Raw genomic sequence first — 72,089 nt, 5'->3', positions numbered from 1 at the left:
ATTCTCTGGGCACAGAGTCTGGATGACACTGAAAGTTCAGGTCTACTCAAACAATATAATTCTATGTAACAATATCAGGAAGGTTTCTTTAATTCAAAACACTATAATTACAGAAAACCTTGTTGAAATGATTGAATCTGCAATACGGAATGAGACCAACACAATTACTAAACACCATGTTTCCCTGAAAATAAGACCTAACCGGACAATCAGCTCTAATGTACCTTTTGGAACAAAAATTAGTATAAGACTCAGCCTTATTTTATAGTAAATAAGACCCAGTCTTATTTTATAGTAAAAAATACTATAAAATACTATAGTATTTATACTAGTATATTTTTTTATAGTAAAAAATACTATAAAATAAGTATTTTATAAAAATACTATAAAATAATAGTGCCATACAACACCTAGGATACTCTAAGGGACAAATGCACTACTCCTGATCTCCGTCATGCCTCCATGGACCCAAGAAAGACTCAGGCTTCAGGGAGCCTTCTCTGCTCTAGGCCTGTCTGATGTTCTGTGTTCTCCAGGGGCTGCCAAACCCATTTGTTGTACCCTATTCTGGACTGGTTCTTTTATGCTCTGTGCTGTGATGTGTGCTTCCTTGTTTCTTGACCTTTAATATAAGTGATGAGAAATCAGCAGCTTTTACATCTGCAACAGCTCAGAATTCAGTGTTTGTAGGAGTCTCATCCACTCTTTGTAAAGGAGATTTTTTCTTCTAATATCTCCTATGGAATCCCTCTCCAGTTATTTATTACCTTCAAGAAGGGTCTCTGTCTCTTCCTCTCTCTCTCTCTCTCTCTCTCTCTCTCTCTCTCTCTCTCTCTCTCCCCTTCCCTACTTTATGACTTCCTTTTACAATCTGTGCATTCTGTCACTGTTGCCTCTGTTCTCCTAGCACTGTGGTGGGCTGGCTTATGTATCTCCCTCCTTCTTTTTTCCAGATTGAGTTCAGCTGAGAAGGACCCCTGTCACGTGGAAGTGTACTGTGATGCTTGGTGTGTGCCACCATCACTCTCCTCCAGCTGCAGCTGGCCACGACTATCGCATTAACTGTTTCTTGCTCTGAACATGTCAGCTGCAAAAGCACTCACAAATTGTAAAATTCTATACAAATGAGTCAAAAACTCCTATACCCATATACTTTTAGGGCTGCCAGAGGGCTTGAAAAATATCTAGTCTACTGTGTTTCCCCAAAATTAAGACTTAGCCGGACAATCAGCTCTAATGCGTCTTTCAGGGCAAAAATTAATATAAGACCCGGTCTTATAGTAAAATAGACCGGGTATTATATTATATTTATTATATTATAGACCCAGTCTTACATTATAGTAAAATAAGAACGAGTCTTAATTTTTGCTCCAAAGACACATTAGAGCTGATTGTCCGGCTAGGTCTTATTTTTGGAGAAACACGGTAGCTCTTTCATTTGAAACTTGAGAACACTGAAGTCTGAGCAGGTTAAGTGACTCACTCATTACTATTTTCTTTGCAGTTTCCGACCACCTCAGAAAGCCAATCTGAATTATTCTGTTACTTTTTTAATGCATCAGAGCTAATCTTTATTTTCCAACTTTTCTTATACTTCATGATCCTCTCTTTAAGTTTAAAGTGATAATTTCCTTTCAACACAGGGTTTGGGGATGTGTCATCTGAAAGAGGTGATATGTGGTTAAAATAGGGAATTCTGTGTATCTATTTTCATGGTAGCATGTGGTTTAGAGTGATGAACAGGTTTGTGTGTGTGTGTGTGTTTTATCCCCAAGACACAATTTCTTTTCATGTAAATTGAGAGTAGCTCTAATTCGATTCCAAATTTTTTTCTTATAATTTCTTTTAAAAACTTCTTAGATTACCAGGATTTGTTTGTAACAGGACTGCTGTGTGTGGACATTGACACTGTTCATTAGCTACTAAAATTTTTCTATTTGAGAATTTGGGACAATTTGCAATATGGATGCACCTCTTTATTCGTTTACCTGAAGAGCTCATTGAGGGCTTTGTTGAGAAGCTTTTGGCAGCCTGCTGTAGCCTGAGAGTCTAGGGTTGCTCATTGCTGATCAAAAACAGTGTTTCCTTGGGGACTAGGATTAGTGAGAAAGTAAAATAGGTGTGTATGTTCGGGGGTGGAGCGGGGGGAGTCTGGGGGAGATTGACATAGGATTTCAAACCTTTGTTTTGCTAAACAAGTATTTTTTTTTTTTTTAAAAGAAGACCATCATCATCCACAATCATGACTGTTTCTTAAAAGCAAGAGTTCTTTAGGATGAAAAAAAAAGCAGAATATAGTCTCACCACATGCTTTTATTTTTGACATTTGAGTGCATGTCTCCAAATTGGCATTTGGAAACCACCAAATTTAAATTAATTAATCCAAGAATTAAAGATGTGAATTATAATGTCAAATCCTGTACAAAAGAAAATGGAGAATCCAAATTCTTTGATTTGTATTAATATTAACGATTGCTCATATTGTGTGGCTCTTTAGTGGGGCCAAGGTGTTATTTATATCGGAAGTTTCTAGATTATTAGAGAGAAAATATGGTGAAATCAGTATGCCCGGACACACAGGCCTGGACAAGAGAATTTCTAATTTTGCCACACTCCATAAACCACTTAGCCTGTTTGTTTCTTCATCTTTAAAAGAAGGGTCTATTGCACAGGCTATTCTATGAAATGAAATAATAAATTTGAAAGCATTTCAGAAACTATAATGTGGTCTGTAGCTGTGACATTTTGTCAATTCTCCAAAGTTTGTGAACTTTTTCTTTAGTCAAAACATTATCAAGGCTGTGTTAATCTGTCTATAATGTCTGATGAACCTTATCAAAATACATTTTATGTAAGAGATACGTAAAGTATATGTCAGGCCTGTCATAACATAGGCAGTAGATTATTTTTAATTCCCTTTACCCAGTAAAAATACATTTTGACTCTCCAGATAATGTAATGCCAAACATTTTGCAATTATAAGTGATAGGCAAACGGCATCTAGGATCTTTTTGAACTTTTCTTGGATACATGAGTGAATAGGAAATCAAAATAACCTTTAGGTTATGAAAGCTTTCAACTCAGTTGTACACCAGCTTTTTTACTCCACTTCCTCCTATCTCTCCTGTGCTCCCTCTAGTGACTGCAAGTCTGTATTAAATTAGCAAACTTAACTGTTTTGATCAAAAATACCACAACTTTCCCCAGTCTGTGACTGAAAGTTATAACACACAAAGTACCACTTTAAGGAATTATGGTATCCTCCTTCCTTTTTAGTGGCTCCAAGGAACCCTAGTTATGATGTAAAAATTATATATTATAGATAGATATAAGTAGAAAATAAAAAATGTTCACTCCACTTTCAATAGAAATGTCAACACTTTGCTATACTATATCTTCAATTTTCTCATGCTGTATATAATTTTTACAAACTTGCTTTTAGCACTATCCATATATGGCAAACATCTTTCCATGTCATGGACCACCAGAAAAGGCTACATGGTGTTCCATTGCAAGAATGTCCCATAATATCTTTTATATCTTTATAAAGTGCACATTTAATATGCTTTCAGCTTTTCTCATTGCTGGCTTTGTTTTGTTTGTTTTGTTTTTTACTTTTTCTCTTCTGAGCAACCTAATAGACAATTGGATAAAGAAGATGTGGTACATATACAATAGAATATCACTCGGCTGCAAAAAAGAATGAATCTTACCATTTACGAGAACGTGAATGAACCTAGAGTGTATTATGTTAAATGAAATAAGTCAGATAAGAAAGACAAATAACACGTAATCTCACTTATGCATGGAATCTAAAGAACAAAATAAACAAACAAAACAGAAACAGACTCATATATACAGAGAACAAATTGATGGTTGCCAGAGGGGAGTCCCTCTGGGGGACTGGAAAGTAGCCTCCCTTTGGGGGGCTGGGTGAAAAGGGTGAAGGGATTAAGAAATACAAATTGGCAGTTACAATGGGGATGTAAAGTACAGCATAGAGAATATAGTCAGTAATATTGTAATAACTATGTATAGTGCCAGGTGGGTACTAGATTAATTGGGGAGATCACTTTGCAAATTATATAAATGTCTAACCACTATGTTGTCCTCCTGAAACTATTATATAAAATAATATTGAATGTCAACTGTAACTGAAAAATTTTTTTTCTCTTCTGACCCGTATTCTCCATGAAGATATATCAGAAGTTAGAGCCAACAATGATAGCACTCCATAATTAATATTGGGGCCTAAAAATGATATACCAGCACTCAAGATCACAATATACTATATTGCCAAGTATTTCTCCTGCCTCTTTCCATTTCCAGAACTGCTTATCCTTTTCTACTAACTTGCATAAAAATATATCTATCATAAGCAAAGGGCATAGAATTACATTTGCCATGTTCAACCCCCAATGAAGCAATGACCGACTGTCCTATATTATATGCAAAAACCCAATTAGTGAAGCTCAAGATAAATTTGAGAGCTCTCTCAAGATTCATAGGAAAATAATTAATAATTGAAAATAATGAGAGAGCAGGTAAGCAATAAGGAGTCCAACAGGTGTAGTCTATGTAAAGTAGAAATTCCAGAATAGGAAATGGGATGAAGAGAATACAAGCAAAAATAAAAGCAACAGAAGAAGAAATGATTGAGCTCAAGAAATAATTGAGTTTGAAGTTTTAAAAAGATTAACTGACAATAAATGAAACACATGTCTAAGTAGGTCCAGGTGAAATTCTTGAATATAAAAGAGAAGTCAAACTTTCTGTTTGAGGCTTTTAAGAGAAAACCAGTATTTTTTCTAGAGAAGGATGCAAGTCAAGCTTTTCTCCATAAAGCTAAATGCCAATCCTGAACATTTATAGAACTTTGAAGATAAATCAAAATTAAGAACTCAAGGATAGTGAAGACATAGTTTATAAGTACTAAAAGTGAGGAAAGAAATCACACTTTGAAAACATTTTGCAAAGGTAAAAATATTATTCTTGAAAGAGAAGATGTTATGTTGTAAACCACAATAATAGTAATTCAGGTTTTCATGCCAAAATAATATAAGTAAACTCAAGAAATAGCAGAGGTTAGTGAGAGGCGGTACATAATTTTTTATTTTAAATTTTACACAGGGAAAATTGTAATAACAATTTTTACAGAAATAATTGTTTTGTTCTTGATATTAATACATATGATATGTGCATTCAAAAGCTTAACCATTAGTAGGATTTTCTTCTCTCTTTAATTTTTTTTTTTATTTTTACTTTTTCTTCTTTTGTGAGAAAGGCAGTTATCTATTCCTGCATAACAAACCATCTCAAATCTTAGCGGCTTCAGGCAACCATCATTGTTTATTTTGCTTGTGAATTCGCAGGGCTCAGTGGGGCCAGTTCATCTCTGCTCCATGCAGAGTTAGCTGGGGTGGGCTACAGGATCTACTTTCAAGATGACACACTGGTAGAGCTGGCAAATTAGTCCTAACTGCCAACTGGGAGCTCAGCCAGGGCTATGGGCTGGGGGTCTTTCCAAGGGACTTTCTTCACAGGCTGCTTGGGCTTCCTCCTGTCATGGTGTCTGGGAGACAGGAAGCTGTCCTGATGATCTGGTTTTGGAAGTTACAGAGCATTGCTTCTGATGTGGTCAGAAGCCCACTCTGATTCAGGATGAAGGGGCCTAGACTCTACCTCTTGGTGGGACAAGTGTGAAAGTCACATCAGAAAAGATTATGTGGGATAAGACGTCTTGTTGCGGCCATTTCTTTTGGAAAATACCATTTGTCCACTTTCAAATTACTGAAGGAGAACAAAGTATTTTAAAATCTACTCATTCGTGGCCTTATTTATTTACCTTAATAGTTATGAGAAATGGCTAGGATTTAGAAAGATCTGGATTTGAATCCTGTTTGTAATATTTACTTTCTGTATATCTACAGATGTGTCATTTAGGTTTTCTTTTTCTTAACCACCTGTTAAATGGAAAAATTGATATATGACTCAGAGGTTGTGATGAGAAATGTACTTTTAAGTACTGAGCATTATCCCTGCTCATATTAAACAGTCAATAAATGGTAGTTTTAAAAAAATACAAGGATGGCTGTGTTATCACTGTTTACATTGTACCAGAAGTTCTAGCCCAGTGATTTTCAAGTTTATTTTTAGCAGTAGAACTTGTATCCCCTCATAAACTCTTTTGCAGAGCCCCAGTGTATAAAACCAGTGAAAGCGTAGCTCTTGTTTGTGAAGCAAGGATTGGGGTCCTAGAACTCTACCTACTAGTTTACTCTCCTTCTCACGATGGAGCCAAAGGCATCTCCTCGGACATGTTGAAAACCATTGTTTCAGCCCATAGAGTAACCTGGAAAAGGAAAATAATTGGTATAGCTATTGGAAAAGCTACGGCGAATTTATCTTTTTTATTTCTCCTGAAAATAAGATTGTCTATGTAGAAAATTGAGGAGGGCAACTTACAAACTAATGGAACAACTAAAAGAATATAGTATGGTGGTGGTCAGTTGATATGAATATATATTCACATATACGAGGTCAGAATATTAAGTTCTCGAATTCACCCTAGAAAAAGTGCTACATACCTCATTACTAAATATCACTACAGTCACCTTCAAAGTACTCCCCTTGGGAAGCTATGCACCAATGCCAGCATGTAGTTCCTGCTTCAAAGCAATTTTGGAACTCTTTTTCTGGCCATCAGAGCTGTTGTCGTATTACCCTTGATGTCCTGAATGGCATCAAAATATCTTCCTTCCAATATTTCCTTTATCTTCCGGTAAAGAAAGAAGTCCTTGGGGGCCAGATCAGGTGAGTAGAGAGTGTGTTCCAGTACAGTTATTTGTTTACTGGCTAAAAACTCCCTCACAGAGAGTGCCCTGTGAGCTGGTGCATTGTTGTGATGCAAGAGCCATGAATTGTTGGCGAAAAGTTCAGGTCGTCTAACTTTTTCATGCAGCCTTTTCAGCACTTCCAAATAGTCAGCTTGGTGAACTGTTTGTCCAGTTGGTCCAAATTCATAATGAATAATCCCTCTGATATCAAAAAAGGTTAGGAACATCGTTGTATATGCATACACACACATATATATATATATACACACATGTGTATGTACATCTATGTATGTATACATACAATTCATATGTATATATATATGAAGAGCAACAGAATCCTTATATTCCTTCACTGAACAGATACTTATGTGCCAGTTGTGTGTTAGTAACTGGGGAGGCTGGTGAGAGGAATGAAAGCTTTGCTGTTGAATTTATGCTGTGATGGAGGAGACAGATGCCTCCCGAGTTCCATCCAGATCAAGATCAGCGCTGGAAAGCAATTCGTCTTTATTTGTTTGCTTTGTATTGGTTTCCACTGGTCCCTACTGGGGCACAGGTCCAGTCACATGTGGCAATACATTTTATACATGATAAAAGAAACAAAAGCCTGAGATAGCAAATAAAAGAGCCTTGGGGAGGAGAGTCTGTGGAAAGAAGATTCAGGCTGATACCTGAAGGACAAGAATGAGTGAAGAGTGTGGGGATGGCCGTTGAGGCAGAGAAAACGGTGAGGGCCATGGTTCTGAGGCGAGGGAATACCGTGTTTCCCCCAAAATAAGACCTAGCCGGACAATCAGCTCTAATGCGTCTTTTGGAGCAAAAATGAATATAAGACCCGGTCTTATTTTACTATAATATGAGACCGGGTCTCCTATAATATAATAAATATAATATAATATAATACAATGTAATATAATGCAGTATAATACTGGGTCTTATATTAATTTTTGCTCCAAAAGATGCATTAGAGCTGATTGTTCGGCTAGGTCTTATTTTTGGAGAAACACGGTAATTAGCATGGCTCAGAAACGAAAGAGAAACAGACTGGAGCCCTGTGAGTGTGGGGAGGGTGGAGAAGATGGGGATGGAGATGCAGGAATGGCCAGGCAGATGGCACAAGATTCTGCAGGCTAGGGTGAGAGGACTGGATGTTATTTAATGCAGTGTGAAGCCTGTGAACTATTATTATAAGGAGAAGAGTGACAGGATCAACTCAGCATTTTACATCTTACTACAGCTCTCTCTGTCTGTCTGTGTGGAGAACGGACTCCAGCAGGCAGATCAACCAGTTAGAAGGCCCCTGAGCAGTCAGGGGAATAGTGGTGGTGGCTTCGTCTAGGGTGGGCAGTGCAGATAGAAAAAAGTGAATGAATTCAAGCTATGTGGGCAGTTGAAAGAGCAAAAATTGTTGACTAATTATATACAGGGTTGGAAGGAAAGAGATGAGTATCATTGTAAGGTTTTCAAACTTCCAAAGAAATTTGATTTGTCTGCATGGACACACAACCCTAGTGAGATAGTGAGGCTGGAACTGGTCTAAATTAGGTCAACTAGTCACCAGAAGCGTAGTCCACACGCCCAGAGAAAGACAGCCAGGCTTCGGATCCAAACTTGAGACCTCCACTGTAAGACAGGATTCCCGGTGTACAGAAAAAAAGGCACCGATATTTATGCTGATGCTGATTAATATAAGAGAGCAGCACTGCAGTCTGGGGATCACAGCCGGCCAAGGGAAACCTTAGACTCTTGGTCTGAAACGCCCTAATGCTGAACTCAGATCCCCTGCAGTGATTAGTCAGGGCAGCGGAAGGGACTTGTAATACAATACTTCCAGCTCTCTCTGGAATCCCCTTACTGGAAGGAAGGTGGATGATGACTTTATTCTCTGATCCCTTCCAAGATCCAAACACACCTACTTTTCTGAACTGTCAATTTCATTCAATAAAGTTCACATAAAAAATATGTCACAACAGGCAAAACTATAAATTCGTCTTTCCTAACACCTGATTACTATTTTATTTATTCTATTTATACTAGCAGGTGAAATACACTACGGACGCTTGGTCTTTATGGATCTGCAACAACATGGTTTGACTAACTGAATAACCAAGTTATTATCCAAGACATCAGTTCGTTGTGCCTCAATTCTCCCATCTATAAAAATTGTGGGTTAGATAATATATAACACACACATAAAATTATTTCTCTAATTAATTGTGTTCATGTAGATGGCTCACTAAGAATGAGAATTTGCATCTGATGCATTTTTTTTACCCTACAGTAGCCGGTATGGCCATAAAGCATAAAGTCTCATTCTTAAGGAAGTTTCAGGTAATTTATTTATTTGATTTATTCTTGTATCTATTAATGTCACTTGTTTGGTAAATATTGATCAATGGTTAATAAATATTTATCAAACAAATGAGTACATGAATAATTAAGAGAGTAAACTAAATGCGATATCAGTCTTTTTTCAGTATTAAATTTTATAGTTTTATGGCCATAATTGTTCATGAAAAGTCTTTTAGGAGTGAAAACCTTTACAGATATAATTGGGTTAGAAGCTGTATTCACAGCTTCATGTCTATAGATCCTATATCATTAACAGGTGACCAGGACGGAGTAAGCAAGCTCTGGAATCATTAACAGAACTGGCTCCAAACCTCAGCTCTGCCTTTGACCTACCCATGTGACCTTGGACAAGTGACTTCAGTTTTCCAAATTTCAGTTTCTTCATGTAAAATCTGGAGATTGTAATAGAACTGATTTCAGAGTGGTATTGTGAGGATTAAAAGAAAACACTTAGAGCATAATCTCTGGTTCATAAGGAATATTCCGCAGGCTTAAACTATCATTAACCAACTTACAGGTTAATTATTTTATAAGCTTTGGAGCCCAGTAACAGCGAAGTCACCCTTCTTTGCATCTAGCAAGATAAAACTTGAGCATTTCAATAGGAGCAGACATTCAACTGAATAGAATTGAATGGATTTGGATGGTCACAGAAACAAATTAAAATCAACTCATCTGCAGAATTTAGAGATGCCTATTGAGACAATACATTCCATAAGTATTCACTTTCACTTTCCACAGTGCTTTTATTTGTCTTCTCTGTGTATTCCTCTCAGCAAATCCTTGAGATAGATATTATCATTTTTATGCCACTGTTGAGTAAAGAGTTTTTAAAAATGAAAGCGATTTGCCCAGTTCTTAAAGTGCCTAGAAGTCAGATTGCAAAGCTAGTTTTTGGGACCATGACTCTATCTTGGGGAGTCCACAAACCAAATTAGTTCTGTACTATGAAAAACATCCCTAAGGAAAGTGAGAAGTTCTGATCTTTACCCAGATGTTTTATCTATGATACCATGTATTTTATTCGCTTCTCAGTTGCTTCGTGCCGAATAGCTTTTACTGGTAAATAAGAACAGATGTGCTTTTAGTACCCCAATTGAAAAACAAACAAACAAAAAAACACCGATCAATCGCAATGGGCAATCTATGTATGTTCTCTGTGCAAAATTAGGCATTTGTGAATATTCATTCATTCATTTTTCGTAGTATTCCAGAATGGTGTTTTTCTTTTACTTCTGCTATTTTTAATGACAATTATAGTATTATACCTTTATTAGAATTATTTTGTTTAAATTACAAATATACAGAAAAGTTCAGAGAATAGTATATAACACACATGAATGCACCACCCAGCCTATACATTGGTATTGTGCCTTATTTGCTTCATATTTTTTTAAAAGATAAAAAGTTACAGCTACTATTGAAGTTAACATGAATCGTTCCCATTCACAGTTTTCAGTTTTCAGGGCAGTGTATAGTCCATCAATACTATGAAGTGTCATTATGCATCCTTCTGCAACTTGCTTTCTTCATTTAACAGTGTTTTCAAGATTTATTATCCATGGTGTACAAGTAGATTCTTTTTTTAATTTCAAAAGCTAGGTAATGAATATACCACAATTCATTTGTTTAATCTGTGTTTGGTGGGTATTTACTCTGTTTCCAATTGTTTGTAGCTAAAACAATGTGTTTCCTTATGCAATATTAGCAGTTTTCTCAAGTATACTCACAGAAGTGGAACTGTATTGGGCCAGACAGTATGTGTATCCTCAAATTTAATAGGACTTTTCAAGTTGTTTTTCAAACTATTGTTTACATTTTAACTAGAACATTTTGTATCAGAGCTTTTATTTCGCTGTATGTTCACCAACACCCAATTTTTAAACTTTTGTCAGTTTTATGTAAATGAAATGGTGTAATTTATTTTGCATTCCCCCAGTTACTGTGGAAGTTGAACAGCTTTTCACATGTTTATATGCCATTTGGGTTTTTTCACTGTTCATATTTTCAATTGCATTATTTGGGTTTTTCTTATTGATTTCTAGAAGTTCTATGTGTATTGTCAGCATAGATTCTTTGTTGGCTATGTGACTAACAAATATCTTCTACCAATCTACGTGTTGGGCTTTAATTTATCTATAGTGTGTAGTGAGATGGGAGTTCTTGCTTTCTAATGTACACAACCAGTCGTTTCTTTTACGGTTTGTGTTGTTTTATGTCTTTAAGAAAAATTTTTTTTAACTCTTAGGTCATAAAAGGTTCCTGTTATATAATCTTAAAATTTCAGCATTTTTCCTTAGACAATTCTTTTATACACCTGGAATTTATATTTCTGTATGGAGTGATACAAGAATCTCATTTTTGTATAAAGATACCATTCCAACACCATTTTTTTAAGTTGTCCTTTCTTATATGCCAAGTTTCAGTATACATGTGGATTTGTTTCTAGATGGAAAGCTGTTTTGTTGTTTTATTACTTTTCTTCCCTAGACCTGGATCAACATCACACTATTTTATTATAATCCCTAATATCGGATAGGGCAGGTTTCTTCTCCCCGCCCTCCACACTGTAAAAAATTCCTTTCCTACATTTTCAAATGGCTTAATCCCTACACCTTTCCTGTGAGCTTTAGAATTGGTGTGTCAAGTTCCTTGAACACCCTTCAGGATTTTTATTTAAATCTCATTGGATTTATAGTTTGGATTGATGAGAATGGTCATTGTGAAAATGTTAAGTATGTCAGAGGGGTAGTGGATGGGGGAGGAGGGTTGTCACTGTGTGAGGGATACAAATGATAAATGTCTAACTATTACATTGTTTTGTGCACCCGCAACTAATAAAAAAATGAAACAAATAATAAGAAAATAAATGTTAAGTATCCTAACCCATGAGTATGGCATTCATCAGGAGCAAGTGCAGAAAACAAGACGCCTCTAGGTGTTTTAAACAGAAAGGAATTTGATGCAAGCAATTAGCTGCTGGCTAGGTTCCTGAAGTAAATGTGTGTTTGCTTTGTTTTGTCTTTTAGTTTTCAAATATATGGGGTGCGAGATTGGCTATTTTTGTATCTTTTTCTTTCTTTTGATTTTGCCTTGTCACCAGAAAATAATATAAATTCTTTCATGTTTATTGAAAACATCTTTTGTGGCTTAAGGAGTCATTAATTCTAATGAATGTTTTATGAGAGTTTGCAAATAATATGTGTGTTCTATTTATTAGGTTTTGGGTTCTATACATGCCCTTTAGATCAAGCATTTGAATCATAGGCTGAAGTCTTCTGTATCTTTACCAATTTTTTGTCTGCTTGATCAATCCATTTCCTGGAAAAGAGCCTTAAAATGTTCTTACTGTGATTGTGAATTTGCTGATTTTTCCTTTTACTGATGACAATTTTTGCCTTATGTATTTTAGATTATGCTGTGAAATGAATATACATTGAAGATTTCAGACTTCCAGAAAATTGTGTCCTTTATCATTAATTGATGAACTTCCTTCTGTTCATTTTTTTCTTGATTCAAAGTCTATTTTGTCTGATATTTTTAGAGCCACACCAGCCTTCTTTTGTTTAGGGTTTACCTACTTGTGTACATTTTCCATACATTTACCTCTACATTTTGTGAGTAATTATATTTAGTTATGTCTCCTATAAACACATATACCTGGGTTTTCTTGGAATTTTTATTTGGAATAATTTCAAATATGCAGAAAATTTGAAGGACTAGAACAAGACAAATATAACTACCCTTCATCTAAATTAATTAGTTGTTTATATGTTGTCACTTTTGCTTCTTTTTCTATCTACATATCAATTACACATTTTTTAACTTAATTATTTGAATGTAAATTGCAGAAATCTGGAGTGATTACCAGATTACCCTTCCTTTATTTTATGTATTTAAACTATGTATTTAAGACTATTTTTGGTATATTTTATCCAGCATTTCAATGTTTGAGGCCAGGAGCTTCAGCTTTAGCTGTTATATTGCTGTAAATTTCTCTAGAGAGTATTTTTCACAAAGGAAATAGGCTGGCCTAATCACAGACAAACGCTGAAGGAGAACAGGATTGTTTAGACCGCTTTGCAATACTTTTCTAAACCTTTGCACAAAATAAAAACTATTTCTTAATATGATTCTTTTTTTATTAACCATAATAAAATAAACATGGGTGTAAATCTCAACATAGCCCAATATCCAGGTATTCTACCTTCTGAGTTTAGTAGGTAAACATACTTTTAAACACAAGAATTGATACACCTTAAGTTTCCAGCCTCATATATCTTGCATAATGCCATTTATACTCTCAAGCTTGTCTTCATTAATATATTGCTATATTGTGATAAAGGTGTAGTTTCATTAAAGCACTTTATAAAGCCTTTATAATGGGTTTCCTTCAAGTTACTTGAAAACACTTCAGAGCCAGTGATTTTTGGTGAAATTCCTTTTTTAAACAACTGAATTTTAGTTTAAATATAATTTTTATAAAGATGAGAGAACTTAAAAGCCTTTCTCCCTTCAAAGGCTTTATAAAAACAGTAGGGAAGTCTGTGTCTAATCTCTTGTGCATTTAGTCCAAGAAAATACAACACCCTTCCTCCCATCCTCATAAAACAAAACAGAACCAGCATTGTATTGAATAAAGCAGTAATTTAACTATGCTGCCAAATTGGACCTTATTTCTCACCTTGGAAACTGGCAAAAACATAGAATTTGCCATCAACTTGAAGGCTTTCTTTCAAGTACAGAATGAGAAACACTTCAACATAGTCATTAAACAAGTAGGAATTTTTATTGTACGTTTACTTTGACAGGCACTGTGCAAACATGTTCTATGTTTATTTCATGTAGTCTCCTTCATTCTAACTACTTGCACAATCCTTACCCCATTTTACAGATTAGGAAACACGGGTTTCCAGAATTTATTGGCACTTGTGTGGTGTTATATTGTTTTGATGTTTAAACTACCTACTTTATTCAAGGCCAAGTACAGTCTGGTGGTAAGAAATATAGTAATACCCAAGGGACCTGAGGGAACAAAAACAACTTTGAGTTGCAAAAGATCTAAATTATTCAAGCTGCAGAAATCCTTGATGGATACCACAATAACTTTTAGATCATCTTTCACTCTTCAGGGTGGCAAATTACCTTGTAGAGCCATTATATATTAGGTTTCTTAATCCTTTCCGTGCCATGGGCCCCTTCGGCCTTCTGGTGAATCTCATGGACACGTTCTCACAATAATGTTTTAAAATCCATAACAAAAAAGAATAGAAATCATATTGAAGTACAGTTCTAGCATCTGACCGCTGTGATTTTCGAACATGTCTGCGTTGTCCATCTCACCTCCCAAACCGCTCAGAAACTTTCCCTATCTTCAGAGAAGGTAAAGGAGAAACACCCAAACAGGTCTGGAGGGTATGGGGTGGGAGGAGTATGGGCTACTGAAATGTTTCTAGTGTCTGAGATGACATTAGTGTCTTCCTTTTTCCTTCCGTCTATAAAGAAGCCCCCCCCCACCTCCTTAGCCCTTCCATCCTTCCCCTGATCAAGTCCAATATTTCTCCTTTTACTTCTTTTCCATCCTCTCTAGTCTCTTGCTCAGCTCCGCCCACTTCCCGAGGCCCTCCGGTCCCTGGCTCCGCCACCCCCTAGACTTCTTCTCCCCATAAATCCCGCCTTCCCCTCCGTCACTTCTCTGTTCTCTGCCAAACACGCCGGGCCACCCTCTCGCCCCGCCCCCGAGCCGACCCGGAGCCTGTTGGCTGCCTTCCGCGCAGGGTGAGAAGCCGGGCTGCGGAAGGATGGACCCTGCGGCTGGCGGGTTCTCGGAGGAGCAGTTCCGGCAGATCTGCGCGGAGCTCCAGCAGCCCGCGCTGGCCGGGGCCGACTGGCAGCTGCTGGTGGAGACCTTGGGCATCAGCATCTACCGGCTGCTGGACCAGGTAGCGGCCGGCCTGCTGGAGGACAGCGGGGTGCAGCGCTGCGGGGCCAACCTCCCCGCGGGGAGTGAGGGGCTCCAGCCGCTGAAGTCAGTACCCGGCGGGTCTTCTGGAGCTGGGAGGAGCGAGCGCAGGGGCGGTGCCTCCAGCGGACCTTGTACCGAGTTGGGAGTTGGGGGTTGTCCGAGTTCAGCCTCACCTCTGAGGTCCGACGGAGTGGGGGAGGGTTGTTAGAAGTTAATGATCAAGTTAAAACGTGGGTCTGCTGATTTTCAGCGCCATGCATTTGCTTGCAAGGACTTGGATCCCCCCTCCTGGCTGGGTGCCAGTGGTGCGTGTCTGTGGGAATCCTAGGGTTTGAATATAGGTGGACAAGAGACTGGATTTTCCTGAGACTGGATGTGCAGGGTGGCTAGTGTGTGTGGAGAGGAGTGTTGCTGAGAAGGGACCTATTATCACCTCTAGTGACTTGCTTCCTTTGGCTGCTGTCCCTTCCTTGTAAATTGCACTTTTTTTAAAATAACTTTGGTCTAAAGCTTCAGGGAGGAAGATTAACTGAAAGTGTAGGAGGAGTGCAGTTAGTTATTAAGCAAGTGTCCAGGCGTTCCCTGAGGCCCTTGGAACCAGGTAGCCATCCAGGTGGCAGGGTCACATTGCACCTGAGGCCTGTCATCATTTGTTCTGTATGATAGTAGCTCATGACAAGTAGGTTAAAAGTCACCCTTAGGCAAGGTAAGTGAAATTGAGGTTTCTTGGCAGAAGACCTGAGTTTTATAGTGTTACTAGAGCCAGGAGGTGCTCTGAATGTCTGTGTACCAGGGCCACTGGGTAGAACAAGATGAACAAGAAGTTCACACTCTAGAGCAGACAGAATTAATTTCCTAATGTAATTTCAACAGTGCAAAAATGGACATGTTTTCAGGCAAAATCCATTTATCTTCTGACTATTCCATTTTCCATACCAGCCAGATCCAGGCATTTGCCAAGTTTTGTCCATTTGGTTGCTCAGACATATCTGACATCTGGCCCGTTTCCCTTCCCTTTACTTTCCTATACATTTGCCACCGTGGCTGGCACCTCTCACCTAGAATTGCAGTGACCTCTTAACTAGTTTCCCAGTCTTCCATCCTACACATTACAGCCCAATCAAACACCTGAAAGAGAGGCTGTGACCTTATCGCTCCAATTTCAGTGATACTGTTCATTGCAGAATTAGTAACTATTGTAATAGCTGATACATTACATGCTTTCTTATGTTCCAGGCACTGTGTAAGTGTCTGCCGGTATGGACTTACTCCGTCCTCACCTAAGGTCGGGTACTATGATTGTCGTGTTTTTACCTGTATGGAAGTGAATTAATGGGAAGGTTAAGTGGATTGTTCGAGATTTGAACTGGGATCAGAACTCAGCTGTCTGACGCCAGACCTGTGCTATACACACGCTCCTCCATTGCCTCTCTGAAAGAATGCAAATGTAGCCAGAGGGGCTATACTGAACTACTTTGGTCTGAACTCACATTTTGAGCTTTTTCTCCCATGACTCATCCATCCAGCCAACTCAGACCACTCCCCCCACCCCCACAGGGGCCTGTGCTTTTTTGCTTTTGTGCCTTTCAGCTCACAATATCCATGGCCTGTGAGCTGAGACAGAGTGAGTGGCTTTGTAGTATATATTGTTTCCATTGCATATTGTTATGGGTCAGGGGTCACCTCCCTCCTCTGGGGAGAATGATAGTGATATTCACAGCTCCCATCCCTGCTAATCCTACTGTATGTCTTATTTCAACCTGTTCTGGTGAGGAGGACATTGATGTCAATTACAGGTGCTCCTCGGAAGAGAGCTTCTATAAGTTGAGAGGGCCATAAGGTTCTAGTCTCAGAGCTAGAATGGAGGGCCAGTGGCCATTTTGATCTCCATCGGTATTAAAATGTCAAGAAGCTCTATTGGGTCAGGGTGCAAGCCTTTTCCTAGAACCCTTACTGGCCTCTCGCATTATCCAGCATTATTTGCTGCCTGACCCACTTTGCTAAAGCCTCTTTTTCTTTCCAGGTTGACTCTTTACCTTCCTCCTGGAAGAGAATTCCTTCTAAGCTCTAGTTAGTAAATCTTTCCTTCTGAACGCCACTCCTCATCAGAAATGAATTCCGCTTGTCCTCCGCTAGGCCCAATCCTGCACCTGTCTCCCCTAAAGCCCCTTTCTGTCTCGTGGGCCAGTGTTGTTTAATCCACCATGCATGTTGTCTTTTCTTCCACATACCCCCAAAACCATTTTGTCCACACATGTGCACATGGCCTTAGTTCCCCAGGTCCCAACTGGGGTCAGACCAGAAGACCCTGGCCTGTCAATCTTCATCTTGATAAATCTACCTGATCGTTGCCCCAGGAGATTCCAGGTGAGGTTTCTCATTGCAGTCTTTGACTTCTGACTTTTAAAATTCCTCCCGATGGGGTAAATAGATTGGACTTGCTTATACCCTTTAATATTGCAGGGTGGGCGTTGATCCACTTAACTTTGAATAGTGCTGCATTAAAACTTTCTGCTTCGACCCCATCAATATCTGCTTCATACACCCTATTTAAAGATTTCCACTCTGCTGGGGTGAGTCCCTGATTCTTCCCATTTTCTTGTTAATTACTCTTATTTCTTGGCATCTGTAAGACCCGTAAGGGGAAACTGAGATAGTAATCAATTGGATAAGGCTTCTTGGATTGCTCACTTTTGCCGCAGTCAGGTTGTATGAAATGTACATGCAAAAGGGTCCCTCTTCATCAAAGTATTTACCATGACCTTGTCGCCAGTCCAACATGGTTTCATTAGCTGCTTCAACAGGGGGTACCACCTGCAATTTATAGGATAGGAAGAATCAGACATCCTCCCTGCTCAGGGTAAACAACCTTTCCTATCTCCAAAGGAACACCCAGCCTGGTGGACTGGATAGAAGCCACTAAAAAGATAGAAGCCACTTCTATCCAGTCCACCAGGCTGGGTGTTCCTTCGGAGATAACCTTCTGTGTGTCTGGCTCATGTATAGCCATCTATGATTTGTCCATAGTGATATAAATGATGCTGTGTCAAAGTTACTATTACATGTTTTGAAAAGACTGAAATAAGTGTCAAAAGCACTTTAAAACGCTTTTAATGTAACAAATAAATTACATTTTATAAATAAAAAAAGAGTAGGTTTTTTTTAGTAGACAAATAATTCTGAATCATCTTCTTGAAAAGATTTTTTGACATGCAATATTTTGTTACTTTTTTATTTTCTCTTTTTCTGTTAAATCACAGAATTTGAGACTTAAGAAATTTCTCTGAAGCCATCCTGTCCAACACCATCACTGTTTTTTTTTTTCTTTTTTTTTCCTGCGTTCTTTGCCTACTCTGTTTCCTTCCTCTCTTCTTCTCTTTTTTCCTCCACAGGTTGTAATGGTAATAACTTACCTTGACATGGTCTTTTAATTTACACATGCTGTCACATGTAAGTTTCATTATCCCTCTAAACAAATCTGGAAGATAGGGCTTATTTTACTATTTTACAGGTGGAAATATGACCCAGAGTTGTTAAGTGAGCCACACAAGACCTCATAACGGGTAACTAGACATGCACCCATCTACTTTGATAAACTCAGAACCAAAGATACAGTTTGCTTCAAGACAAGAGGTATATTCTCTTTCTGGAGGTTAAGCAAAACTAGACAAGAGCTTCCAGCCTGAGTTTTGGAGGCAAATAGTCCTGGGTTAAAATCTCTGCTCTGCATCACTATCTCTCACTTTTTTTAAGGGTGGGTGCAGCTCACAGTGGCCCATGTGGGGACTGAATTGGCAACCTTGGTGTAATCAACACCGTGCTCTAACCAACTGAGCTAACCGGCCACCTCCAGCACCACTACCATTTATCCATTCAGGAGATAATCCCTCATTAAATCCCTCACAGGCACTGGGGATAGATAAGCAGGGGACAGAAAGATGGAGCTGCTGCTTCAGTGAATGAGCTTCTTAAAATATTAACTACAATCACTGGTGAGAATAAACTCATAGTATATAATGAAATGTTGGATGAAAAATGCTACGAAGAAAGTAAAGTGGGATGAAGGGCCAGAGGATGGTATGGGGGGCGGGGGGTAGCCAGGGGTGATGTGATGTGTTTTAGATAAGGGAGTTTGGAAAGCAACTCCACAGAGGTAACATTTGACCTCAGATAGAAGTGAAGTGCAAATACTGGAGGAGAAATGTACTGGAGCATGTTTCCGAAAGCTCAGCACATCACAATCACCAAGCTCTCCCCTAGAGTCTCAGGTTTAATTGATCTGGGGTGGGGATTGGGTGGTCCTGTTGAAAAGCTCCCCTTTCCTATAGGGGTTGAATATTCTGCTCTCTCTGCGTTGGCGTGTGTTTGAAATGATTCTAATAAAAATGGGTGTGTTTGTTTTTATTGGTGTTGTTTTTGTTTTTAATGTGAAAGCTTCACAGGAGATTCAAAGGAGCATACTGCGTTTTCAACCACACAGTACGGGGAACACTGAGGGCTAAGTCCCTGAGCCAGGCTCAGCTTCCCAGGAAGAGCCAGAAGGCCACGGGACTGAGGTGAAGTTGAAGTTGGAGAGTGGCCAGGGGCCAAGCCCCACTTACTATCTGGGTAATATTGGTCCGTCCCTTTTTCATTTTGAAATCCCAGCTCCATTTGCAAAACAAGGATAATACTTATGTTTCAGGATCCTTGTCCTCTCAATAGCCATTGAGTGCAATGATATATGGCAGAGTGGTTCTCAAACTTGAGCATACATCAAAATCACCTGGAGGGGCTGTTAAGTTCAGAGTCGCGACCCCACTCCCAGAGTTTCTGATTCAGTAAGTCTGGTGTGGCGCAACCAGTTGCCATGTGATGCTGAAGCTCCTGGTCTAGGGACTATACTTTGAGAAGCACTGATATTTAGGGAGCATCCAGCCTGGTACTCAGGAGGGTTTTGACAGTGAGAGGATGGAGAGTGCCCTAGAGATGAGAAGCAATGGAAACTGAAAGGTAACAGTGAGAAAAAAAAGAGTATCAAGACAAAAGCAATATTTAAGACTCATTCTCCCTGATTTTTAATTTGGTGACCCCTTGGAAGTGAATGTGGTCCCCTGAGCAATGCTGAGAAGTTCTTCTGGCAGAGAAGGGCCAACAGGTGGGTCCCTTACAAAAGCCTTCCCGGTGATCTGCGGTCAGGTCTTGCTGGAGCTCTGGGCTGTGTTACCATGCCAATAGACACGTGACATGCCAGCAGACAGTGTGAAACCAGCATGCAGAGGCGTACATCTTCAGTTTAGACCAAGTAAATGTTGGACTGAAAAGATTTGGCTGATGACTTGTTATGTTTTTCAATCTAAATATCTGGCACTGTGAGAAGGAACTACCAATGTTGTGCTTTTGTCCTTTAATAGGTCTTCTAATCAACGAGTTTGCTGAGGAGTAGACAGTCCTTTCCCAGGAATTGCTCTTTCCATGCTGTTGACTTATTAAAATTCTGAAAGCCTGGCCTGACTGGAAAATTTTAGCCAGGCTGGGCTGAGAGAAAATTTGGCTTTCAGAGGGAAGCACAGATTTAAGTGCGCTGAGAACAGATTTACCTCAATGGGTGAGAAGTTTCCACTGCCATTCTATTCTCCAAGTGGGATCATGATCTGATTTGTATAATGACCTTCTTTATTTCCGGATTACAGGACTGTTTTGCTCCCTTTCACCATTCCACCTCTCTCCTAAGGGAGGAGTAATTAGCAGCATGAGTGATAGAATGCTTATGGAAACCAGGACACTCACTGAGCCATGTTTTACTACTGGGTGGGTCCGCCATATTAAAGCTGAACACCTATGTGTGGCATTCTACTTCCTGCCACAGACCAAGGCCAGTGTTCGCTCACTCTTGCGCTCTCTCTTCCGTCTTCCTTGAACACACAACTGGATAGCTATGTAGAGCCTCAGTTCTTCCCCTCCTCACTTCTCTCTCAGCGTGAGCCTGTGGTATGAGGCAGGATGAGAATGCTGGTCCTAAGATTTAGACTTGGGGGGATAAGGGGAGGGGCGTGAGTAGGATTCCCCATTTCCATTTCCGGGTGTAAGCCAAGCTTTGGGTTTTGTCTTTTACCAGATCTCTGCATGGGGATTACAGGAGGTGGCTAATACTAAAGCAAAAGTCTGTGTTTTGTTGGGCCTTGGGCACCCTTTGAGAGGAGAAGAGACTTGTTGGGAATGATTTGGACACTGGATCCTTGGATGTAATACCATACCAATACATGGGTGAACCAGGGTCTGAATTGGGGCAATGCCAGGTGGAGGATGGTTCTTCCTTGGTCTACCAATTTGCTGTTCATGTCAGAATCATCACCTGTGGGTGGGAGGAGAATTCTAGCAGGTTTTCCAATAGGCATGGTTTGTAACTCCAAAGACTTACCATTCTCTGAGATTATGTTGGGAGACTATTTTCCCCTTCAGGGAAATTATGCAAATAAATATATTCTTGTAAGAAAGGGAGAATCCATACAAATATGAACCTTTGAATTTTCTGGAACTTTTAATGTGTTTTTTATCTCTAATACAAAAGTTTAGAGATAGACATAACTGCCTTCTCTTCCCATTTAGTTTAGCTACCTCGCCATAGCTACCTTTGGGTTATCTGAATATACACTAATGAAAATTCCAAAACATTTGTTCATGTACTCATTTCAGTAGTCTTTCAGAACCTGTTGTGTGCCTGCCATTGTGCTAAGCCCTGGTGGGTCCTGGTGAATGAGACAAAGTCCTTACCTTCCAGAAGCTGTAAGACAATAAAACAGGCAATTTCATGTTACACAGAACTGAGTTTCTGACCTACATCACATTTTTTCCTCCTTGAAAATCTTTTAACATTTCTTCCAGAGTAGGTCTGCTGCTGGCTGAATTCCCTCAGTATTCATTTGTCTGAAAAAGGTTTTTTATTTGTCATTGGGTATAGAATTCTAGGTTGGTGGCTTTTGTCTTTCGATACATTATGTGTTTTGCTCCCCTTTCTTTTTCCCTGGATGGTTTCTGACGAGATGTCTGCTGTCTCATCTACATAGATAAAATGGTTCCCCCCAGCTTTTCATGATTTTTCTCTTTTTTATTTTCTGAATTTGAACATGATATATTTAAGAGTTTTGGTATTTATTCTGTATGGTGTACTCAGGATTGGAAGGTTTACTTTGAATGGTTGACTGGGCTTAAATGGTGAGCCCCCATGTGATTCAAAATAAAGTATAACTATATCTGGGGCTTAGGACACAAAGATTCCTGTCATCTGTGCGATTGCAATACGACTCTAGTGATTCAGAGTTTTCCTGGGTTGTATGTTTTGGCAGTGGTGGTGGCAGTGGCCTAAAGCAGGGGAAGGTCACCTAGAAGATGTGACTGCCCGTTTGACCTGTGAGCTGGACCCGGGCAATGGGGAGGCCTCTGCTCCTTGCCCTGAGCTTGGACTGGGCACACCACTTGCCTTCTTGTACTAGCAGTGGCCCAAGGACACAGCCTTGAGATAGAAATATGATGATGAGACTAGACTGTGTGCGTGACTGAGCCCCGTTAAGGCTTCTGTATAAACCTTGAAGATTTCGGCGGGCAGGTGTGGAAAACTACTCATCTTGCAGCTTCCCAAAACAAGCTTCCTCTGTAAGTTCCCTTGCTTATCAAACCTGCCACCTCCCACCGTGGGGTGTTCTGCCTCTTTCTTCAGTCTCTCCCTGCCCTCCTTGTACCAGATCTGGTTTCAGATTACATCCGGGAAGCTCCTGGCCAGGTTTGTGACCCAATAGGGAATGCCAAGCCTTTTCTGTAAAGGGCCAAATAGTAAATATTTTAGGCTTTGCAGACCAAGAGAACATTATGTAGGTACTTGTTTAACCATTTAAAGATGTAAAAACATTCTTAGCTTATGGACTGTTCAGAAATATCCAGCCTGATAGATTTGACAACCCTGGGTCTAAAGTACAGTTTTGATGCTTAATTACTCTGTCATTTTAGAATTTATGAACCTAAGAGCCTATCTAAGTCTCGTTTTCCTCATCTGTACACTGGAGATAATTCCTGTTCTGCCAAAGTTGTACGGGGATCCAGTGGAAGGATACATTTTGAAGCACCTAGTAAATTAAATGGTGTTTTGTTGTGAGCTCTATAGCTAGGGTGACCATATGTCCCAATATACCCGCCACAGGCCTGGTTTACAGCTATTGTCTGGGTGAAAATTTTTACAACACCCCTTTCACACTCAAAACTGTGCTTGTTGGAATGATAAATTATATGGTCACTCTAACTGCAGCTATACTCACTCTGACTGCTTATTACTTATCTAGCGATACGTTCGGAGAGGTAAGAGACAATTTGGAGGCAATATCATACACCATGAACTCTGCTGTCAGATCACTTGCTGCATGTCCACGTTCTACCATTATTAGTTGTGTGATTTTGGGTGAGTTTCATAACCTCTCTTTTTCTTTATTGAGGTATCATTTCTATGAGTTTTATTGAGGTATCATTTATGTACCATAAAATTCACTCATTTTTAGTACAATTCAATGATTTTTAGTAAATTTATGGAGTTATGTAACCTTCACCGCAATCTAATTTTTTAATGGAACATTCGCGTTATCCCCAAAAGAAACCTCTTGCCCATTTGTAGTCATTCCCTGTTCCCATTCCCAACCCCAGGCAACCACCAATCTACTCTCTCTCTCTCTACATTTGCCTTTTTCCAGCTAGTTCTCAGAATTTCTTTAAGCCCCAGTTTTCTTGTCTGAAAAATGGGTTTACCGGTGGTCCTTACCTTGTGTTATTATCACTGTGTGGATTGCACGGGATAATCCACATGAAGCACTCAGCCCAGTGTCTGATATTCAGTAAGCACTGAATATCATTGTTATTTTACCTAGCTATCTGCAATCCTAAGGGGTTAAACCTACCCTGTTTTCTTAGAGAGATCTAAAGCGTTAAATCAGGTGTACTGTTTCTCACTTCATACAGTCTTGGCATAACACGTTCCAGTAGCAGCTGCAGCTTTGACTCCTGCCATTAGCACCGATTCTCTTTGATGAAAAATGCTTACTTTTTATACCATCTAAGTCTTACTTGCCAGAGTGGCTGGAGTTGGACGGCTTCTACCATCATAGATTGAGGAGGCCTCCTGCCCCCCTGAGGAATAGAAATCAGCTCTTCTGTGAGAGGCAGAGAAAATTCCGTGCACACTCAGGGTGCCATGTACAGGATGAGAGAAATGTGACTCACCAGGCTGTCTTGTGGTTAGTGCTATAAACGTACACAAACACCGTAAATTGAAGAGAATGAGTGAGGTCAAGTGTGGGCCGGGTAGGCGGCGTGGGGGTCCACCAGGGATTGCTGCTCTGTGGGAACTGCAATGTCAAATGAAAACAGTATGACGTTTTGATATTTCGCACATATAAACATGTTAGTTCTTCCAGAATTTATTATGCTTAGGATAAATAAATGTACCATAACTGGCACTTATGTTTCTCAAAATATTTTAACTCTATGAATGAAATTGAAGCAATTGAACCGTTTTCTTTCATACATTTGAATAGCCATTGCTAAGAAGTAGTATAATATTAGGTTGGTGCGAAAGTAATTGCGGTTTTTGCAATTATTTTTAACCTTCTAAACCACAATTACTTTGGCACCAACCTAATAGCTTGACGTGTAGGACAAGGTATCCAGAATAACAGAACATCTCAAAAACTAGCAAGTTCAGTAGCAAGTTGCTGAGCCACACCTTCACCCCCCTCCATTTCTTCATTTATAAAAGTGGAGATAATATGATGCTCATATCACAGAATTATTGAGAGTATTAATCACCAAGCACAGTACCTGGCTCAAAGCAAGTAATCCATAGATGTTAGTTTCCTTGAAAATGTGCATTATGTCACAGTTCCGAATCCTGAGTTCTTCAACCTGGAAAAAGGAAATCATCATATCGACCTCGTGGATGCAAATAGTACCTAATATGTACTAAGTACTTACCGTGCTCTAGCACCACAGTAAGAACTTTAGATGGATTATCTAATTTAATCCTCATAATCATTCCCTTAGGTAGAAACTCATTAGACCCACTTTGCCTCGGAGGAAAGCAAGGCTCAGGGGTAGGTTGTGTCCCGGCTGTGACTCTGAGCCCTTGCTGTAACCACCAGACTGTGTATTCTGGCTACAAGGTTTTTGAGACAACTCTTTGGAATAACACAAAGAAAGAGCACAGCCCTAGTCCTTTGAAAGTGAGAGTATTCATCTTTTCTCCCTTAATGTGGAACTCTCAGAAGCAGCATCTAAAAAATACCTCTTTCGGTAGTTGGAGGCCTATTGGACAAATACACCAGGCTTGGGGATTCAGGGCAACGTCTCAGTGGGAGGTGCATCCTGGGTGGTCTTGGCAGGAGCACTGTCTTGTGAACCTGAAGGAACAGGTTCCCATCCAGGCTTTGCCACCAACAGTGTCATCTGCTGACCCTTGGCAAGTCACTGACATCTTTTGACGTAAAGGGTCCCTTTCTGGCTCTAAGATCTGATGTGATACGTCTTCTTTTCCTTACTCATTAAACTGTGGTTCGGAATAATGGCTTGGAGAAAACATGCATACAGAGTAGAGCTAAATAAGGAGACATTGTGGGAAGTAGAAGGGGCTGGTGTCCCCCTCTTTCTGGCTGTCCCAGTACTAACTGTAAGACTCAGGCCAGGGGTTTAGCCTCTCTGAGCTTCATTTCTTCGTGTAAAGATGACAGTCACAATGATGTCCCTATCTACATCACGCAGGGCTGTATTCAAGTTTAGATGAGATCATGAATGAATCTAAGCCTGGAAACTACCCTGTGCTGAGAGAGACAATTACTGGTATTATTGAAAGCATTTATAGCAGGTTAAAGTGATTGGAAAACTTCCAATACAAGAGTACACGGCTGTTGCAGTGACTGCAGCTGACAGGTCACCAAATGAAGCACGTTCCAAGTCAAAAAGCCAGCCCCGGCCTGATTTCTTCTCAGGGTCCAGGGTGTAGCAGTTGCCAGCAAGCTTATAATTTTTTTCTGAGTTCCTCAGTGGAAGGAGGTAGCACTTCTTATAACCGAGTGTGTGGAGTTTTAGACATCTCTGCACAAAATTAAATAGACTTCTATTTAGTGTTCATTAACAGTGTCTGTTACCTATTCTCTTCCTTGCTAATGCATTTTAGTAATGCTTATGTACTTCTGTACTGTCGTAACGAATTTACACATATGGAATCATATTTCCCTGTAAATATTTCTAAATCTTATGAGCACTTCTCTCTCTCTCTCTCTCTCACTCACTCACTCACTACTTTTCTACTTCAGAGCAATGTCAAATGAAAAACAAAACTGGACTTAGTAAGGAGAGACTTTTATTCCAAAGCATTATTGCAAAGAGGGGGCAATGAGAACACTGACCATAAGATCTGTGAGTGTCTCAAGAGTTAGGCAAAAAGATTTTCTTTTACAGGGAGGAGTAAACAAGACCAGAAACCACATGTGGGGAAGTGGGATGGAAGGTGACATGCTTGGATAGTAGATCGGAGACTGTTTTACGCTTAGGCCACTCTATTCTCAGGAGGGCTCTCTGCCGGCTCAGGTGGAGGGTGGGCCCACGTTTAGGGGCCTCGACAAAGGAGAAAAGCGGAAGCAGTTTGGTTAACAAGTATTTTGTTCTGATTGATCAGTGGGGGAAGCAGCTCAGCAAGTCATTTATGAAGCAATGAAAGGGAATTTAGAGGGTCTGTGTCTGGCCTTGTCATAGGCAAACAAGGGGGGCATCTGTGAATCTTATGTAAGTCAAGTAGGGAATGGAGGCTCTTTACAATAAGCTCTTTTCTGGAACACAGCGTGCCAGAGCATTTCTTAACCTTCACTGTTTTCTGGGATCACAGGACTCAAGTAAAACTTATTGTCAGGAAGGATCACTTGTATCAATTAGGATTGCTTTTAGCTGCAAGTAACCAAATACTGGCTTAACAATGACTTAAGCAAACAGGGGTTTATTTTTCTCACCTAACAAGTACTTCAGAGGTCAACAGTTGCTGGCATTGGTTTAGCTGATCAGGAATGCCAGTACTTCGCATGTTTGTTACCTGTTCATCACAAAACACTTGCTGCAGCTCCAAACATCCATATGAGAAACAGGAAAGAGGTGTCATTTGGCGACCTCATCTGCATAGGAGACCAGGAAAGTTATTAGCTCTGCACAGAACCAAAGGGATTCTCTTAGCAAGAAAGAAGGAAATTTATGCCCTACCAAATCTTTTGTTTCTTCTTGTAATTGTATTCTACACAAGATACAGAATCTCTATCATTGAATAAATTCTTTTACTATCTGAAGTGTAGAAAGTTAAATGTCTTATAAATGGAACATTAGAAAAGAATTCAGCATATTTCACACGTGATCAAGAAATGGAGCCATTCTTAGCTGTGGTTTTCTAGAGGAACTTTAGGAAAAGCCAAGAGACTTTTTATTTGGAGTCGTTTATTGAAATGTTGGTAAGCTGAGAAACAGATCTGCAACAAATGTTACAGTTTATATCTCAAATTTTAAGGAGCTCAATCAAGAATAAAACGCCCAAATTAAGCTAAGATTTATGAGTTTTCCTATCAAACTGTTTGTGTGAACAATGGCAGTCAATCCTCATGAGATACTTGCTCCTTTGCTATTGGTGCAAGTATAAATTGGTATGAACTTGCTTAAAGCTTTGTAAAAAGTATAAAGAACCTTAAAATGTTAATGCCCTTTACCCTACAATTTATCTCTAAGGAAGCTTTCCTAATGAAAAAATTACAATTATGGACCAAACTGGTCCATATGAAATACTAGATTATTCCAGCAATATTTATATTTGTAAAAATATTTGGAAACAGAAATAACTTACAGGAATGATTAAATTAGGTGCGATCTCTCCATAGCTTCAATATAATATTGTTAAACGTAAGAATACAAGCTGTTTATACCATGTTATTCACATTTTGTAACATAGGGAAGTATTTATTTACCTAAAAGGAACATGTCAACTATTACTAATAGATATTTGTGGATTATGGGGTTAAATGCCATTTTTATTTTCTTTGTTCTTTTTGGCCTTTTCCAATTTTCCTATACTGAATTATTTCTGTAACATAAAAATTCACTGTATGTTTTAAAAGGCAAAATAAAAATGGGGGCATCTTCGCTAAAATCCTTTTTTAAAAAAGAAGTCATGGGTGAACAAGTGCTTTGATCCAAGAATTTAGGCGGGGCTGTTTAGGACTTGAAAAGAACATTTTATTGATAGACTAGGAAAGGTGTTACCCAGAAGTTTGTTCCTTGGGAGTTCTGGCATTTCTCAGTTCTGACACAAAGGGAGTGTTTAAAGGAAGTTGTCACAATAGTGCATTCTTCTGTATTCACGTAAATCACCTCATTCTATTTTTCCCTTCCGAGAGGGCTTCTGTTTTCTTTTCTGTGATACATATAGGACCGAGGTCACTAGGACTGGAACTTCTCTCAGGAGGGGGCAGGGAACCACGTTAAGGAAACCGTTTGTCTTAATTTATCCAGATAACGAAAGTGAACTCATGTAAAGTTGGGGAGATAATTATCTCAAGACACAATTGTCTCTTTTTGCTCAGTAATGTATAGACAATAGGGCCCCCACGTTCCCGAACAAAGACCTCATTGTCCGTCTCCCAAAGTGGATTAAAACTTGTATGGGTGTCAGTGTGTGCAGGTATAAACCCTCGCTGTCTTTTCCATATATGCACGTGAGGGGAGGAGACATGAGGGCGAGGGAGGTGTTTCTCCCAAGGTCTGCCTCCTCCCCCAATTGGGGCATCCATGGCACAGCACTTAAGAGGTTCAGATCAACCAGTTTGTCATTTGATGATTGGAGACCCTTGGTATAAAGCTACATGTTTCCAGAGCTGGAAAATCCTTGTGATTCAATAATTACCTTCCATTTCTCGCCAGGTACTTTCACGTGTATCTGAGATCCGTAAACTGCCAAGTATTTATCCCTGGGTTATGCCACCTGAGCCAGGACACCTTTGTAGTTTCGTGATCTCTAGAAACATTCACCACAGTGACCCTTGCCTTCCCATACTTTTCTGGCCTGACGATTAAGAGGATGTCTTCATCCACACACGACTCCCCAGAAACAGTGTGTTAGCGCCTGGAAGTTCAAGGCCATCCAAAGGCTCCGTTCGTTTGCTTTTGCATTTAAATGTAAGAGCTATTGGTTTAGTCTCAACAATAGAACCTTTAGGCAACATGAGGGTCAGGAACTTGAAGTTGCCTTTGTACAGACAGTGAAAATGTGTGGAGCCATCAACTCCATCCAGCCTAGAACCGTCGCAGATGAGGATATGGCTTGACATGAAAACAAGGGAACGCGCTTGTACTTTGGAATCTAGAAATGGCCTCTTTTTTTCTGAATAAAAGGGGCACATATGATCTGAAAGTGGTGTTTCTTCCCCTTTCCAGTCCTTTATCTAAAAAAGAATCGATTGCTGAAAAATTCTGTCTTGGGATTGAGAAAACAACGTGTTGGGTTTCATTATGCCCCGTGAGTATCTAAAATATTAGTAACCTGTACCCTGAGTGCTCGCTGCCTATATATGACTCTCCCACTGGGATGTTTAATAAGCATCTCAAACGCAAAAGTAAAACTCTTGATTACCCCACAGCCCACAAATGATCTCCTCTCCACGTTTTTTTTCTTTTTTTTTTCCCCCCACGTTTTTTCTAACCCACTTTCCTGGTTGTTCAAGCAAAGGTTCTAAGAGTTATCTGCAATTCTTTGCTTTCTCTTTCCCCACAGCTAATCTGTCAGCAATTCTTATGGACATTACTTCCAAAACATATCCCTAAATCACTGACTTTTCTCCTTCACTTCTGTGACCTCTCTGTTCAAATCACCATCATCTTTTATCTGCACTTCTGTACTGGTCTTCTAAACCCCCTCCTGGCTCCCTTAAGATCTGCTTTCTACCAAGCAGCAAGAATCATCCTTTTAAAGCCGTGTCCTGTTTAAAGTTCTTCCCTGTTTAAGTCATTCATTGGTTTTCCATAGCAGTTAGAACAAAATATTTAACCCTGACCCTGGTTTACAAATCCCTTTGGGGCCCAGCCCGTACTACCTTTCTTACCTCAGCTCCTACCATGCTCCCCCATCTACAGTTCTCCAGATGCCGTGCCTTTTTGTTCTTTCAGCATGCCAATTCATCAACCCGAGGGCCTTCCTCTACTAGGAATGGGCTTTCCTCATCTTTCCATGAGTGGTTCCTTCTAATATTTAGAATAAGATGTTCTGGTAAGTGTTACCCCATCATAGAGGCCTTTCCTGATCACTACATTATATACTATGTTCCCCCGGAAATAAGACCTAGCTGGACAATTGTCTCTAATGCATCTTTTGGAGCAAAAATGAATATAAGACCCGGTCTTATTTTACTATAATATAAGACCGGGTCTTATATAAATTATATAAGACCCGGTCTTGTATTAATTTTTGCTCCAAAAGACGCTTTAGAGCTGATTAGCTAGGTCTTATTTTCAGGGAAACATGGTAGAACCTCCCCCCTCCACCAAACCAGGCACTGTTATCACGTAACCCTTCCTGTAGCCCACTAAAATTCCTGGATACTGTTTATAGCTATTACTACCAATGTCTCTAGCTGAATTTACGGCCCATGACAGCAGGGGCCTCATCGGCTTTTCCATCATTGTGTCACCAAGACCACAGGGAGGTTGCATGCACACCATCCTCAGCTGTTTTTCATATGCTGTGTCATCCAGCTGTGTCTCAACTTGAGAATCAACAGGTTGTTTCTGCCTGTTCTGTTTTTACAGCAGACTGGACTTTATGAGTATAAAGTGTTTGGGGTTCTGGAGGACACCCCGCCGGCTCTACTCGCAGACGTCTATATGGACTTAGACTACAGAAAACAGTGGGACCAAAATGTGAACGGTGAGTTAACACCTGCTATCAAAAACAAATCAGTTGGAAAGTAGAATCTGTTGTTATTTATTCTAGCTAGTATAAAGCAACAGGTTTAATTTCTATATGATGTTTCTTTTTAAATCTTGGCATCAAAGTCTTAAGTGCTGGGCTGAAATGTGTCTTTGCTGTTCCTAGGACTTGCTCCTTGCATACTCTTAGATCCATTCCCCAGTTTTGCTCTGAGGGCTACGTAAGTTGGTTGTCATTCTGTATACCTAGGTGTCATGGAGGGCTTCTTGGAGGAGGTGGTGCCCAAGCTTTGTTTTGGAACTTGAATCAAAGTTTCATAAACAAGAATACAACATGTATGTGAGGGTGTAAGGGGTGAGTGGTATAAGGGCATGCCAGGCCCAGGGAACAGCATGAATAAAGTCAGGCAGACATGAAACAGCATGATATGTTCAAAACTGTGAGCCATTTGGTAGCAGAAACTGGAGCTAGGGTGGGTGGAAGGTTCAGATCCCCAAGAGCCTACACTGGCCACCAGCCTGCGGTTCTTAGATTTTACTCTGTGGAGAGTAAAATCTGGCGGAGAGTTCTGAAAGGCATTAAGTAGAGGATCATGGGAGTGGCCTCTGCCATCTCTGTCACAATGGAATAGAACCGTGGAGTTGCCAAGGGGCAAATAAACTCTGAAAGACCCTTGTTGTACTGAGGACTCTTGGTTGCAAGTGACAAAAATCTAACAAACACCAGTGTAAGAAAAGGAAAACATTTATTGATTCATGGTATTGGAAACGCCATGGGTTTCTAGCTTCTAGGATGGCTGCATCCAATCCTTAAATAATTTCTCCATCTCTTGACTCTGTTTTCTTCTGTGTTGACCTAGTTCTCAGGCAGATTCCTGTGTCATGGCAAAGATGGCTACCGGAAGATCCAGGCTTCTATTCTAACCATGTAAATAGCCCCTGAGGAATCAGACCAAGAACTCCAGTTTCCAACTGGTAGCAGCCAGAGTCCCAGGGTTAGCTGTCATCACCTCAGCATGGACAATGTGCTTACTTCCTGTGGACATTTGTCATAGTTTTGGGACTCTTAGTGTTTTCAAATACCCTTCCTATCTGGGGGGAATTATGACGCTCACTTATCCAAGGGTGAAACCAGACGTTCTCTGTCCTACTCTCCCTAGCAGCCATGGTTCACTCATGTGATGTAGAAATTGCCCATAAGATGCACATGTGGCTTCAGTTTGGGAAAGAGCAACAGGAGGAAGCAGGCAGCATGCAGAATCCATGTTCTGGTAACGGTCACAGCTAAGCATCTGATTTTGGGGGAGAGTTGCAGAGCTTCTGAGATTTGATACCCGGCATAAGCAGTGCACGCTGTGGTGTCTGGTCCAGTGGCAGCAGCAGACTGGCTTCTCTGGAACAATCCTGAGGTTCTAACCCTAACTCTGGTCCTCCTGGATAGTCTGTGAGCTACTTGTGAGCCTTTACTAAACCACTTTTAAGCCTAAACCTGCTAGAGCGGCAAGCTAAACCCCTGGCCAGATGCACCATTCCAGGCCATGTCTTGCTCACTTCCCCAGTCCTGAAACTAATGCTGGGTCAGTTCTGCTTAAACCACACAATCGAGAAGAAGAGGGAGGGTGACGCCCTGAAGGAGAATTCAGATGCTAGTCCAAGAGGAGAGTCGGTGCTGTGCATGTCCTCTCCTTCCCTTTCAAGTGCTGTCGTCAGCCTCTTGTGGTCCCAATGGGCTGGTACGCTCTTTAATCCACAGTCTACTTCTAATAAATTTTGTTTTGAAAGCTGAATTAATAATACAGTTCCCCCATCAGTATCTCCTCAAGGGACTTTCTTGGTTACTTCAGCAGCCTTGGGTTGCCTTCTTCTCTAAATGGTTATGTAGACACTCACTGTACAGCCTGGGGTCAGAGGATGCACATGCCATCAAATTCCTTGCTGCCTCCCTCCAAGAAACGGCTGCTATGTGTATACAATAGCAGGGTGGAATATTAAAGAAATCTGGTCACTGTAGCTGTGGTATAGTATAAGAAACATGGGAGAGAAGCAAGAATCTGCGGGTTAGCCACGGTTATGCCACTTTCTGGCTGTACAGGAAGGACACTGCCCTCTCTGGAACCTTCATTTCCCAGCTAAATACAGGAGACTGCGTGACGCAGTCCAGGGCTCTCCCTAACGTCCTGAACTCTGAAGAGGGAAGAAAGGTTTCAAGAGCACAACTATTGGTACTCTAGCGACATCTGGTGGTCACTCAAATTTTTAAAACCTGGGAATTTATTTCTGGATAATTTATTTCTGGTTTCATTGCATTCTATCAGAGGATCTTGTTTGTGCTACCGGATGAGGTGAACAAATTTTGTTGGGTTACGTTATTTTTACTGTGTTTTTGTATCTACTGAAGTGTGCCCCTAGGCAACAAGCTTTCAGCAGTAATGAATCTACCTGATTTTTTCTGAATTCTGTGCCTTATGTGTTAGTGGCTTATCATATCCTACAAGGGCATCATACCTAGGCTTCTTGTTAACTGAAGCAAAAGAGGCTTCCCAATGCATTCACTTCTTTTGTTCTCCTTAGAACTCTATGAAAAAGAATGCGACGGCAAGACCGTGGTCTACTGGGAAGTGAAATACCCTTTTCCCATGTCCAACAGGGATGTATCCTTTCTTAAGATGCACCGTTGCTCAACTTTCTAAGTGTTGCTGTCCCCGTGACCATCGCCCAAGGTGGCATGTCCCTCAGGTTGTGGACAGCACTGTCTTTGATTCTTGCAGAAGCATCTGCTAGAGCTATTGCCTCTTGTGGGGCTTAAGGAGACCTCTCAGAGTGTGATTTCTGGGCCTGACGATGTGGAGCAGCTGTGATTGTGGTCATTGGAGGGCAGCTCATACTCTCCTGAGATGTTTCTGTAAGGCTTCAAATCATTGGGCCACAGAACGGGGGATCTGGAAAGCACTGTTTATAAATAGTGTTGAATACACTCCCTCAATCTATAGAGAGGTAAGTCGTACAGGTGGTTAGTGGCAGAATGAGGACTGGAACTCAGGCCCCCATAATGCCAGATCGCTCATCCCCCTCCTCCCATTTTATGGACCCCACAGAGATCCCTCACGGACGACTGGCTCTGAACACCGGATATATGCTGCTTCTCCATTTCCTCTTGTATGATATGAAGCAATTGAATGGAATGTGGGAAATTTTAGTTGGCACTGCAAGGTTCTAAGAAGACTGCTTAGGACTAGGCTGGGAGGGCGGGGTGGGGGCAGGGTGACTGTTAGGCGATGTTTCGATCCCTTCGCTGTTCTCTTCCAGCACAGCAGTGGAGGGTTTTACACACTGAATTTCCATGTAAGATCCTTTTAGCAAAGGGTCACGTGGATTGCAAAACTAAATTTCGGAAATCCCTCAATTAGGTGATCTTTTCTAGCTCTAAGAGTCTATAAGTCTGCGTGTTCCTAAATAATTATTGTCTAGCAAGAGAATGAGCATGTGGATGTGTTTTGTGTGTATTGTTTGTATGTGTCTCAGTATATGTGTCTACCCTGGCTGCCAACTAGATTATAAACTCTATAGGTTTATTTATTGGTGCAAACCCCACATACTGCTAGCTAGTTTCCTCACACATAGTGTGTATTTGAACAATTTGTGAACTACTTAATCCCTGAGATTTGATATGGCTTTCTCTAATCCTGCCAACAACTGTGCAAGGTAGGAAGGTAGGTACCATCATCCCATTTCAGATAAGGAAGTTCACAGCTTGGCTCAGGTTCACAGAGCTAGTAGGCAGGTATGGGACCCAGGTCCAGCTTTCTCCAGAGGTGGTAATCTTGCCCACGGCCTGATCCCACCTCTCTGACCTCACAGCGACGCTGCTAGGAGGTATTCTCAGGAGTGGACACTTGGGGGTCCTTAAACTTCGATTGCACTGAAATGCCACGCAATCCCATAATGAGATTCTTAGTCTTTATATATGCGTATATGTCTCTCCAATAAGGGTGGCTCAATATTTGAGAACCCAGAATAGTGCAATGGTAAAGAGCATTAGTTTTGGAGGAAAGATCCCAGGTTGAGTGGGTGCCCATTTTCTGGTTTGCTGTGTGACCTTGGGAAAAACCTTTCATGTCTCTGGGTCTCAGTGCACTAGTGGTTCTCCGGTCATAGGTGATATGGCACGCTGGGACTTCTAATCCTTCAAAGACCTCTGCCAAATTTTAATCAATATATCAAGTGATGTTGTTTTTCCTCCTCAGTGGAGTGTCAGGTAATGTCTATCACATGAGCTGCTGTGAGGTGGGGGAGAGGAAAACCAGAGCCACAGCAATATCATTTCTTCCCTCAAACTTTCAAAGCTTTACTCCACATTACTTAGAGAGTGGGGGCAATAGAGCATCCTGCAGGGGGCCTGAGTGAAGGGAGGGACAACCATGGGTGCTGTCAAGACTCTGAGGGGACATGGGGCTGTGGTTGTTGCTGTTACACTAAGTGTAATTAATCGTGTTATACTTACAGTGATTTTTTTTTTTTATTGTCTTAGGCTTTTACTTCCTTCTGGTATGAAATCTAAAATTCTGTCGTTTGAAAGTATAATGGACAAAGAGTTGAACTTTGTCCAGCTATGGAAGTCTAACTAGGTTTCGAAGTCAGATCTGGGTTCAAATTCAGGTTTCATCACATCAGTTGGGCTATGGGATTTGGGGCAAGTTTCTTTCCTTTTCTGATGTAGTTTTGCCATCTTGAAGAGGGGGACACTTATGTTGAACTCCCAGGGACTTTGTCAGGGTCAAAATTGACGCTATAAGTAAAGCACATAGTGCTTATTTCATGGTAAGGGCTCAGTAGGGGGTGACTGATTGTTAGCAATATCTACCTCAAATAGTGGCCTAGACATAGTGGTTGTTCGGTGTTTACTGAGACGAAATGGCTTTGTTTTTCTTGGTGAACCAGTGTTAACCCAGGGAGGACCTCTGCGTACTAAACAGTCAGGTATTCATGTGTCTTCCTATGGTCTCCAGTTGTAAGTAACATTGCACGACCGTCCTGTGTGTGTAGAAGTCCGTAATTAGAGCTTTGGGGGAGGGCAAGACAAAATGGAATGACCCCCTTGTTTATCGAGTACTTATTCTGCTTCAGTCTTTCTCTAATTCCTCCACCAAGCCCACCTGCTGGACTATGTTACTCCCTTTTCCTACGTAGGGAAACTGAGTCTCAGAAATGTTGAGTAACTAACCCAGGATCGCACAGCTAATAGGTGGTCAATCCTCTGATATCTCCCAGCGCCTTCTTAGAGAAAGGAGGAGTGGTTTCCCCACATACTTAGAAGGAGCAAGGCATCATTCACAGGTGGGTAATGCCCGCTCTCAAATGAGAATACCAGGTGGTATGAAGCACCACCTTGTAGTGCAGGTAGAGAGACAAGGCAGGTAACTGAAGTAACAGTACACGTGGGAAGAAATGCCAGTGGGAGGAACAGCATTCCCCCGCTTTGCTTCAGGCTTGTGGGCCTTTCCTTCTGCCCATGTGAAGTGCTGGCGTTGATGTCATGCCTTGACTGGCGGTGCAGTATGTCTACATCCGGCAGCGGCGAGAGCTGGACGTGGAAGGACGGAAGATCCATGTGGTCCTGGCACAGAGCATCTCCCTGCCGCAGTTTGCCGAGAAGCCAGGCGTGATCCGGGTGAAGGGGTACAAGCAGAGACTGGCGATTGAGAGCAATGGCAAGAAAGGGAGCAAAGGTAAAGCCAGGGCTCCTGTTGGTGCACTGGCTCGGGCTGCCCACGTGACGGCCATGCTGATTTTGAGGCATGTAAATGCACGAAGCTTGTTCCCTGAGGTCAGGGAATGGATGGGGTGCAAAGGGATTACACCTGGGGAGAGACTCAACTCGTCTCACGTTGGCAAGAGTGGAAAGTGGATGTTTAAATCTCACCCCTTCTTTTACTGACTCATGCATTGTCCAGATGAAATCAGAACATCAAAACGAGACAGAAGGCTTTAGAAATGACTTCAGGTTGGTCCTGTGGATACATACCTGGCTCGTATGCCTCCAGGTCTGGGGGTGGGTGAAGAGCTAGCAGGACTATCTCAAGGACACAGCTCTTGCCCAGTGAAAACACAAGACAAGCTGGGGGCAGAGAGCCAGACATGCGGCCACCTGCCCTATTTGAATGAATGGCCTTGTGTCTGAGGCAAAATCTGGACCATAGTTCTGATCTGTCACTTTGACAAGTCACCTAACTTTTCTGAGTCTCCATTTTATCATTTATAAACTGGGGTTTAATTTCACCAACTCCTTAGGATTGTTAGGATAATGAATGAGATAAATAATTAAATGAGAAACTATATCCAAGTCTAGCACTTGCCAGGTGTTTAATAAAGAGCTGAAAAATGTACCTGTGGCTATGTTTTCAAAAATGTTTATATATACATATCTTGAAAGACAGGGTCGAGAAGGAAAGTCCATCTGAATTCCATGTTAACCTCCCTCATTTTCTGGGTCTGAATCTGAAGGTAGAAGGTTTTCAGAGCTTGTTGCTGTACCTTTCTAACATGTTTTCTTTCTCATTTTGAATTGTTCTTTCTTTCCCCCTCTAGTTTTCATGTATTACTTCGATAACCCGGGTGGCCAAATTCCGTCCTGGCTCATTAACTGGGCTGCCAAGGTGAGATCCCAGGAGGCAGGAGGGGGAAGTGTGTTTGACAAATGTTGACTTAGCCCTTGGGGCTGTCAGGCTGAAGAGACACCCTGTCTCACGCCTAATGAGGCTCTTTTATGAAGCAGCTTGGTTGAGTGACCACGGGTAGGACTGGGGTTGCCAATACCCAGGAAGAGTCTGGGACAAAAGACAAAGACTCCTTAGCTGGAATGCCAGCCCCTCCCTGCTAGTGCCCTGAAACCCCGCCAGGCTCATTCTCTGGAACCTCCGGACAATAGCCGGCTCCTTGTAGGAACAATGGTTCCTTTGGGCCCTGTATCTACTTATGAAGGAGTAAGACAGCTGACCAGGCCCGGGAGACAGACGTCTCCAAGCCTGGGGAAAGCCTCTAGTCTTGTGACTGTGGTTTTGTTTTGTGGTTCTGTAAGGAAAGGGAACTACAGAGGTAGCCCAAATTACTATAGACTGCCTAAGAGCCTGTCTTGGGGGGACCATTCAGCCTGCTTTGTGCAAGTTTTGCTTCCTGGCTGGGATTCCCTGGGAGAGTGAAAAGGCACATAGGCTTTGGGTCAAACTCATGCAAATTTGAATCCTGGCTCTGCTTTGACTATGTAATCTATGGAAGCCACCGAGTTTTTCCCTTTTAAAAATGGAGGTGGATATTATCTAATTCATAGAGTGGGAATAAATAAGACAATGATTGGGGAACGTTTTGTACAATGCTCAACTCGAGGTCAACAATAATATATCCAACATCTTGTCCCCGAGTCCTTACCATTTTCTAATTCTGTAAAGCAAGTCCTTTCTTTCATTTCTTTGGAAGAAATGGACAACCCAGCCCAATTCCATCTCCTGTGTTTTTTTCTTTCTTTTCAAAAAAATGGTGTCTCAAAAATATCTTAACTTTTTACTAGCAAAAGCCAAAGTACAGGCAGTGTCTTGCAACAGTGGTCTCTGTCAGCTAGTCTCACCTACGCCCTGGATCTTACTTTTTGTCTTTACCGGTGGCACCATTCCTTTGAAATCCAGTGCAAGGCCCTATTGGTTTTTATTACCCCACAAGTCATCTGTTTACCACCGTCACATCCCAAAGAATCAGGACTGACTGCTGTGAGGACACAGAAGTGACAGTCTCCTTTGTTTTGCAGAATGGAGTTCCTAACTTCTTGAAAGACATGGCGAAAGCCTGTGAGACCTACCTCAAGAAAACCTAAGAAAGGCAACTGGGAGCCTTGCATCTGTGGAACGATGTCTCTGGAAGTGCCACAACCCACGAATGCTCAGCCTTCCTTTCACTTTTCCATCTTCAGAGGTGGCACACTCTCCAGCATGGCGGCCCTGAGTGTGTGTGTGCCCGACCCCCACTTCTTTTTCCACTCTCTCTGCCCCAGAACCAGCTGCCTTCTTCCACTATTGAATATGGGTCAGATTAGGGAAACTTCTGCTTGTTTCTTTTTTAAAAGGGAAGTCCTCCGTAGGGAACACAGTCATTCCATTTTGCCGTTTTCCTTCTGGGGTAGGGAGGATCGGTGGGTGGAAGAGTAACATTAAAACACAAGAATGACCCATCTGGCCCAGCGACTCCAGAGGGCTGTTGGAATTTGCATTCCCTTCAGAGGTGACTCTCAGTGCACCAAGACTGGAAAACTGTGTTGATGTCAATTTGCCGTAAGCTTTGTGACTTGATTTGGCTGGGATATGAGGTGATAATCCAGTAAGTCTCTGCCATTCCCACTCGTGGAGGATCAGAAGCTGTTTTGATTTCAAACCATTTTGAAAAACACTGTAGGCCTGACTAAGTACATAATGTGATAATCATTTTTTTTCCCTCATCATCCACGTCTGGGTTTTTCTCTTTTCTGTATGCTGCTGGGGAAAGGCTGTCCATACCTCACCCGCTCTGCATTTTACTGGAAACTGAGGCATCAGGATGGCTCTGGTAGTTGGCAGAAGCCGAGATGCTTTGCACACAGCACTGTGATAAAGTATCTTTCTTTGTATGCAATAAGATTGATTTCCCTTCTAGAATGTTTGGAGATGTTGAGGAGGTAATAGTCCACAGCCAGGGAAATTCTAATCAGTGGCCTGGCTGACTCTACACTTTTTTCTCAGGAATTCTACCTAAGTTGTCTGCCTCTTGCACCACCAAAAGACTTCAAGTTTCCTATGTTTTCTTCTGAATTATGGTAGGGCAAGATATTCTGTGGCACAGGCTTGATGATCTCAGGGAAAAATTTTAACCACTATGTGATGGTACCAAACCTTGATTAACGGGCACAGAAATTCAGGATGTAAAGCCAGAAGCAGGGGATTTATTGAAATGAGATACCTCAGACTGTATGTTTTCTCTCTGCGAAGCAAAGTGTGTTGAACAACAAATAAATACAGAGTGGCTCATACTGGTCCTGTCTGTAGCTTCCTTCCCATCTTGTTCCTTTTGTGAGAATGAATTGATTTGGTCTTTTTTGGTTTCCAGGTCACATCCAATCTAACTCATGGACTTGAACTTGAAAAAGAATCTTAGGCTCACTTACGTGCAAGGCCAGGCCTAGAGTTGCCTCAGGTAGGGGTTGATACAGGCGCTCAAACCGACATTGGAATTCAGCTCTCTTCCCCAGGTTATCTTTGATGTTGGGCTATGGTTGGTGGCAGGATTACTGCTAATGGAAAAAGGTAGGCCTGCATCTTCCCAGGCTCACACTGAGCCAAAACAAAGAGACAGCGTTTCTTTCTATTAATCTCACACCATCTTATGATTCCCTCTAACCCATGTGCAGATGCTTGCCCCAGTCTTTGTCATGTGGATAGAATTATGCAACTAAATGAGTACTTCATAAATGTACCATGACAATACCATTATCAGTAATCTAGCTGGAACTTAATTTTAGATAAACTAAATTAAATGCCTCATGTTGGACAGATCAGATTGAAATTTTATGTTTAAACATTGAAACACAACACTAAGATTATAGTCTGTGAGCGGAAAATCAACATGAAATGGTGTCAGGCAAACCGTAAACTTAAATGTTTGTTATAGTGTTTGATAATTTGCTAAGAGCTCTGAGAGTACTAAGAATACTGAGTTTCAAGGTAAGACAGAAAAAAATACCGTTTCCCCCAAAATAAAACCTAGCCAGATAATCAGCTCTAATGCATCTTTTGGAGCAAAAATTAGTATAAGACCCAGTCTTATATAAGTAAAATATAGTAAAATACGACCGGCTCTTATATTAATTTTGCTCCAAAAGACACATTAGAGCTGATTGTCCGGCTAGGTCTTATTTTCAGGGAAACACGGTAGCCACTAAGTTTGCTATAATTAGTTGAGTGATGGCTGTTTTGCATTCATTCTTGCTAATTTGGAGAAGAAGACAGTCGTATGCAGCACTGAAATATGAGGTTATGTGGGAAACAGAACCCTTGAGCCAGAGGCACAAACAATATAGAACTGGAGGTTGCACCTGAGTTTTCAGAGTATGCCTTATAGGAGCTGATTGTATCATTTGGAATTTGAAAGTAATAAATATATTGCCATTCCTTAGCACTTTGTTTCACTTATTTTTCCCAGGTCTGTGTCTCTGAATAGACAATAAGGTTTTTGTGAATAGAAACAGTTATTTCACTTTGATTATGGCCCTCTATGGTAGTAATATAGTGGGTATTCAAATGGTAACTGAGTGAGTAAAATGATTTAGAGAAGATTAACCAAATGGTACATTCCCAGAATGACAGCAAACCCATCTATAGATATTTCATTACATTAAATAATAATTTAGTATTATGTAGTAATTTAATTGAAGTCAAATTATTTCCTCAAGTCATCATTTTGGGGGTTCTGGATTCCCCAGGTTCCCACTGATCCTTCCTTAAAGTACTAAGGTCCTTTCTTTGTTACGGGCTGTCTTTGCTGGTGTGGCTGTGGGTTCTATTTTAATGTTTCAGAAATGGTGCAGTCTGGACTGAGTCCAGCTGAGATTAGACAGGATTTCAGGATTTTAATGAAAAAAAGTAGCACTCCTGTTGGTGCTAAATTTTTTCCACAGGCGAATTATTCACACTGCATAATAATTCAAAGTTAATGACCACCGTGGAACTGAGGCGTTCCAGCAGAGGGTCACTTCCCTTGAAAACGTTCCTATTTCACAGTGAGAGTCCTGGCCTGGCTTCCTGGCTGAGATTCCTCACCCCAAATCCCCATCTCTAATGCCTGCCATTCAAACCTGCTGATTTCCCAGCTGGATTTGGGAGAGACAAAGCAGGAAGAGCCCATTTGGTTCTCATGTTTCTGGTAGCACCACCCAGTTGGCTCAGAGAATTATCTTTAAAAGCTTTGAGACATGTATTCACTGAACAGATAGCTCTTGAGTCTAGTGACCATCTGGCAAGGGGATAGGCATGGTGGTTTCTGGGGTGAATGAGACAGGCTTGGTGTCTGCCCTCCAGGAGCTTATGGTCTTCTGAAGAAGACACAATGAGCAAGCTGTTGGAAGGGTGATGAGTTTTGAGAAAGGACAAATCATTTATTCACTCAGTAAAGGCAGCTAGAGGCTGTAAAACTGGGGGCATTAACCAAGTTTGAGGGGTCAGTGAAGAACATGTTGGAGTTGGCTGGGTGAAAGCTGGGGAAGAAAACCTTTTCACAAGGAAGGAACCAGTTGCACAAAACCCCTCAGGTGGGAGAGCAGTCACGTCTGAGGATTTACCACAGGCCAGTATGGCTGGAGCGATGAAAGTAAAGGAGACGCATTTCACATGTGGCCAAAGAAGTATGCAGTCAGGTCATGGGAGATTCTGAGAGCTATGGCAAGGATGTTGGACTTTATCCGGGAACACCAACAAGATGGAGGGATTTTAAGCTGACGAGTGATCTGATAAGATTTATTTATTCTTAACAGCTGCTCATTTTTCCCCAGGGTACTCCACCGTCTCTAACAGTCCCTCCAACAGCATCATGAGGTGCGTTAAGCCTCGTCACTGAGTCCTCTCCATGGTCAAGCAGCACACAGCATAGTCCACGCCCAAATCTAGTTTCAAAGTGGAGCATCAGCTTCTGAAGTTTAACCAGAAAAGAAGAGGGGCGGGGAACATCCATGCATCTGCCCTCCATCTGGCCTGGACCATGCTAGTGTACAGCATACTCTCCAATGTGATTTTAATCACACAGCCCATCGGGGCAGAGTCATTTCAGGAGCCAGAAATGGGAAAGAAAAAGGAAAGACCTAAACAATGTAAGCAGGTCTGCCTTCTCCAAAGTTTCTTGTTCTACACGCCTCCCCAACTACATGGGAGAAAAAAAAAAAGAAAAAAATATATATATACATATATGTGTATATAAACAAATTGTTTGTTTAGGTTTTCAGAGTTTAAAACCAGCAACACGGGAAAGCTTCTGAAAAATTATTTGTCTTGCTAATCTATTTATATGTATTTTTTTTTTTTGGATTTGCTTAGATACGCATATTAGCTGCTCCGTTTCATAAAATAACAGAATGACGACTAAGCAGCATGTTATGTGAGTGACTCCTCAAGTTCTCTACATGATATACGTCAGGTTCAGTACCAGGAAGTGGAGTTTATAAAGGTGGAACAGAGTCTTCCATTAGGGAATTAGCAGTCTAGAGAGGACATGAAATATCTGCAGAGTTTATGATAATGAGAGAATGTGATCACCACCACATGAAAGGAAAACATGTAATATTTCAGGAGTTTGTGGCTAACTGCTGTTAAAAACAAGACAATAAGCCCAAAATGGAGTTGCTTATGCTAAGCCTTACAGTACCAAACAAGGATTTAACTTAATTATATTTGCCACTCTCCACAAAATGGAATCTTAAACCAGCCAATCAGAAATTGCCTTATCAGCACTAGTTAGGGAACTGGCCTGACAGACCTCTGCCATCCCCTAAAGGGAAGTAACCTTGCACTAATCAACTTTTTTTTTTTTTTTTTTTTTTTTTGCCTGTTTAACTTCCTTGTTCCCATTCCCTTCTATCTATAAAAGTTGTTCATTTTGAACAGCTCCTTGGAGTCCCTCACTACCAGTATGATTGGACGCTGCCTGATTCGAATTGAGTTTTGCTCAAATACACTCTTGAAATGTTGCACATGCCTCAGTTTGTCTTTCAAAAGTTCTGGTGTCAGAAGAGGAAATTGAAGAAGACTCGCAAGGGTTCCCAGGAGCAGAGTGCCCAGGTGTAGGCCCTGTTGAGCCTCTTAATCTCACTGCTTTCTTGCTGCCTCTGGAGGTAGTGGGTCCACCCCGCTCAGATCCCACCTTTGAAGTTTCTGCATGATGAACCTTCACACTATTTGAGCATGCCTTTGTCTGGACAGGGTCCAAACACTGGCGGGAGTCAGACTGGGCCCGACTTAGAAACCGGACTCAATCTGGGGTGGGACCAGGTCCGACTTAGAAACTAGACCGGGTCTGGGGTCAGGTGGGTTCGTCTTAGAAACTGGACTGAGTCTGAGGTCGGATTGGGTCTGATTTAGAAACCAGACAGGCTCTGGTGTCGAACTAGGCCCACATTAGAAACCAAACTGGGCCTGGTGTTGGATTGGGTGCAAATTAGAAACCAGACCGGGTTCGGGGTCGAAATGGGCACAACTGGAGCTGGACTGCGTCCACTTGGAAGGCCTCAGGTGAGTAAAATTTTGTTTTAAGGCCGAACAAACATGCAAACCTTACCAATGATAGTCTTGAATTCCAGTGGCCACGGTGGAGAACTTTTAACTTAGATAAGCTTATCCATTTATGAGGTGCCCTAGAGAAAAAGGAGATTCAGCCAAGCACTCACCATAAAGGGTAGAGGGAGAATTATTTTTCCTCTTCTGCAGTTTCTGATGACCAGGATGAAATCTGCTGGGACACCCCCACTCACTCCAGAGCCTGCAGACAGAATCCTGCAGAAGCCAGTGAAAGGTCAGAATTCTTACCAAAGTCAGCTCTCCCATTTCTACATCTGTATCTGTGGTGCCTGGTAGTTAGAGGACCGTTAAGATTTCATTTTGTCCTTTCCTTTCCAAATTCAGATTGGCAGGCAAAGAACATTTGTAAGAATATGATCTTTGAATTGTGACCTGTGAATTTGCTTTCAGGTACCCACTTGTTGTCGGTCTTTTTTCTCACATGGACAGCTGTTGCCTTCTTGTTTGTGTCATTTTGTGTTCTGAGAACTTGGCTTGGCAACAGCCACATTGGGGGCCCCCAGAATATGGCTGGACAGAAATGTGGGTTGTACCCCATTCGCAGCCAGGGTCCAATGGACTGTTGCCAGCTCTGAGGGGAATTGTCTAAGTCTTTATTTTGGTTGTCTCTGGAAGTGGCTCTGGATCCTGTGAGTGTAGTATCTTTTGCACCCTCTTTGGGGATGGATGCCTTTTGTCCCCATGTGGTTGTTCACTGCTGCCGGGAATATTTACTGTTTGTCCCGACTGGAACCTGACAAGATATTCAAAAGGATTTTTATTGATTTATTTTTTAAGTAGTTCTGTGGTCAGAAGTTGGTCAAATTGTAAGCTGATAGAGCCTGATAGAAACTTTTTTCCCCTAAGCTAAAATTAAACTATGTACCCAGAGGGAAAGAAAAACATTGTCAAGCTTTTGTGGAAGGATTGAATGAACTGTTCCTAAGACACACAGCTCTAAATCTAGAACGTGGGAATCTTTTGATTTTCATCTTAGCTGAAAATCTTCTCCCTGATACAAAGAAGCAAATTGAGGATAATGTAGTTGGATAGGAGGGGCAGTCTCTTGATATCCTACAGGTGGCAACTCAATACTTTGAGGAATTAAAAACAACCATACTGTTTTCTTACAAATCGAGACTTTATAAGAACAGAAATGCGGTTCTAGAAACAATTCAAAACCTACTTTTCCTTTTTAACAAATACCCAAACTTCCCCTATTCATCTCAAAAGACTTGCAGATATAAAAAGATCTGAACTTGGGGAACAAAAATCTTCCTTGGTGGAACTTGCATTCTTTCTCTGTGCCTTTTGAAATGTACCATTCTACCTGGTCTGCTCTAGGAACCAAGGTAATTCTTATCAGAAGGAGACAAAAAAAAAAAAAAAAACAAAAACAAACGAGAAAGGCTATTTTGAAAACTAGACCTATGAAAAAATCTTAAAAATCTCTTTCAGAAATATTAGTAAAAAGCTATCTGAGCAGGTAAACTTACTCCATCTGCCAGAAACATAATTTGGATCCAAGTTCTTTTATAAACTAGTGAGTTTTGCATTATAATTGTCTCATGGCTACAAATTTAAAATAAAAGCTATAAGATCTCTGTGTTTGTATGTTTATGTGTAAATCACATATGTGATTTTTTGTGTGTGCGCCTCTGAATGGCATTGCCAAAATTTATTTGTAAAGAGTTCTATTTAAGTGGCTTAAAGACAAACAACTATCATATAAATCAAGTATATTTTCAGAAATACAGAAACCAACCCAAATGTTTTCCAAGTTCACATGATCTAGGATAATCTCTAGTAAGTAAAAGCTAGTTTAAGTTTGTTGGTTTAATTAAAAACAGGCATATCTTTAGAGTTATTAGCATGAAATATAATATTTTTATTCTACCCAGGTTTACTAAAAGTCAAGCTCATGTTACCTCTAGTACAGAATTTAACAGCAAGAAAGATAACTTGATAGTTAGCTGTTTAATGTTTCATGAAATTTTCATGAGTAATCTAAACATAATTAAGAACAAGTCAGTTAAACAGATGTAAGATAAAAGTTAATAAATGGACTTTTCAGTAATAATATTTTATGGTATGTCTACTTAAAAATTGTTTCTAAAAATTTTTTGGGACTTCTTAGACTACATAATTATGTGAGTGAATTCCTCATCGTAAATCTTGATTGGACAGAAATTTGACAAAACTTGGAGACGATTTTTCTTCATAGGCAAAAGGAATAGCCTGAGGCAAAACATGGAGGTGGGAGTGTGGGAGGCAGATAAATAGGTACAGTTGGCGGTCATAGCTAATTATAGCTAATATTTATTGACCACGTATTAAATTCCAGGCACAGGCTAAGCACTTCGTACACATTAGATCATTTCGTCCTCGCCCTTGTTCACGTATAAAGACTCCAAAAGAGCACGGAACTTTGTCTTGTTCCCAACTATATACTCAAGATAGAGAACACACACAAAAATATTTAAAACTGTCTGCTGAAGGAATGAATGAATCAGTGTTGGAGCAATAGCCTTAAAGCCTCATGATCTCAATCTGACCACTATGCCAGAAAAATGGGTACACAGCAAATTTACACTTAATCTTGTGTTTCACCTAATTCTCACCAAATTTTTTAAAGCTAGAATTGTTTTGTTTTTCAGTTATTTTTTTTCTTTTGCCTTATTTTATTACTTAATTTTTTTTTTTTTTTTTTTGCTTTTCCATTCTGATTCAACACCTTTGGAGGACTTAGATCAACCATCTTAAAGTCCACACACTAGAAAGGGATTATTGATGTAACTGGGGGAGGGGAGAGAGGCAAGAGGCAAAGCAGGAGGAAAAGAGAAGACCTTTTCATTTGCAGGCCAGAATCCTGAAAGTTAAGAAAGCCTGTCTTCCCCCAGGGACAGATATGGAGGTTGGTGGGGGTGGGGCAGCACACCAGATCCATTTTCTCCTATCTATTTTACACGATTCCTCTCTAGTGGTTCATAAACTGAGAAAAAGCCATTGGAAACCAAGCAGGACAAAAACAGTACTTAGAGCTCAGTGAAGGACATACAGCAACTTTTGTTTTATGTCAAACAGCTTATGAGGGACTGGATCTGTTTTTAAGTGGTCATGGATTCTGCTTACCAGTGAATGTGGTGTTTCATTTTCCAAGGGAAAGTGAATAATATTCTTCATTAGGAGCCTATATTTCAGGCCTGGTATTGAATAATTACTGGACTGCTGAAAGCTTCCAAGTAGGAGTTCACCCTCCACTATACCACTTGGCTCATATTCCCATTTCAGCTACTTTAAGCTCTTATAAACAGCATTCGTTTTCCATTACAAGCTAGGAAATGTGACTGTGCAGCAATGGTGCCGGGTCCCCGGAGAGGACCTGCCAGGGAGGCCGTTTCCTCACATCTCATTTTAGTTTCTAACTTGCTGGTGAGGTTGAGTAATTGCTGAAGCTCAGTGTCTTCCCATCCTATTCTGTTCCACTAACTTATAAAACAGCCAGCGACCCGCTTGAGGACTAGCGGATCAACCAGATGTTTCCTGAGCAAAGACAGTGTGCATTTCCCCTTGCACATCATCTTGTGAGGGAGGGTGGCTGGCAGGGCACTCACCCCGTCTGACATCATTGGGCGAGGTAGCCTGGGGGAGAATTTCAAAGCAGAGCGGCTTGGCCAGGGAAGAGCTCAGCTGGCAGCTCTGTGCTGGGATTAACTGACCCAGATAACTAGCGAGAAGGAATCAGCAATTTTAAGTGTGTTTATTCTCGGGGAGGAAGTAGACCCTCCACTCCCTGAATATCCGTGGGCTAGGGGAGACCTTTCCCCATGGCTCCGCATGCACAGTCAGGCTCACATTCACCATAAGGCTTCTCATTCCTTGTTTGCCTGACTTTTGCCTGAGGCTGAAGTGGGACAAGCTCAATTGATTACAGTGAATAATAATGAAATAATAATAATACAATAATAAATCAACTAACCCTTCTTCCCCATAAAGGGGCTCAAATCCTTAAAAAAATCTGTGATTCTGAACCATCTCCTTATAGATCACAAGCATGTCAGATTCAGGAAATTAGGAACCAATAAATTAGAACAATTTTTTAATATAGAGAACAACTAATATGGAATTACCAACTTCCCCTTAGAATGGTCATTAAAAATAAATCAAAACAAAGAAATAAACAAATAGAACACACCAATTGCTATCATTATGATTTCAAAAAAGAAAGGTTAATTGAACCATTTCTACTCAAACCCCTCCATGGAATTGTCTTCACACTCAATCGCATCCAAACTAGTGAGACCTAAAAAGTTCCGTATGACATGGGATCTGGCCCCTGCGTGTTTTCAAGCTCTTCCTCCTCCTTTTCTCATTCCTCTCCAGCCTTCTGGCCATTGCAGTTGCTGTTCCCCACATCCAGAATGCTCTTCCCCTACATCTGTATGCAGCACTCGGCCTGTGGTAGGCAGCTTTGGGACATGGTTCTCAGTGACCCCACCTGGAACTCTCGCCCTTTTGTAATCCCCTCCCCGGGTGTGAGCGGGCCCTAGTGACTGGCTTCTAAAGAATAGAATGGACTTGCTCTGAAGAAGAGCAAGTAATAGAGATTAGGGTCACATAGAGATGAGATTATAAAAGATTGTGACTTAGTTCATGCTCACTGTCTCTCTCTCTGGCTCTTCTTACTTGTTCTGATAAAATAAGTTGCCATTTGTGAGCTGCCTGATGGAGGAGCTGATATGACAAAAAACCAAGGCTTACCTTTTGGCCAACAGCCGGTCAGGAACTGACACCCTCAGTCCTACAGGCTGGGAGGAATTGAATCCTGCCAACCACCTCCTGAGTGAGATTGGAAGCAGATCCTCCCCCTGCTGGGCTGTACGATGACTGCAAACCTGGAGGACACCTTGATGGCAGCCTTGTGAGAGACGCTGAGCCGGAGGTCCTGGCTAAGCCATGCCCAGGCTCCAGACACTCTGAAACTGGGGGACAATAAATGCTGTTTTAAGTTCTGGGATAATTTGTTACACAGTGATAGGTAAAATACACTGACTCACTTTATTTAGGTCTCTGCCCAAATGTCTCCCTCTCTAAAGTCGTCTTTCCTCTTTAAAACGAAACAAAGCAAATAAACAAGATTGATTACACATGATTGTCTGTCCTATAACTCATCTGTAGTTTTCTTCATGGGAAGTGTCACTACATACATTTATATATTCATATATTAGCTGACTTCCCTTCTAGAATGAAAATTCAATGAACACCGTGTATGAACTTGAACACCTTATTCATGTCTGAATAAAGATGGACATGCATTTGCCCTGACAGTGCTTAAGTTTATTTGATAAATATTTATTGGAGGGCTACTATATGCCAGGCCCAGTGATTATAGGGTTATTTATTTCTGTCCCTTGGTATCTGGGCCAATTAATTTTAGTCTGTTGGCTAAGCTTTTCTTGTTTTTCAAACTTAGCTGCTTTGTTTTGATAATGCACCCTTTCATGCCTGTAAGTGAGTATTTGATTAAAATGCTGTATAGGATGGAGTCAAGGCTAGAGCTTATTAATATTAGGTTGGTGCAAAAGTAATTGTGGTTTAAAAGGTTGAAAATAATTGCAAAAACCGCAGTTACTTTTGCACCAAACTAATATCTGCTCTTATTGATGTCCATTGTTGGTTGAACATAATTATTTCTTAAAAATTCTTACCTCAGACTGTGCTAACGTCTAACTCTTGCTACTTTCATCTGTTGGCCTCAGTTTTACTCTCAGAAATAATAAAGCACATATCTATTTTCCACAAACCTCATTAATTGCTCTGTTCACTTTATTTCCTTGGGCATAAGTTCTGTTTGTTGAATTTATTGTCTCTTTTTTATGCTATAGATTTTTGTTGGATGTTTGGTGTTCACATTTTGTACTCATCTCTGTAGTTGAGATTGCAAGTTCAACTTTCTGCTTGCTTAAGAGGAGGAAGTGTGAGAGCTATTGCTGTAGCTCCCTCTCCACTCAGTTTCCAGCGGGAGTGGTAGGGCCGGTGATTCCATCATCCATGCCTCTAGGGATGTCTCTTGCATCATCAGTACCTAGGAACTACCCTATCTGTCTCTACCTTTCACATTTACTATTCTCTGGTGTGTGTGTCTGTGTGTGTGTGTGTGTGTGTACACACATGTGTATGTGTGTGGTAGATGGTGGTTAATTGGCCCGGTGACTTTCCTACTCTCACAAGAGATACCAGAGGTAGACAACCTCTGAGCATAGATCATTCTTGTTTTTGTTCCCATCTTTTACAACTGCATTCTTTTACAGGAATCCTGGCCTTCAACTGTTTTACAGTTTTAGCTCATTCATTTTCTGTTTGTTTCTGGACCATGAAGTATAACAATTCTTATTCTTATGTTCCCATCCTTGTTTGAATTCTTATGTATGTATTTATGTGTGTATATTTAAAAATATATAAAATATGACTCAATTCCGTATGCATATATGTATATGTAGTCAGCTTAGCTACCATTTCTACTTCCTTTTCTGTCAGCTCTTCAAATATTTGAAGATAAACTATCATATTATCTCCTCCTTAGTCTAACCATTCCAAGTTCTTTTTTCCTTTGAGTTTTATTGAGAAATACTTCACATATATCACCGTACAAGTTTAAGGTGTTACAGCACGATGGTTTGATTCCTTATATTGTGAAATGACCACCACAACATGTTCGGCCAACATCCATCATCTCACATAGACACAATACAAAGGAAAGAAAAAACATTTTTCCTTGTGACGAGAATTCCCAGGATCTACTCTCCCAACAGCCCTCCAATATGTGATAGAGCAGTGTGAACCATAGTCAGCATGCTGGTTGTTATGTCCCCACTTCCTTTAATGATTCTAACTCTCCAACAATTTTCTAACCCCTTATCACCAAAAACTCCTTTCTCTATTCCTGTAGACACATCCGAGTTTATTCAGTAACACTGTTATGGCTCCCAGTGTTGAAAGGAATACTCAGACTACAGTGGGACTTTACTTCTTGTGATCTATATTTTTTTCTGTTCATGCTAAGTCTGGTTTATATTTTTTAAACCACACATTTATACGACTAGCTCATAACGATCAATTCCCTTTCCACCCCACTTTCAAATTTTAAATAAACTCTACCAAGTGGCCGCTCCCCCATCATCTACCTGTGTAATTGATCACTAACCAACATGAAAGACTTCATACTGATCTCTAATGAGTTTTACTCTGTTAGTTTTTACCTCTCCACGCCCGTTTGTAGTGTATGCCAGGATATGCAAAACGACTGACTTCTTCGGTTTAGTCTTATCTTTACCAAACTGACAGTTCTCTGATATATTTGTTCCCTGATGAATTGTGGGTCCTTCCATCTGCAGAACATTTTCTCTCCTCTATTGTTAACTTATCAGAGAGCATAAAGAAACATATATTAGCTTCTTTAGCTGAAGGCCATTTTTATTCACTGGAATTATGTCATCCATTCATTCAGTAAAGACTTGCCGAGGGCTAACTCTATGCCAGGAGCCAAGCAGGGTGTTGGCTTTACAGAGATAAACAAACAAACATGGTTCTTGACCTCATGGAACGTAGGGTCTAGTATTTACATTTTTATAGTAATTTGTAGACTTGTGATTATACTTACCACTGCTAGTGATTTTATAGTCAGAATTTTACTTTTTTAAAAAAGCGCCTATCTTGACAAAGCAAAAACAGCACAATGTTAATTGTAGAATCCAGGTGGTAGGAAAATGGGTGTTCACTGTACAATTCTTCCAACTTTTCTGTTTATTTGAAACTGTCCATAATAAAATGGGGGAAATGTGCCTATCCTTCACAAGCTGTATTTCTTTTATAGTCCTCAGCCATGGAGTTATAGATATCCATCTTTTAAACTCTTTGGGTTGCTTTACTTGCTTTTTATGGACTTCAAAGATACCACAGCCTCTTTCTCCTAAGGTTCCTGGGAGAAATTCACGTAATAAAAAGAACACTCTCTTTGGCGATAGACTAGGACTCAAAGTCTGAGCTTAGCACCTGCTGGCTCTGTGCTCATAAGTCACTTAATGTCTCTGAGCCTTGATAGTTCTCATCCCTAAAATGGGGGTAATCCTATTCATACCCAAGTTGTGGTGAAAACTTAGTAAAATTACGTACATAATCACTTAGCATACGCTGTTTCCCCGAAAATAAGACCTACCCGGACAATCAGCTCTAATGCGTCTTTTGGAGCAAAACTTAATATAAGACTTGGTATATATTATATTATATTATAATATATTATTATATTATATTATATTATATTATATTATATTATATTATATTATATTATATTATATCTGGTCTTATATTATATTATGTAAGACACGGTCTTATAATAAAATAAGACCGTGTCTTATATTAATTTTTGCTCCAAAAGACGCATTAGAGCTGATTGTCCAGATAGGTCTCATTTTCGGGGAATCACGGTATTTAAAAGGCATCTACCCCACTTCCACCACTTTATTCACTCATCTACCTTGCACATAACCATTATTTCCTTCCTTATAAATCTGAATTAAGTGGTTAATAGCCATTCATGCTTTTTTCTTCCATTACCCTTTGAAAAAAAATTTCTTAGAAACTCAAATCCGTAACGTGTTACTAAGATGCTTTCGTTCAGCAAATACTCATATGGTGTCAAAAGATATGAATTCATCTATCCCCTTCAAGTTTCCTTTTTGTTCAGGTCTTGGATTGATGTTGAGGTAGTGTCATTCAGATGTATTGTGACCAGGTGGTCTGAAATTGCTTTATTGCTGATTCCTGTCTTGGTTTAGTAGATATATGCCATTGTCTGTGTCCCAATTGCTCTGTCTGCAGGGTTATCTTCTCCCTTTGGGCCTGCAAAAGGCCTGTGCTTCTTTCAAGAACAAGTTCAATGTTACGTCCTTTAGTGAAAGCTTCCTGAATCCCTTCCTCTAGCTTTTACTCATGGTATTTCCACTGTATTGTGTCATATCTCAAAATAGCTTAAATAGTTTACTACTTGGTAAGCATGATGTAGCCGTAGAAAAGCACTGTTCCATCTTTCTATTGTCAGAGTATAGGAGTGGGGACACCCAGTAGGCCCTTGTGAGACATAACTCATGGATGCCTCCATGGGTAAATGACTGGAGTTCGTTGTCCTTGGGCATCAATTTATTCCTTCATGAAATAAGATAGCCAGGCGACCTCAGAGGCCAGTGTGAGCACCAAAATGCTGTGATTCTTAGCCTTTGTATTAGGTTGCTCACGTGCAATATACCTTTTTTATTTCATGTGTTTGTCTTGATGCCAGAGCTTTCCATTTAGTCAGAAGGCTCTGGCATTCTTGATTTTTTTTTTAATTAAAGTTTATTGGGGTGACAGTGGTTAGTAAAGTTACATAGGTTTCAGGTGTACAATTCTGTAATACATCGTCTATATAGCACATTGTGTGCTCACCACCCAGAGTCAGTTCTCCTTCCATCACCATATATTTGATCCCTTTTACCCTCATCTACCATCCCCCTCCCCTCTTGATTTTTCAGCATCTGGGGTTTGTATGCTGATACATCCCCTCTCTCTGACTTTTTGTCCTTAAGTGCACCAAGGATAATAGCTGAGTTGCTGTATCTAACCAATGCCTGACATATCCCGCACTCCAAATAGATAAAAATGCATCTCCCATCTCCTTCATCCTTTCATCTCTTCCGTGTTCCAGATTACCTCGTTTAGAACATTCCTCAGCCTTTTGTCCTAGCTCTGAAGGAGGTTGAATGGATTCATGTATTCTGGAGCCTGCCAGGTCTCTGGATAACTATTAAGAAGGTGCTGGCTCTCTGAGTCTCAGACCCTTTTATTGTCCAGTGGCTGCTGAGTTAGGGTTGCTTGGAAGACATACACATTCTAACCTTCTGTGATATTGTGAGCCCCCACTGATTATTCAAGAGGGTCAGCAACACTCAGGGAGGATAAGAAGGCATATGAGGGAGGTGTAAGACCTCATCTCGTCGTCACCATCTCTCCTCACCCTTTACGTTCCAGCCACGCTGAATTTTTCAGTGTTCTACACTCTCACTTGTCCCTTTTCCCTCTACTTGACACGCTCTTCAAATCCTATCTTCTTTGCCTGCTAAAGCTTATTCCTCTTCCAGGTCTCAGCTGAAAATTTCACTTCCTACAGAAAGAGTCTCCTGATTCTCCTATTATAACACTTTCTACATTGTTTGGTGATTGTCTGATTATTTGTGTGATTTCTTCACTTAATTGTAAGTTTCATGTGGGAGAAGATGCCATCTTTCTTGTTCATTGTTGTGTCCCTAGAGCTTGATAATGTGCCTGACAAATGATGGTTGTTCAACCTATATCTACTGAATGACTTCATGAACGTAATAGTCCCTGCTGTCATGGGCATTGAAATGTTATAGGACGCACAGTATGAGCACACAAATAACCAGTTTATTAATGCCTCTCGTTTTGCAACTCCCGAGGATCCTGTGGAGATTGTGTTGTTTCTCTCACTTTGCAGAAAGGAAAATTTAGGCTTAGAAGTTACATCATTTCCCAAGATTACTCTCTAGCTAGAAAGCGGAAGATCTGGATTTGAACTCTAGCCTTCTGCTATCAAATTAAATGCTTTTTCCATAATGTTGCAACAATTTGCAGCAAGTGTTACAAAATTGGTGCAAAATTTTACTGCATTGCAGAAATGGGAGAATTCACTGCTAGATAAGATGATATCGGGCTTGAATCTAAAAGACAAATAAGCTTTTTATTAAAAATATTTTCAATTACCAAAACCAAACCAAACAATGACCTTTATGTGTTATAATAAGTTCAACTAACATAGACATATTTAATGGAAGAAGTAAAAGTTCACCCCCCTGTCGCTCTAATTATATTCCCAAGACATAACCATCATAAATCATATCTGTATATATACGAATATATACATGATATAGTAGTTTTGTTTTATTTCTTTTTAAAGGAATCATACTATACTGTTTTGCAGCCTCCCTGTCCTGTTTGAAAAACCTCAGTACAACATGGACAGCCTTCTGTATGGTGTATTTATAATTACCTAACCACATTTTTAACTGTTTGCTTTTCATTCCTTTGTAGGATTGTTCCATAATTTGTTTAAGTAGTCTCCTATGATGGGAATTTAGGTGGTTTTCCACTTTTTCCTTTATAAATAATTCTGCAGTAATTCTCCTTGTTTGTATATCTCTGAGCCCTCATTTAAAAACTCCAGTCCATCAATTCCTAAAAATAAGATGTCTTGTGTCATGGGTTATATGCAACTTAAACTGTGAAAGAAACTGACAAAAATGCACAGAATGTGAAAAAGTTGGAACTGGAGGACAGAAAACATTCAAGGTGGGGAAAGTCACATCAGTAAAGGTACCAGAAAGCATAAGTCACGTTCCTTTATTTTTCCTAAGAAGTTTCAGCATTTTGAACCTTTGTGTGAGTTCTAATGACAAATTCCAGCTCCTGCCAAGAGACCACAAAGCAATTTGTCAGTATGTCTCTTTATCCTCCCTCCTGTCCCTTCAGTGATGAAGTCCCCAGAGGTTAAACACTCTCATTATTAATCTTACCACAAGAATCCCTGAAAACCAATGTTTGCTGCCCTTTGGTTCTTTATTTTAATGACTCCTCACCACACACAGACCCCTTATTGTGCTATTCACAACTTTCCAGATGAAACCAAAGCCTTGATTAAACTGTAGTCAAAGAAAACGAATTCTCCACAATTCCACACATACGCATACACTAACCCTCCTCTTTTCACCAGCAACTAAAACTTAATATTGAATGAACATGACATGAGATGTTTCTAAAGAGCTATCCCCCTGCCATCAGCTTTATTAAAGGCACAAATGTGGCGTTGCATTGAATGGTGTTTATTTTGAAACATGTGATGTTTACCCTTGAAAGCCTATTATGCATCTCTCACCTTACAGTGAACAAAAGGGCATTGTAACTTCGTGTAGTCTGACTGCTTGCTTAAATTTAGGTCTGCACTCAAATGAGAAAAATACTTGAGTATCAGTCATCTTGGAATCCAAGGGACTTATTCATAGAGCATGTGGGGCTCTATTCATAAATGATTTATGTCTCTGCATAAAGGGGGGTGGGGGGTTGTGTGTGTTGCTCAGAGAACCATCGACTGCCTCTCCTGAGTAATTTATACAAGATCAATATTTATCAAAGTGAGCCAAGAATTGTGCCATACCTCTCTGAGAGCCAAATACTTCATTTACAGTTACTTCATCCATGGAAGGGAGCGTGACAGACTGAAATGTTTGTGTAAAAGCTACTTAAGGTGGTTCTCACTTGGTTCCTGTTGCTTCAGATACAGTGTGATGCTTTGGCAGAAATTGCTCATTTCTGTCATGGATGTTGCTCAATGCCTAACACACAGTGATATTTAAAAATGTATTTGTTGAATTAGTGGCTAAAGGAAAATCAGCAAACATTCCAAAGAGAAAGGAGGCATGCCCACTGCATGTATTCTTTTAGCTTATATTAATTGAACACCTGCTAGGTATTATGCATTGAATTAGGACATAGTTATTACCTGGAATGATCTCCTAGACGCATGTATAAACAATGAAAAGCATAGTAATGAAAAGTGTTATATGCTCTTTAGGTTAAAAAAAGTGTTCTGGAGATTCAGAGGAAGGATCAACTAATTCTGCCCAGAGAAACTTAGGAAAGGAGAAGAGGAAGTAGGAATTAAATAGGCTGACAGTGAATGGGGAAGGGAGTTTTAGGAAGAGGTAAGGGTATGAGCAAAGGAAGCGTGAAACGCCTTCAGATTGCAGGAATGGTATGGATTGTAACCACGAGAGATTAGGGTGTCGGTGTCAAAAGTGGTAAATAAATGTGAACATCTCCATGATAACTGGATTGTAAAAGGCCGTATACACTCAACCAGTGATCTGTTACTTTATTTTCTAAGCAAGAGGGGACTCTCATAGATTTTTAAACACAAAAGTGACAATCAGATTTCTGGCAACACAATCTATATTATCTATATACCATCTGGTACAGAAAGGTAGAGAGGAGATGACAAACAGGTTTGAATGTACTTATCCACTCCAGTAGTGTCTCTACGGAGTGCTGCTTGGAGGAGGATTTTAAAACTGCATCTTGACTCATCAGGAAAGTCTCCAGTAATAAAGAAGTGATACCTGTCGTGAGTATAAGGGAAAGAAGAGAAAGTGGCAGCATCATAAGCGATGTATTTGCCTTCCCTGAACTAGCAGGGTGTTGGGAAAGTCTGGGTGAAATTGTAACTCCTAAATTAGGGCAATTTTAATGTATAAGTGGAGATAAGGGAGTATACTTAAATATTATATACTAAATAGATTAAATATGCAATATGTGCAGAATTACATATTATATATACTCCTGCATGTATAGGACTTGATGAATTATGTGAGGTTTTAAGGTAGAAGACTAAAAAGACTTTCTGAAGTTTGTAGCTTAGCATAGGAACCGTGGAAAGCCGCCATCATTCCCTAAGACGGAACAGACACAGAAAAGTAAGGTGAGGAGAAAGGGAGATGGTGATTTTAGTGTCGGGCATGCTACGTTTTGGTTGCACAGAAAACATCTAGAGAGAGATGTTCTAGAAATTGTTTGAGGTATGGATTTGAGGCCCAGGTGAATGTTCTGAGTTGGAGATAGCAACTTGAGATTCATCAGAATATGGGCAGCATGTCACGCACTGCATGGATGGCACTCTTCAAGGAGAAAGGCTGAGGAACACCAACATTCAAATAATTGACAGAAGAAAAGATCATTGGGGAGGATTTTAAACATTTGCAAAGACTATTTGCAATTTGAGAAAAATGTGAAATTGTCCCTCTACCTTTCAATATCATACACACATGCAGGAAAACAAACAGACAAATCACACACACACACACACCCACCCACACACACACACACACACAATGTCTCGAGAAACTTTTGTATGCATCTCTTTCCAATTCTGAGTTCACTAACATTACACTGGTAGCTTAAAAAATCATCTGTGATAAGAATATTTACAAAACAGAATTTGGCAAATGCTACAAATCAGGACTCTTTTTTTGGGCTGGGGGAGCTAGTTGATAAACATATACCAGATAGCACTGCCTGAGAACTATCACCGGAAAGCCCAGGAATTGTACAGGACCGGGAAGAGAACTCCAGTCCCCACATCACATGACTGTTTGCCAGGGTAGGTTGCCTATCGGTGACACAATGAGACACAATTCGTTGGTGAACCTGACTCCACTACTGCATCTCAGCCACTCTTGATTCAGCCATTATGTAATTGGAAATATCATTCTACCTGTGCCCAGAGTGGACTCCAATCAGTTATTCTGTTCTTCAAAAGAGAGGAAACAGTACCCCACCCTGTGAAGATGAATCCCCTCAATACCTGCGAGATATCTCACGTCTCAGGTGGAGCTCTGTACACTTAACGAAGGCAGTGGAGACTGAGGAAGGAAGTCGACCTAAACCTGGGGACTGTTAGTACACTCTGAGCTTTGCACATGAGTGTGGGTTGCAGTGTTTGTGTTCATGTAAGTAATACAAAAGAATCCCTTCAATTCACATATTTGAAAGAACAGGAAAATGCTATCAGCTTCATCATAAAAAAGTAGGTTTGTGGAAGAGACAGGGATTCCTCAAAAGAGTCTGAGAAGTATTGACCTTCCCCATTCCTAAGTCCCACACCGTCATGGATGAATGTTACTCCGTTAAGGATTCAGGGTGCATTTGGTGCTCTTTCCCCTGTATTGAAAATGAAATGTCTATACATGTATAGGAAAACAAAGTATATCAGAACATGTGAAAAATAGCTGCGAGGGGCATTTTGATGGCAGCAGTCTCTTCTTGATTTCCCGAAGTCTCCTTTGATGCAGGAATTAGGCCAAAATAGAGTCTACAAAATGGGCTGTGGACAGTAGTCTAATCCTTAGGGCAACAAACTCATGCTGATGGGTTATGGTGATTTTTTTTATTATCAGCATCATCACCGTGACTGCTATTTGGAAAGCCTGAGTTCACAGCAGCGGTGCTCGTTAAGGGCTGACCTCGCAGAAGTGGTTATAGAACTAATTAAACACATAGATGTCTACTGGCAGAAACTAGTCACTGGCGTTCTGGGGTGTCCTAGTCTCTATTCCTTTCTCACATGGGGCTTGGCAAGACTGACATGTGTATCTGAAGCTGCGTACTGTTGTGGTTGAAGATGGACTTTCTTCTCCTCCTTACCATACCCTTTGGGCACAAAGGGAATCCTTGACTCTTTATGGTTTTCTTTTCCTATTCATAGGTTTAAGAGAACCCTGTCATTTATAAGACAGTAAATCTCTGATTGATACCCCAGCCTTTTTGATGGAATTCACTGTAGGAGATTGACTGACCTTGTTAAAGCTCCCAGATGAAGCCAGTGACTAACTGAGCAATAAGTATACAGCTGACCTTTATACATGCAAACATCATGGCCTGAAGAGATTGGTGAAATGTGTTTGCTTTTTCACTTTACATCATCTTTCCGCACTCACAGGAGTTAAGACTCTGGTTAAGATAAGAGTCAAGACAATTGTGAAGTGCACAGCAATTACCTTGCATTTAATTTATTACATTTGAAAATTATATCTTTCAGCTTCCTTGATTTAAAATAAATTCTTGTACTTTAAAATCACTTCTGATGCTTTTGGTACAAAGCATTTTTATGCGAGTACCAATTATCTTCTTATGTCCTCCTAAAATGCTAAGAGGAAATAAAGTAGATTTAGTATTAGGGAGAGTAGTAATGACGATGATGATGGTAGCTACAATTTATTAAGTGCGTCCTATGTTTTAGATCTTGTGATAGCTTCTTTACATATATTACATCATTTAATCTTTCTAACAATCTTAGGAAGTAGAGAACTAAAACCCAGATATGTGAAGTGATTTGTCCAATGTCACACAGCCCATAAATATTAAAACACATTTTGGAATCTGAGCCTTTGGTTTTCAGGTCCAGCTCCTTCATCTATATATGGCCAAATCTGACGCACAAAATGCCCTTTCTACTCCTTAGGGTGATACGTCTTCCCTCTGTCAGAACTTGGATTAACTTCATCTCCTCTGAGAAGCATTTCCTGCCACTTATCAGCCATGTGGTTTTAGGCAGATTATTTAACTTATGAGTTTACTCATCCATAAAAAGGAGGTGACAGTACTTGTCTCAGGAGCTGTTGTAAAGATCAGATGGGTTAACCTAAAAGGCCTGGAAAAGGCTGGCAAGTAGCAGGCACTCACTAGATTGTGGTTTGTTTCTGCACTGGCTACTAGACACCTTATGCTTTATCCTAATTATGAGGAGTGTAAGCGACACAAAGAGCGTCATGTGAACCCAAGGCTCACAAAATTTAGATGTCAGCACATTGTTCCAAATCACTCACATTAGCCAGCAAGTTGTCATATTTTCTCTCTTTCCAAAGCTCTTAATAGTAGTGCACTGGATCTGAATTCTGCTACCACCAGTGGTGAATAAAATGTCCTAAAGAAAGATGTCTGAAGAAAAGGGGAAAATGAAGAAACCTGGGAGGTCAGTCCTAGAATGAGCCAAAGCTGACACTTCCTCAAAGAAAACAAAGGAATATACTCTTTCCCCCCAGGCACATTTAATGTATAGTAAGAGGTCCGCTAAGAGGAACAGACTTGAGCCAATCCAATACTGGCCAACTGTTCCAACACGTGTCCCCTCAGTACCTGGCAAGCCGTGGTATATCCAAGAGACATCAAGGCAATGCAGAGACAGCAAAACCCCAGCCAGCTCTAAAGGCTATATCACTAGTGTCCTCCAACCTTGGGTAAAAAAAGACTTTAAAATAATACTCTACCTTTTTTCCTCCTCTGTCTCCAAATAAGAAAATAGAATGCTAACCTAAAAGTTAACATTTAGAATCCTCTTATCGTGGTTGTCCTTTTCATTTTTTTCCTCCTCCTCCCATGAACAAGTCTTTTCCCCCACTTAAAAGAAAACAAACAAACCAACACTCTTTAAAGTGAGATTGAGGTCAGTCTTATATTTCCTTTATTTGAGAAGTTTCTCTAAATATGATTTTACATCTGTTGTCTCTTGGCCAGAAGATTCTCCTTAGATATGCATGATTAGTTTCATAATCTCTATTTTACAGATAGGGAAGGAAGTTTAGAAAATTTTGTAACATATCCAGATGTCTCAGCTAGTAAGTTGTAGAGCCAGGATGAGAACCTACAACTTCGGACTCTTCAGGTTGTTTTTCAAAATCATAGCAGCCTCAGAATGTTTTTGTTTATGCATTTGTAGCTATTGTTCTTTGTGTGTTGTGTGTGTTTATGTGTAATGTGTTTTCTCCATACACACGAAGTACAGAAATTAGCTTTGTAGATACAGAGGAAAAAACAAAAAGAATGACGTTGTTACTTCGTGGACATACACCTTCTGGTTAGCATACAGATGACCTTACCCAATACAGAAAGCAGTCTTCGTAATTAAGTGCTGGGAAGATTGAGCAAACCAATGACTAAAGTTGCATGAGAGTCATCAGGGAAGACTTCAGGGAGTAGGTGAAAGTGCACCCATCTGTAAAATCCACAGCCCTGGTTTTCCTATCCACTGGCACAACCAGGGGTTGGGGGACTGTCCCACTCAGTGTCTGTGCCTCTAGGAACCTCCTTCATCGAGTGTGACTCTAATGAGCTTTCATGACCTTCTGCTGCCTTGATAACAGAAGTGAACTCGATTTACTCATTGTCCCTAAAACACAACAGGGCCTGTGACAGTTTACCCACATCCTGTTCATGAGACTTGTAGGGGTTCTCTGTGGATGTCTCTTTGGAAAAGGGGTTCCAGGGACATGGATCAACCTGCTGGAATGCTTTCCCTAGAGTCAGCTAGAGGAAACCATGGTCAGAAGGGAAATTGAGGTCAAAAATGTAAAGACTAAACCATGTGTTGACGTATGGGTCAAGACTAGGATAAAAACAATAACTCGGCCATGAGAGTTAGTGGCTGAGAGGTCAGGAGAATGGAAACAAGGATTGACGCATGAAGTAGGTGAAATCAGGCAGTTTTAGGAAATTCTGAAAACCCTGGATATTACTTTTGTGTGTGTGGAATTACAACCGAGCTGCCAGAGGCAAGCCAGGCACTGCCAGGAAAAGCTGGGTGATTCTTACCTAGCTCTTCGTCCTCCATAGGACGCCCTTTCCCTCCTACCCATTACTTCTATTCCTCAATTTCCTATAAGGCTTAGTTCTAATATTTTCTCCAGCATAGAATTATTTCTTGCCATTAAGACAATAGGGATTTTGCTCAGTTGTCACGTATTCCAAACAGCTCTGTGTCATCATTTCATTTGTCACATAAAACATCTTGTCTTCAAAAAGAATGCAAGCTGATTAGAGCTGAGGTGAGAATGTGATGCCTTTTGAAAGTCTCAGTACAATAATCATTATCATTATAGCAAAAACCCGTTCAGCACTGACACCGTATCATGCTCTTTTCTAAGCACTTTTCACACATGTTGTTTCATCCTGACAACAACCTATTCAGTATTTCCTGTCATCCTCTTTTGCACATCAGGAAACTGAGTCCGAGAGGGTGTAAGTGATATTCCAAGGGCACCTTAAACCACTAAGATATTGACCTCTGAGATCTCCCCTGGCCCCAAACAATTTCGCAGGGGCACTTTTGCCATGCTCAGCTGCCAAAGAAGTAGATGCTTTGTGGAATCTGAATACAACACCTGGCTGGAAAGGGTTGCTTGTCTGATGATTCATACTTTTAAATAAAAATAATGAAACCTTTGGCTGGACAGCTTTACTTCCCCAGTCCAGCTGGATGTGGGCAATGTGGTTCCAAAACACACTTGGGTGATATTCCAGCTTGAATAGCATAATGTGCACATTCGGTTGTCAGAGTTCTGCACGGTGGTCTTGCGATCACACTCCCTGTCCAGTGCCTGCCAAAAGCTCGCTCATGCTTTGGCTCCCTGTCCCGCTGCTCTTTGCTGGAAGTGGCATAGGAGAGGGTGGGATGTCTTCTCCTTCAGTTGCAAACCTAAGCTAAAAAGGGACAAGCTGGGTAAGTGATCCAAACCGAAGTCCTGATTCAACCATTATTTGGTGAGTGTTTAGTAGGTATCAAGCATTTTCCTGTATGTAATTTCATTGAGTCTTCCCAGGAGCCCTATGGGGTAAGTGTCATTATCTGTATTTTTATAGACACAGAAGTAAATTCAGATGTACACAGGAACTTGTCAAAGGTCTTTCACCCAGTAGAAGGGAAGAGATCTGATTCCAGGTTCCCTGCTCTTGATGCTATATCAAGGTGCTTCTAGCTCACTTTGAGGTGGATAAAGTGGAGAATGGAGGAGCAATCTAAAAAAGATCGTGATAATACTAACAAACATCACTACTAACATTTAGTGAATTCTCATTATGTGCTAGGCACGGTGGGAATACTTTACAAGCATCGTTTCATTTCATTGTCACAACAACCACAGGAAGTAGCACTAGTATTTCTCCCATGTTACAAAGAAGAAAAATGATGCTCAGAGATGTTAAGTCATTAGTCCAAGCTGACAAATGATAGCACCGAGATTTGAGCCCAGGCATTTTGTCACTAGAGCTTGTTGTAACAGCAATACACAAACATACGATGTGGGAATACTGGTTTGGATCCTTCCCCTGCCCTGGATCTTTAAGGAGAGCACCAAAAGAAAGTGTGAGACAAACACATTGAAAAAATAAGTCAGACAGCCCACATTGCCAGTGGAACCCATTCAACCAGAGTCACAGTTCTCAAATGTTCCCTCCATGTTCTCAGGCTGACATCGTAAAATTGCAGACAGACTCTGGGGCAGATGATGGAGTTATTGAGATGCAGCCTTTCCTGGCCTAGAGGTCAGGATGCCCAGGCCAGTTACCTGTGTCAGTAAGTCCTTTTCATCCCATCTTATTGGGAGTAAGCCGGGGAGGAAATGTGGGTGCTTTGCCAAGCCTTTGGGAGTTCACAGCCCTGTCATTGAGGTATGAGAAGGCCCTTTTGGCTCCTAAGTGTTCTCAGAGACCCCTTCTGGGAGAGAGTGAGTACCCCCTTGTAGCCATGACAGTTATCACTCCTCCCCACATCGGGAGTGGGCAGTCAGAGTGAATGCTGAGAACGAAGCTACTCCTGAGAACAGAGTCATGCCTGGCAAGGGAGAAAGGGAGAAAGAAAAGGTATGACAGACTGAGGATTAGTTTTATATCCAGTTATCAATGTACCAAACTAAAAAGCAACAGGGCTGTTTTTTGTGTGTGTGTGTGTGTGTGTGTGTGTGTGTGTCTGTGTGTGTGTGTGTGTGTGATTTGTTACATGGTTTTCCTTTCCCCTCTTATTAAAAAGAAAGACATTATTTTAACAATACAATAACAACATTGCAAGAAGTGTAACAAAGAAAATATTCACATTCTGCTTCAGGTTTTCACAATTCCTGTTAGTCTTTGCTCATACTCGTATATCGTCCATTTTTATGTGACTGTAATTATAGATGAGAATGAGTGTTTTTCTATGGTGTCCATATTTCTTAAAAACATTTCTTATCAGAAAATACCTCAAGGTATGGATGACTCAGACCTACTACTTTTTCCTATCTTCTTTTCATTGATCTTTTTATCTTCGTTCTAGAGTCTGAGCTTATTCATATCTATTCTAGAGTGTGAAGAAGGCCTGAAAACTGAGGGAAATGTAAATTTGTGTACTGTGTCATGTATCAATGGTTCTACTAAAAATAAAACAGCTGTTAGATAGGAGAAGGGAGAAGAAGAAAAAAAAAGAGGGTCAAACCTGTTTGGTCATTAAAGAGAGTTTTTATTCTAGTTATTTTCACTTTAGGAAAACTGAAGGTGAAGAAATGCACTAACAAGCTGACAAACAGCCCTGCCCTCTAGAGGCTTGGCCGTGGCCCAGCAGCTGCTCCCGGGGGGGAGGGGGGCACCTGTGGCTGTGCCAGCAGCCATGGCAGGCTGGGCGAGGTGGGAGGGAAAGAAATGCCTCACATACCTTTGGATCTGTGTAGTCATTCCCTCAGGAAATCAGTCTGTGTCTCTCAGCTGGTAGCACCATTACCTTTGCCAGTGGGGCCAAGGGTTCAAGTCCCACACCAGAAATCTGGCTGCTTCCCAAAGCCAATGCTGCATTGTCATGGTGGCATGCGCTGGAAAGTAGAGCTCTTTCTCTCTGGTTCTTCTAGGGAGATGGAGATCAGAGGAGCAGGGCTGACCCCCACAGCACTCAGCTTAGTTTGAGATGCAAAGATCTCCAGTTTGGAACTAGCAAAAACTATCACCCAATCGCAGGCAACTTCCAAGAGGAGAGGAAAGCTTGGGCTCATGGCCCCAAGCTCCCCCATCTCTTTAACTCAACCCTCAGCTCAGTCTTTGTTCCAATTAGAAGAAATGTAAAGACTAAGAACACACACAAGGCGGCAGGTCCTCCCCGTCAGGGTCAGGAAGCAGAGGTCCGCAGCTACAGAGGAAACCAAATCTGCCACTCACATCCACACTCCTGGAGAAGAATCCCTTGACGAACCTTTTCTTTATCATGCTTGCATGCCGTGTTGCTTAAAGGGTTAATATGGCTTACAACAGAATTCATCATTTAAAATATGTCAGTCGTTTAAAAGTTTAAAGAGTCTTATCACATTGGAAATTATTTGGAAGTATTTATATTAAACATACCTGATAGTTTTGCTGTTGAGTAATTATTGGAAATTAGGCAAACAAACAAAAAATGGTGACAAAGAGGGGGTACTGTGAAGGTGGCTCTTTTTCAGTAGAATAAGCCCACCCCAATAAAGATAAATCATGGAAGCATTCTGTGGTAGCCTGCTTGGCCTGAAAACCAGCTTGGTGGTGTCTGTGCATGGGGCAGTATTTAGGCTTACAAGTTGCTACAGGGCTAGTTCCTGTTGATTTACTTTGAGCACAGCTCTGATCTCAGAGCCCTTTGTCCCAGGAGCATAGGAGGCCAACTTGGGGTGGGGACGGTGCTCTTCTGGTGAAACTGTCTTTTGCATGGAGAGGCTACAGTAAGAGGAGCTATCTCTCAGCCTGAAGGAATATCACCCTTCCCTCCTTTCCCCTTTAAATGAAACACTGTGCTTTCGACCAGCCTATGGGATGTACCCACTTGCATTGGGACGCCACCAAGAGATTCAAGTCTGACATTTCTGCTCCCAGGATACCTTTTGCCATCTTCCCATAGGTTTCCTTTCTATTCAGTTGTTAGAAGCTCTCTTCCTGCTCCTGAAAGTTGCTCATTCCTGCCCTCCAAGAGCCCAACGTACGTGTGTCAGGAGAGACTGTGACCGTTTCAGGAGAAGGGAAATCTTACAAAGTTGGAAGGAAGTGAAGCTGTGTTGGATCTCCCTTAGCATTCTGTGGTACTTGTCTTTAGTTCTTTGTGTTTTCCACCTGAAATTATTAACATCTTTTCTCTCTTTGCGAGGGCAAGTTTTGTTTTCGTTTTTTTAAACAGCTTTACTGAGGTATCATTCACATGCCATACAATTTGCCCAGTTAACATGTGTAGTTCAAGAGCTTTCAGTATATTCAGAGTTGTACAACCCTCACCACAGTCAATTTTAGAACATTTTCATTACCCCCAAAAGAAACCCCACATTGTTTAAGCCAGCACTCCCCAATGCCCCCATCCTCTCAGCTCTAGGAAACGACTACTTTTTGTCTCTATGTATTGGCCTATTCTGGACATTTTATAGAAATGGAATCAAGGATCTTTTGAGGTATCCTACTGTTCTTCCAAAGGTCCTGGCAAAAGGCCTTGTACCTAGTAGGTCTTCGAGTAAGGTTAAATCAGTTACTTGTATTAAGCATATTAGATCGCCCAGTCTTAGGATCAGCATAACTCAAGAAACGGGCAGCGGGCTAGTCCTAGATGAAAAGCCTCAGATGCAATTGCCTGAAGTGTGCTAATGGTCTGGATATTATCAGGATGGAAGGACAACCTATGATTCATAGTTTCCCCTGGTCAGCTCCCAGAGACATGGCCCCCTGGACCCCCAGTCTGTTCAATGGTACAACACGGACGCCATAAGCTCAACAATTCAGAAATCGATTCCGTAGAAGACTGGAGTTCTCTCATGAGTTGGCACACCACACGGCGTGTTAACAGGCAATAACACTAAAATGCACTAAAGACCATGTAATTTATTCCCAACATGCTGTTATTCTTTCCAAAACATTAGCTTTGGAGCAGAACGTTTGCTAAATGTTGTCTTTATTTCCAAAGCTTGGGGTAAAGATCATATGCAACCAATGGCTGAGAGATAATTGGCCACTTTACAGTTTCAACCTCAAATGAACTCCCCCGTCTGAGTAAATTTCCTGGTAAAAGATCCCATTTTAATAGAATGTGAAAGCTGCAAGAAGGATGGAGCTTACAGATCACAGTATGGTCTGTTAGATAAATGACCAGGAGTAATATTTCTTAAAACCACATTTTGTAGACAGTTAACAGAAAGCCCAGAAAAAAAATAATACCCAGTGGTTCAACATTCATGCTTAAATGAAAATAACATGTGTGCCTTCAACCCAGGATGTGCCAGGGCTTGGAGCAAAACTGGCAAGGATTAATACCAAGAGCCTTTTGGGGGCTGTTGGGCATTGTCATCCTGGGTATGACCTCACAGCTTGTCTTAGGGGGAAAAGCAAAAGGAAGGTGGCTGTGTTAAACCTTTGCTCTCAGAGTTGCCACAAAGAGCCCACAAAGCTCCTCTTCTTGCAGCTGGCTTTTTACTGAGCTGGCATTGAGTGAGAGGTGAAATGATCATTTTGTTGAATCGCTAAAGAAATGGATGTCTCGTGCCGCATAACCTGCAGGTGGCTTCTGGCACCAATAGTGGGTCTCCATGCTGAGAGGAGCCTAAGAGCAGCAGGGCACGCTTGCCCTGTGTTTAAGTGAGGCCCTTGCTTTCCTCCTTTGGATTATCATCTTTCCTGAGGTCAGCCTCATGGTGGCCTGGTGACTGTGAGTTGTGTTTGCAGAGTGGAAAGGTAGTTGTACTGCTTTAAGTTCACATTTCACAGGCTCGAGCACCTTGGTTTAGGATTCAGAGTCTCCACCATGGAAGGGAACAAGACGTTGTCCCAGCTGTTAATCTATTTGGGTAGAGAGGGGTTTCACCCTTCTACCAGAGAGGGCATCTGTCTACAGGAGCTCATCGTCAAGGTTCAAGTAGTTATTCAAGAAACACTGAGATAGAAACTGCTCTAAGAACTGGGAGACAGGGGAGAACTAATCATGGCCCCTACCTTGAAGGCATTCATCATTTATTGGTGATTGGTTGTGGGCTGAGAGAGGAGAACATGCATGTGGTGAGTGCTATCACATGGGTCTGTGTGGGATATGATGAAGCACAGCCTGGCGTGGGTCAGAAAGACTTGCCAGGGGAAGTGATTCCTATATTGGGTCTTGAAGTAGGAACAGGAGTTGGTCAGGCATGCAGAAATTGGCAGTTGAGTAGAAGAGACAGACTTTTTTTGAGGCAGAGATACCAGCATATGAAAAAGTACAACAGAGATAATACGATGTGGTGTGGCGTGTCCCGGGTGAGTGAGCATGTGTTTTTTGGAAGCTGGAGCTGGACAAGTCCAGAGCAATAGAAGCCTTGTATTTGAAACGAGGTGTACCACTTTCCTAACTCTCCCTGGATATTGCAACATGGCAACTAATGCCCTGAATTCTATCTTAGCAATTACGATTGTGTGCATATCCTTCTCTTTTACTCCAGACAGACCTGTAATCACATTCTGGCTCTGCCGCTTACTATATATGTAACCTCAGACAAGTTAGTTACATGGAGCCTCTGTTTTCTCTTCTGTAAAATGGGACCAAACTTAGAACAACATCATGGAATTATTGTATTACCAGAATTAAACAAGCACAATGCCTGGCATTAAAAAGTTCTCATAAAATATTTGTGAAATCAAACTGGGTACAGGAGTGAAAGGAAACTACTGCCTGGAAAACAGCCTTTAGCTTTCCAAACACCAGTAGCTGCCAAAGCAGCCTAGGACACCTGGAAAGAGGTAGAAAAGGGATTTGAACCCCGAAGAAGAGTGACAGGAAACCAGGGACCCAGAACCCGGAGACAGTAGGCCAGCGAAGCAGGTCAAAGCGGGAGGGATGCAGCTTGGCCAGAACAACAAGGGCGGCACTGGGTCAGGAGTGCAGGCAGGACAGAGGAGGTGGCAGATGCTTTCTCACAGGGCATCAGGGAATGGACGCACAGCAGCCGTGGCTTCCTCTTTCCTGATGTCATCCTTGTGTCCTACCAGGCTCCGGAAAGACATCAAAAAGGGACAGAAGAGAGGAAAAAAGGGAAAAAAGAGAACAGCTGCATTTTTGTATAATAACAATAACACCCTTTCATGATAAAAACACTCAACAAATGAGGAATCGTAGGGAACTTCCTCAACCCGATACAGAGCTTCCATGAACAAGCCCCAGCTAAAATCATCCTTGACGGTGAAATATTGAAAGCTTTCTTCCTAAGATCAAGGATAAGACAAGGTTGTCCACTCTTGCCACTTCTATTCAAAAATTGTACTGGAGGCTCTGACTAGGGCAGTTAGGCAAGAAAAGAGAAATAAAAGGCATCCAGATTGGAAAGGAAGAAGTAAAGATCTCTGTTTGCAGGTGACATGATTTTGTATATAGAAAACCAGTCTTGGAAAGGAAGAAAAAAGTTGGAAAATACAGTCTCCGATTTAAAACATACCACAAATCCACAATAATCAAAACAGTGTGGTACTGACATGAGGATAAACAGATAGGTCAATGGATTAGAATTGAGAGTCAGAAATAAACCTCATTAACAAGCAATTGCTTTTCCTCACGGGGTGCCAAAAAATTCAATGGGGGAGAGTATAATCTTTTCAACAAACAATGCTGGGACAAGTGGATATCCACAGGCGAAAGAATGAAGTTGGATGCCGTACTCACACCACATACAAAAATTAACTCGAAATGGATCAAAGACTTAAATGTCAGATATACAAGTGGCCAATAAACACATAAAAGACCCTCAACATCATTAATCATCAGAAAAATGCAAATTAAAAACACAATGAGATACCACTTCATCCCCATTAGAATGGCTATAATGACAGAGACTGGTAATAACAAGTATTGGTGAGGATATAGAAAAGTTGGGGTCCTCATATGCTGCTGAAAGGAGTCTAGAATGGTATACCCACTTTAAAAGGTAAAGGATAGAATTACCAATATGACCCAGAAATTCCACTTCCAAGAGATGTAAAAACATAGGTCCGCACAAAACTTGTACATCACTATTCATAGCAGCATTACTCAAAATAGCCAACTAATGGGAATAATCCAAATTTCTGATAACTGATGAATGAATAAATAAAATGTAGTAAATCCATACAATGGGATATTATTCAATAATAAAGAGAAATAAAGTACTGATATACGACTCAACATGGATGGAACTTGAAAACATAGCAAGTGAAAGCAGTCAGTCACAGAAGACCATATATTGTATCATTCCATTTATATGAAATGTCCAGAATAGCCACATCCACAGAGACAAAGGGTAGATTGGTGGTGGCCTACGTTTGTGGGGGTAGTGGGGAGGGACGGCTAATGTGTAGACTATTTCTTTTTGGGGTTAAAAATGTTCGAAAATTGATAGGGGTGATGGTTGCACAACTTTGAATATACAAAAAGCCATTGAAGTGTGCACTTTAAATATGTAAATTGAATGGTATGTGGATTATATCTCAATAAATGTGTTATAAAAAAATAACAATACAAATAGCTGTCATTACTTGTTTTCCAAATGCTAGGCACTGTGCTAAGCTCTACAGTCTAACCTAAGTCTCACAATAAATATACCGGGAAGGTTCTATTATCTTTATTTACAGTGGGAAAACATAAGGTCAGAGATATTAAGGAACTTGCCCAAGGTCACAAACTAGTAAGTACCATATTAGTAAGGAGTTAGGATTTTGACTCGTTGTCGTCTCCTTTTGAGTGTCAGGGTCTTATTAAAAGGTCTTAGGTGGCTCTTGTGTGCCTTCTTGTATTCCAAGTCCAGTGTTCACAATATGGCCAACCACCAAACAGCAGGAGTTAGTGGAATCTCTGCTTCCAACTTTCTCACCATGGAACAGTGGTGAGGTGTTGGCTCCCAGTTGCTGCTGGATATGAGGTGGAGAGGAATCTATCCTCAGTTAGCTGTGTTCTCTGGCCTTCTGAGGACACATTTGTTCTAGAGACTTCCTTAATTTCCCCCTCAGATGTGTCACAGCTGTAATTCTGGGAGTGAGACTCTTGACCTCCACCCCCAGCACCTGATTTTACAGATTATGTCTTGTGTTTGAAACCGAGTCCTGTTACTCTTGGCTCTGTCTGCTTCCTAGTTCCAAGAAATAAAACGTGAGAAGGAAGGTGTTAGGCCCACGAAGACAAAGACGTCAAATAGCTCTCACCAAGGAAAATTTGGATGAGTTTTGGGAAAATGACTCTGAAGCAGATGGATTACA

General features: G+C 40.9%; 1 protein-coding gene across 2 annotated transcripts; it reads left to right on the top strand.

The window, feature by feature from the left end:
• The first annotated feature begins 14,875 nt into the window (after window positions 1–14,875).
• On the top strand, window positions 14,876–41,300 carry PCTP (phosphatidylcholine transfer protein). Of its 2 annotated transcripts, none has more exons than XM_033090430.1 (6): window positions 14,876–15,130; window positions 30,997–31,114; window positions 33,688–33,767; window positions 36,671–36,842; window positions 37,702–37,769; window positions 38,912–41,300. In XM_033090430.1, the coding sequence occupies exons 1-6, from the start codon at window positions 14,990–14,992 to the stop codon at window positions 38,975–38,977; spliced, it is 645 nt and encodes a 214-aa protein (XP_032946321.1). In that variant the 5' UTR covers window positions 14,876–14,989; the 3' UTR covers window positions 38,978–41,300. The 2 variants fall into 2 exon arrangements, with proteins under 2 accessions (XP_032946321.1, XP_032946323.1); XM_033090432.1 differs by lacking the exon at window positions 14,876–15,130 and adding an exon at window positions 15,192–15,216.
• The last annotated feature ends 30,789 nt before the right edge of the window (window positions 41,301–72,089 follow it).

This window comes from Rhinolophus ferrumequinum, chromosome 21 (genome assembly GCF_004115265.2).
Source record: "Rhinolophus ferrumequinum isolate MPI-CBG mRhiFer1 chromosome 21, mRhiFer1_v1.p, whole genome shotgun sequence".
NCBI classification, from domain to species: domain Eukaryota; kingdom Metazoa; phylum Chordata; class Mammalia; order Chiroptera; family Rhinolophidae; genus Rhinolophus; species Rhinolophus ferrumequinum.
Note: the sequence above shows the minus strand (reverse complement) of the source record. Positions and strands in the feature narration are given on the sequence as shown.

Excerpts from the sequence above, each read along its gene's own strand:
- PCTP (XM_033090430.1), top strand. The coding sequence starts at position 14,990 with ATGGACCCTGCGGCTGGCGGGTTCTCGGAGGAGCAGTTCCGGCAGATC. Across the intron at positions 33,768-36,670 it reads TTCCCATGTCCAACAGGGAT|TATGTCTACATCCGGCAGCG; the intron begins GTATCCTTTCTT and ends CTGGCGGTGCAG. Across the intron at positions 36,843-37,701 it reads TGGCAAGAAAGGGAGCAAAG|TTTTCATGTATTACTTCGAT; the intron begins GTAAAGCCAGGG and ends TTCCCCCTCTAG.